General features: G+C 37.9%; 4 protein-coding genes across 5 annotated transcripts in view; 3 read left to right on the top strand and 1 right to left on the bottom strand.

Annotated features, from left to right (window-relative positions):
* Positions 1 to 9734, top strand: part of stk35l (serine/threonine kinase 35, like) — a 14691-nt gene extending 4957 nt beyond the window's left edge. The window contains exons 2-3 of the mRNA XM_079840542.1: positions 3808 to 4563; positions 7349 to 9734. Coding sequence (XP_079696668.1) covers positions 3808 to 4532 — 725 coding nt within the window. The 3' untranslated portion in view covers positions 4533 to 4563; positions 7349 to 9734. The remainder of the gene's footprint in view (positions 1 to 3807; positions 4564 to 7348) is intronic.
* A 9356-nt stretch (positions 9735 to 19090) lies between these two features.
* Positions 19091 to 29932, top strand: bin2b (bridging integrator 2b). Of its 2 annotated transcripts, none has more exons than XM_079840536.1 (13): positions 19091 to 19209; positions 19372 to 19492; positions 20016 to 20096; positions 21512 to 21566; positions 22365 to 22459; positions 23127 to 23222; positions 23581 to 23688; positions 23797 to 23882; positions 24553 to 24628; positions 24902 to 24984; positions 26251 to 26872; positions 26963 to 27058; positions 29190 to 29932. In XM_079840536.1, the coding sequence occupies exons 2-13, from the start codon at positions 19388 to 19390 to the stop codon at positions 29301 to 29303; spliced, it is 1617 nt and encodes a 538-aa protein (XP_079696662.1). In that variant the 5' UTR covers positions 19091 to 19209; positions 19372 to 19387; the 3' UTR covers positions 29304 to 29932. The 2 variants fall into 2 exon arrangements, with proteins under 2 accessions (XP_079696662.1, XP_079696661.1); XM_079840535.1 differs by having other exon boundaries at positions 19298 to 19492.
* Positions 29933 to 33907: 3975 nt separating this feature from the next.
* On the top strand, positions 33908 to 43078 carry slc48a1b (solute carrier family 48 member 1b). Its single transcript, XM_079840544.1, has 4 exons — positions 33908 to 34132; positions 34242 to 34373; positions 37263 to 37430; positions 41549 to 43078. Exons 2-4 carry the CDS (start codon positions 34244 to 34246, stop codon positions 41683 to 41685), a joined length of 435 nt encoding a protein of 144 aa, XP_079696670.1. The 5' UTR covers positions 33908 to 34132; positions 34242 to 34243; the 3' UTR covers positions 41686 to 43078.
* On the bottom strand, positions 42657 to 67225 carry hdac7b (histone deacetylase 7b). Its single transcript, XM_079840521.1, has 21 exons — positions 67186 to 67225; positions 67037 to 67094; positions 65115 to 65217; positions 64748 to 64811; positions 60145 to 60233; positions 59898 to 60008; positions 59683 to 59753; positions 56793 to 56889; positions 56539 to 56708; positions 56181 to 56466; positions 53436 to 53569; positions 53169 to 53351; positions 53037 to 53092; positions 51616 to 51703; positions 51174 to 51293; positions 50968 to 51065; positions 50660 to 50778; positions 45592 to 45725; positions 45416 to 45500; positions 45198 to 45330; positions 42657 to 43871 (listed from the first exon to the last, which is right to left on the bottom strand). Exons 3-21 carry the CDS (start codon positions 65215 to 65217, stop codon positions 43826 to 43828), a joined length of 2187 nt encoding a protein of 728 aa, XP_079696647.1. The 5' UTR covers positions 67037 to 67094; positions 67186 to 67225; the 3' UTR covers positions 42657 to 43825.
* Between the last annotated feature and the right edge of the window lie 4864 nt (positions 67226 to 72089).

Raw genomic sequence — 72089 nt, 5'->3', positions numbered from 1 at the left:
GACCTTTTCAGGCGATAATGTAGTTGTTTAAAGCTCATCTGTGGTTTATTTATAAAAAGAGTGCCTATTTGAACGTTTTATCTGGTGTTTTCGGAGTTGTGAGCTCCAGTGGATCAGCGGCGCTCTGCGCTTGTTTACCCCGGTGAGAGTAGCCTTTCTTCGGCTAGTCCTTCTGCCGTTGGCTCTGATGTCTCTGTGGTGTCTCGAGCTATAATTCGTCTTGTGTAGATGTAATGGCCGATCTTTGGTCTCATGGATCTATAATTTGTTCCCTGGCAAATCGTTTAGGCTGAGGGCAAAGTGAAGTTTCATAACTTTTTTTATTTTTAGGCTATAACTTTACGTTACAGTTAGAGCTGCAACTAACGATTATTTTTTCTGTCGACTAATCTAACGATTATTTTTTCGATTAGTCGACTAATCTAACGATTATTTTTCCGGATTAATCTTATGATTCTTTTTTACTGATTATTGTACTTCAAAGAGGGTAGTGAATTTGTATATTATTTTAACATGAAATCAATGAATGATGACAATATTAATTGTATTTCAGGAAGGGTAGTGTACATAGTAGGCTATGCCATTTTATAAAGAAATATATGAACACAAGAAGCTTTTTAAACATAATATATAATGATACTATTCATCATAAAATGTATACAGAGTAGGCCTAATTAGGAAAAGTTGTTTACTATAGTAGTTGAGTATGATTTACTTATTGATTTGTGTCAATAGTAAACGAAAATGCACTTGTATTTATCTGCAAAAGGTTCACATACAGGAGCTTTCAGCATAGTTTTAATATAGTATAACTAGTTGTCTATTTTGAAGATACATGTGCATAAACAACGACTAAAGCTGCCAGAAGTTTTAGCCCAAACTTCAAAGACACATTTAAATGATTAAAGCTAGAGGCATATCTTAACTTTAATGTTACTTTAATCATGCAAACTACCTATATACAGCATGTTATTATGCATATGTGTTTGGGACAGAGCGGAACCAGGTCGCATTAACAGGAGATATATGCAGCCCATAATAAATAAAAGCACGAGACGTACTGGGGTCGGAGAAGAACCCAGGAAAATGTGACCGTCTGTTGCAATACACGCGCCACGGTTCAGCTGCGTGAGAGACACTGGCAGCAGGGTTGCCAGGTTTACACAACAAAACCCACCCATTCGTTACTCAAAACTAGCCCAAAACAAGCTCAATCGCGTTTCGGGGAGGTTCTCTGGTAAACATCGCGCTCGGGGGGTTAAATATGTGTGTTTTTTTGGAGGGCTGCCGGCTAAAATTCTCATTCCCGGGGCTAAATATCACATAATTGGGATCGCTTCAACCCGCGGACATGAGACACAGCCTGCGGCAACAGTGTAGAAGTAGCCCAATTCCGCGGAAAAAAACGGGACTTGGCAACACTGACTGGCAGTGTGAAAGCTCCCGCTCTCCACGCGCACAGCACCTGCTCTGCCACCGCGCGCAATGTGAAACCGGCATTACAGAGCGAACAAAGCACAGTTTTATTCGGCTTCTGTTTAAAGTACTCCCACACTTTTGAATGTCGCGGTCTGGCTTTATATGATAAATGATCATTTTCACTATGCCCGGGAGCAGAAGCTGCCATTATTCTAGATCTTCTGTTCCATTCTAGAACGTAAATAATGTGCCGCCGACGCGTCGACGCATTTCACGCACGTCGACGTATTTTCGTAGTCGACGTCATCGACGACGTCGACGCGTCGTTGCAGCCCTAGTTACAGTTGTAGCCTACTAGCACTGACTTTGAATGTTTGACTGAATTGTTTGCTTTATTTCATGGTTAGCTTATTATACCTTTTACTTATACTTTTGTATTATTGATCAAACATAAACTTGCATTTAACAAAAAGAGACTGGGTTTTGTTTCATGTAATTTAATGTTATCACAGTGATAATCATATTGTCTGAACCAATATACAGATTTTCTCCTCATTGTTGTCACTACTAGAGCAAGTTCCTGATTGGTCCTGATTGGCGAATATCCGCCAAAGTTCAGATTTTTCAACTTGAGCGATTCCCGCGAATCACGTGTTCAAAACGCTCAATTCGCATCATTCGCGCCGCAGAATGCCTATTTGCGTCTCTGCATTGACTTAACATGTAAATCACTCGCGCGAATCGCGTCATTCGCGTCCGGTGTGAACGCACCATAATCAGACTGTTTTGTGGTGTTATGATGATTGCACCCTTAACTTTGAAAAAGACGTGTGATTTATTTTAGTGAATGTTTTATTTATATTTACAGCAGCATGTTTCAGATAATGCTTGCTCAACAGAACCAGGGGGAGGGATAAAAATAAAACTCATGCAAGCATAGGACTACGTTTATAATTACCCTAAGGCACTTTGGCTTGTATCAGGGAATACAAGTCAGTCTTTGTTGTTCATATGGGAGCTAGTCCAGTCCTGTCAGAAGAAACCTAAATAGCTTCAAACTGGTTCTGCAGCCTCTGAAACTCATGACAAAGCAATTCTTCCTTTAACTCTTTCCATTGCATCCATTAACTCTTCATTTTGTCTGGTGCTCTCATTCTCTCACATTTTAAAATGTTTACTTTAATTTTATGTGCAAGGTTTTCCACCAGTTTTTGTTCCTTTGTCGATGTTTATTTGAGGTTTATTTTTTCCTAGAACAGAATGTCGAGGCCTGACATTGAAGGGCCAAAACCTTTTTTTAAAGCCTTAAGTTTACCTCAAAGTCCCTTTAAGACAAATCGGTTCACTTGACGGCCATATTCATAATACCCGGGGCAGCTATTACCAGGCATGCATGTACAGCTCACTTCTGCTTGTATGGGGAAAGACTAAAAATTATGTAATCGTTTTGTTTGTCAAATTTACATTTCAATTTCAAATCAGCCATTTTTACAATAATAGTGTCATAAATTGTGCTAATGTGTATTCTAGAGTAAACAAAAAGAAGATTGGCTCTTTTAACTGCACACCAAAATGTAAAAGACGATTGGTGCTTTTAACTGTAAGGTGAAACCACACTGCCATATTGAGTTTTACAATTTCTCCCATTCATTTATGAGTGGACCATCTCTACTTTATACAGTCTCTGGTTCATGTTACAGCCACTATTTAATACCTGCTATTAGTCAGAGGCATGTGATTTATTAGGTAAAAGGAACATTCTCATTTTATGGAGTATTTCATCAATTCTGTTTTCCCAGAATTTTAAATTGTGCATTAAAGGGTTAGTTCACCCAAAAATGAAAATTCTGTCATTAATTACTTACCCTCATGTCGTTCGACACCCGTAAGACCTCCGTTCATCTTCGGAACACAAATTAAGATATTTTAGTTGAAATCTGATGGCTCAGAAAGGCCTCCATAGGCACAATGCACTTTACACTCTCAAGACCCATAAAAGGTACTAAAGACGTTGTTACAAAGTCCATCTCACTACAGTGGTTCTACAATAACTTTATGAAGCGATGAGAATAGTTTTTGTGCGCCAAAAAAACCCGAAATAACGACTTCTATAGTGATGACCGATTTCAAAACACTGCTTCATGAAGCTTTGAAGCGTTATGAATCAGCGAGTCGATTCATGATTCATATGTTGCAGTTTAAGTAATTTTGAGATTTCTGGTATTAATCAGTGTTGAGCAGGTTCTGCAAAAGTGGCATAATCCTTCCTCTCCATTGAAATGTCGATTGTTGTTGAATTCCCATTGTCTTATGCAAATGTTAACTGATTTGAACGCCTCCAAAACATTCAAGTATATTAATCTCTAGATGTTTTTTGTGTACTTTCAGGTGAGCGTGTATTGTCTTGTCCTGATGAGCCCTGCTACCTTTGGTTTGTAATGGAGTTCTGCGAGGGAGGGGATCTGAATCAGTTCATCCTGTCTCGTCAGCCCGATCCCTGCACCAATGCCAGCTTCATGATGCAGCTGAGCAGCGCTGTGGCATTCCTGCATCAAAACAACATTGTTCACAGAGACCTTAAACCAGACAATATCCTCATTTCGCAGCGTTCTGGCACACCTGTGTTGAAAGTGGCTGATTTTGGACTGAGCAAAGTTTGTGCTGGTCTTGGTGCCGGAATACGGGACTCAGAGGAAGAACGAGACAAAAACAAGAACAGTGTTAACATCAACAAGTTTTGGCTCTCGTCGGCATGCGGCTCGGACTTTTACATGGCACCGGAGGTGTGGGAAGGACATTACACAGCCAAAGCAGACATTTTTGCTCTGGGCATTATCATCTGGGCCATGATCGAGAGAATCACGTTCATTGACGCTGAATCGAAGAGGGAACTGCTCGGGACGTATGTGCGGCAAGGTTCTGACATTGTCCCGGTTGGAGAGGCGCTTCTGGAGAATCCAAAGATGGTGCTGAGTATTCCCCAGCGCAGACGCTCACACATGTCCGAGGCGCTCCGGAAACTTTTGCAGGACATGCTGGCTGTCAATCCTCAGGACCGACCAGACGCACTAGAGCTGCACAGCCGGATGGGACAGGTCACATGTGCAGCGTAAACACTGACCTTTGACCTGAATGCACACACAGGTATGCCTTTGCCGGTGAAGTTTCCATAAATGTTCTAGAGCCAGTAATAGCAGCTGATAACAATAATGGTGCAGAAATGTTGTGTATTACTATATTATTTCTCTTAAAGACAAACACATTTACACACAGGGGTGAGCGAGATACCATTAGAAATTTAACAGCAACATAGTTCCTACTTCTTGTAATTAATTCCTTTGTTCTTATTTTATTACTGACTGTTACGTTTTACTTAGGCCTATACATGGGCATATAGGGCTAGTATTATTTTTTTGTGATGGTAAAGTTGGTATTGAGAATTGTGAAATTTTAATGGCATCCAAAAACTTGGCATCATAACCGTATTTCCAATTTTAAAAAAACTGTTGTGGGGTATATCGTTATCGTGAAGTAAAATTGATCATATTGTGATACAAGATTTGTCTACCTATTGGCTGATATTGTGTTTTAAATTGTTTCTGCCTGTTTTAATATTTAGATCGTCTTCTAGCACTATAGGTTAAAAGACTAACAATAGATTATGGCAAATAATTTAGTGTGTTTTAAAGTTTAGAGTTTATAAAGTTTATAATATCTGGCATGGCCTTTATCGGTGATGATAAAAATGATTACTGGCTGCATATCAGCCTGAATTTCAATATTGATGCATCCTTAAAATCATAATCTGTATTTCCACACAACTGTCCCAGGGGTGTGATTATTTTGATGAGGACCGTGAGCAGGGTGAAAAAAAAAAAATGACGTGAGGTTTTGGATAATATCTTCATTGTCTTTCCACCAGCCAATGTCCTCAGCAATGCGGGATAAATTGCCTTTTTGTTGCTGTTTTTTATTTGTTACTAGTGTGTGTTATGTTTTGACAGGACTCTATCATGATCTGATTCTTTCTCAGACATTCAGAGAGCTCCTGTTCGCGTGCTATAAGAGCCTCTTGTTTTTAAAAGTGCATGCTGGGATAACTGTTATACAACCACACCCATTCACCACCGCCCCTCCTCTAACACTCCCCATCCCTTCTTCTCTCTCTCTCTTTTCCGTACCCTTTGCCCTGGGGGACAATGCTCATCAGGCAGACCAGGTGACTAGGAGTTGCTCCTAGTCCAAAAAAGGAAAGATTTTTGTTTAGACATGCCACACAAAACTGACAGTTCCTTGCTGAGTCCAGAATTTAGACTAAAGGTATTACTGAATTAGGGATGAACAATATATAATATTTGATTTTAATATCGACCTTTTAATTAAGTGTATTCATATTGTCCACATCTGCGCATCATTAATTTTCTTAGTAAACTGTGAAATGTTTTGTTTTTAAGTTGGATTGGTTCAACATAGCATTTAAAATGATGTATTTTAGGGTTGAATAACAGCCACTAAAATATTATTGGTGTGTTCATGAATATGAAAGGCAGAGGGCTCATTACTTCCCCAGCCATTATGAGGACATTACAGCTGTCTGCCTCTCCAGTCGTCTTTTGTTGACCATCCCCCGCTCCTACTGTTGGTACATTCAGAGCGGAAAAGGATACTGCATGGAGCCTCTTGGATAATTTGCTCTCAGACAGTGATGTTTGTATGTGTGGGACGAGAGAGAGAGAGAGAGAAAGAGAGAGAGAGAGAGGGAGGGTGGGTGGGTTTACACCCGTGTTTTGTAGTTCGAGTGACTGCAGCGGGGCTTTAATAGCTATTCCTGACTCAGCACATAGCTTGAGCCACAGGATATGAGGAGGAGGGGTGAGGTCTTTATACTGTATGCTGCTGAGATTAAGCTGCACTCGTGCTGACTAAATACTGATCGCCTGCAAAGATTTTTTTCTATTTGTGTTGTGTTTGAACGCAATCTGAGATTCGGTCCCATTTGAGGCATTATGCAACACCACCAGCCATCATGACATCACCGCTCTGCTGTTTTGGCCCGTCACTCAAATGATAGAAAATAGCCCCTCTTTTCTTTCTTTCTTTAATTTTTTTTTTCTCTTCTCTTTTTGTGAAAAGTGTTGTTTTCTCTCTTCTGGGTTCCCATGGCCAGTGGAAAACATGGAAATATGAGGAAATCATAAAAAAAAAAAATGGTTTAATATATTTGTAAAGACATTTAATTGGCTAGGAATTTCTGTTTTTCAATGTAATCTCTTTTAGAATTTAGTTTTAATCCTTATCCAGTAGTAATTTTGTCTGGCTGTCACCAGACCAAGCTCAATTTAAGATTAAACATTGGTCCGGGGAGTCTGCTCTGTATTATCTACCGCACACGCGAGCATAAACGCGCATAAATGAAATGACTCTGTATGCAATTGGATAGTCCTTCAACCAATTAGACCACAAGAGGCGTGATAAACAAGCATAATTCAAATGACTCTGTACGCAATTGGATAGTCCTTCAACCAATCTGACTACAAGAAGCGTGATCAACGGGCAACGACCCATCGCTTCTCTATCCGCCATCGTGATAATCCCTCCAATAGCGGGCCAGGTGGATAAGCCAGTCTGTGATTGGTTCCCGCAAAAGTGTAACAGAAGCAGTAGAAGTGAATGTAAGGGTTTCCAGACTGAGTTGCCGGGCGAAATCAAATCGCTGGCAGATCAGGCTGGGTTTCTTTACCCAGTCTAGTAGTAATTATGAATGACTGAAACATCATGAAAATCCATTGGTCAAAACATGTCTTTAATGATCTCTTTTACATTTTGTTGCATTTTTAGGCTTTTTTGTGTTCTTAATAAAAGTCCCAAATGTGTGACTATTTTAAGTACCATTTCTAACGAATGCTTTTTTTCCCCCCATTCTTTTTAGGTTTTCATCCTTTCCGCAGCAGCCCAGAAGATCCCACTTTGCTTGAAAAACTGTGAATCTTCCATTGCTGATTTAATGTGAAGAGTACGAAGTGCTCAACTTGAACATCAATACAAATAGATTTGCAACTGACCTTTCACTTTTCTCGTTTACAGTAGTGATTTAAACGAATCATTCAGCAAGCCCAGAAGTGTTCAGCTCAATCATCAGTTACGTCACTTAAAGTGAAGCTAAAGCTAAAAACAATGTTGTGATACAGTTAATACAATCAAGCTAAAACTAGCACGCTCTTTATTAGTCTTACTGAGGAACTAGGACTCTAAAAATGTTCATGGAGCTTTCCTAGTTGCTCATCTTCTCAAAACAATCTTTGGCTGTAAAAAATATTTTATTTTATCAAGTTTTATGAGCAGTAAAGCCTTCACATTTAGTACACAAATAGATCACAGATTTTAGGTTTCAGTGATTTTTGTTTTTGATTTTATTTATATAAATTTATTTTTGCAGTGCATAGACACACACTAGATACTTGACTACATTTCAAGCCCAAGCATGTGCCCCTTACATGTCACCAACCAAGTCTCATAGTCTTACACTTGATGTGTCCAAGCATTTGGTCTTACTAGAGTAAAAATGAAACTCCACAGGACTTGATAATATTTATATTTGTTCTGTCACATCGCAATAGTTGAAATCATGATGATTAAAAACTAACTTGATTTTATTTTGCTATTAAAGTGCTCGTCTTAAGCCTATGCCCAGTATTGAGATCCCCCTCCTTGAATGCAGATTCATTCTAGTGCCTTGAAGTCTAGTGATATTGAGAATTTTTAGTTTATTTATTTTTTTAGGGTTTTGTTGTACATCTTTATCTTGTAAACATGCAGTACATTCACAAAGCTTTTAATATTTAAACACTTTACATATTAGGCATGAGCAGTTTAACCATTTAGGTGCCAGTTTTTCTATTGTGTGAGATTATTTTTTGCTTTACGATTGATTCTGTTGCCCATATAAGGCCACCTATGGAAAACCATGTGAACATATTTTCTGCACAGACACACGTACACTTATACAGTTTCACAGTTCAGTTGTTTTTGAACTTTGAAGAAAAGGTTATAGATTGATATGATTAACGGGAGCAGTTAATTTGTGTTCCATAAAATAACCTGATTTAGAACAGTGATATTTCCATTTTGTTTGCTGATTACTTGGGATTGTTCTCAAAAACAGGATGGGAGCTCCGTAGTGGGACTTTCATCTATATCCTAAATGCTTCAGAGGACAAGTTGGTGTGTCTGTGTGTTTGACTGTTTCCAAGTGTGATTTTTGCCTGACAGTTTGTGTGTGCTATAGGTCTACCTCAGCACTCATGTGTTTTAGGAACTAATTCGCTAAATGAACTAGCAGTGCTTTTTGTTTTTTGGAAAGTTTTTAATGGTTTTCAGATGGTTTATTTATATATTTTTTTAATAATAAATCTATAGTGTCAAGTTTTAGTAACCTTATTCCTCTTTTCTTTTTTTGACTGCTTATTGCTGTCTGCGGTAGGAGAAACTTGAGGCTTGTGAGATCAAGATTTTTTTATTGAATCACCTTCAGGTTTAAGGTGTTTTGAGTTGTAATATTCTGAACCGTATGGTTCTTCACTTGGGAACAAAAAGTGTTCTGATGCTTTTTTTATGTTCGATTTTCATTTTGTCAGGAAATACTTTTTGTTTTTAATGGGAGCATTGTTTCTGTTTCTTTTAAATCCACATTTATTTTCCCGAACGGCGTTTTAAATGATTGTATGTTTAATGAGGGCCAGTTAATCCTGGAGAGAGTTTGTAAATGTTGTTACATTTGCTTTATCGTTCTCTCAGTTACTCCTCTTTTCAGTTTGAATGTTTCAGAGGGCAGAAACACAGAGAAATTGTCAAAGCAGTCAGACAAACCACAGTATTAGACTGCACTTGCACTGAGGAGAGTGAACGGAGCATAATAGAAGCTCACTTCCTGTTGTATCATCTCTTTTTCTCTGTTTTTCTTTATATTCCGTGTGGTCCAACTTTGACTGTACAACACACTCGTCTATGCAACCTTTCCTTCTCTGACACTGTGTGATGCTGCTCTGCTAAACTAGCCTCTTCAAACCTTGATATTTTTTGCTCATTTAAGGATATTTTTGTGGAGCACTTTGTGCTTTTTGTGTGAAAGTTGGACATTTTTTTGAATGGACTTTTCTTGTTGAAAGCTTCACTCTTTTGGGTGTCATCTTTTGTTTTGATGTTTTTGATCAATAAACCATGTAAAAGCATAACTTGCTTGTGTTTTAATGTTTGTTTAGAGTTTAAGGACAAACGGGTATAAATTAAACTGAATAGGTTAAAGATTATTTGTTGCCAAAACGTAATTCTAGATGTGGTACAATATACACAGAATGACAGGAGTCACAAGTTAAGCAAATATTGTTGATCATCTCCTAACAAGCCCACATACGGTCTGGGTAGATTAGATGTAAGCAAACAATCAGTTCTGGTAATCAACATGTTGGATTCAGGAGAAATGGGAAGGAATAAAGATCTGAGTGACTTTGACAAGGGCCAAATTATGGCAAATTAGTATCTCTGAAAGGTTGCTCCTGATCAGCAGTGCTGAGAATTTATCAACAGGGGTCCAAGGAGGGACAAATCACAAACCGGCGACATGGTGTTGGCCGCCCCAAGCTCATAGATGCACAAGGGAAACGAAGGCTATCCTCTCTGTTCCGAGCCAACAGAAGGTCTACTGTGGCACAAGTCACACACATTTTAATGATGTTATGGGAGGAATGTGTCGCAACACACTGCTGCATATGGGGATGCGTAGCCACAGAGCAATCAGTGACAATGATGCCTCTGTCCACCATCGAAAGTGCCTACAATGGACACTTGAGCATCGGAGCTGGACCTTGAAGAAGGAGGAGGAAGTCTGGGGAAGTGATGGCACCAGGATGCATTGTGGGATGACAAGGGCAGTGTTCTGGGTTTGGATGTAAATTTGACATGTGCTAACTACCTAAACATTGTTGCAGACCAAGTACTCCACTTCATGACAATGGTGTTCCCTGGTGGAAGTGGCCTCTTTCAGCAGGATCATGCACCCTGCACCCATTGTTCAGGAATGGTTTGAAGAACATGAAGAGTTGATGTAAGTGTTGCCTTGGCCTCCAAATTCCCCAGATCTCAATACGACGAGCATCTGTGGGATGTGCTGGACCAACAAGCTCATTCCACGGAGGCTCCATCTCGCAACCTACAGGACATGAAGGATCTGCTGTTAACGTCTTGGTGCCAGATACCACAGGACACCTTCAAGGATCTTGTTTTGGGAGCACGCAGAGGACCGACAGCATATTAGGCAGGTGGTCATAATGTATTGGCTAATCTTTGTATGTGTTTGTTTAAGCCCTGACATAACTTTCAGTCCTGACAGACAAAACATAAATCCTAATGTAATCCTTTAGTCCAGACCCTAGAGTCATGGTGATATGACTGGACTTTGATTACAGTCTGGCTACTAAATACTTGTTTGATTCCTGTCGCCTGATACCACAAACGGCCACATTATACTAATCAGTTCAGACAAGATAAATCCCCTCTAAAAACAAAGCGAGCTCCCTCCATAGACTGCTGTTATTCATTGTATTCAGCAGGAATGCGCGAGAGGACATTTTGTTCCCATACGCATACACCAACACCCAAACACCTGCCTGCTAGACTGACAATATCAGCTCTGCCAAATTTGGGCCCAACAATGTCATTTCTCACAATAAAAACTATTACCATGATCATGAAAAATGCTGAGTATGTTGGCTCCACCAAAGGAGGAAAACATTTGTAATTGCTGCACATGGAATAATGACAGACAGAAAGAGTCTTGAAGAGCGTAAGGAGACATGGGGGATGTGAATGTGCAGTCTATGGTCATGGTATGTACTGGGGGAGGGTGTTCTGTTTGTGTGTTAGTAGGATAGAATTGTGTGACGGGGGAGTCTTTGTACTCACTGACCCCGAGGATGGAAGGAAAACCGCATTATAAGGTCATTACATAACAGCCTGTGTGTCTTGGAGTGATGAGTTGTTGGTTGCTTCTCAACACCCTTTTAAATGTTTTATTAATACATGTATGTAATAAATGTGACTTCATGCCTATTTTCAAATTTATATTGAATGTCATAAGAAGCATTGTATGGCACATTAATTTTCCAAGCATTTTCTTTAATATACAACATCTTTATAAACAACATCTTATATATATATATATATATACTGTAAAAAAAATTCTAGTGAGTGATCACATATACATTTTTCAGTTGGCCAAATTGAATTTCTGTGAATTGATGCAATTTAATTCACAGAAATTCAATTTGGCCAGCCAAAAAATTTAGATGTCATCAGTCACTAGAAAATGTTAAATTGGAGACCTGAATTTTTTTTTTTTACACTGTGTACACATATATATTTGTGTGTACACACTGTGTACATATATATATATAAAAAAAACACTACTACCACAACTAATAAAATCCATATATATATATGATTTTATTAGTTGTGGTAGTAGTGTCCATTCAGGAGCGCCGCTAAGGGGGGGAAAGTTAGGACGATTCTAAGGGCCCACGCACGTTTGGGGCCCCCAGAGATTAGTTTTATTAGTAGTAACAGTACTAGTAGTAATGTAATACAAATTATAAATGTATAATCCGCCAAAGAGTTACAAATATAACAAAATTATGGCTTATTTCTGCATTTCCAGCAAAATGCAACAAAACACTCCACACACGAACCACTCACACTCACGGTTAAAACGACATTCACTCAAATCCCACTCCGACATGAAAATTCTCTGTACTGGAGGCTACAATACTTCCTTTAGCCATTAAGAAATGGTATTTAGTTTTATATTTATGTTTAAATATTATAATGTTATTTTTTATGTCTATATGTTGTCGTTATGAAAAGTGAACAGCATGAGTGAGAAAGGACATCATAAGATGCACAATGCCAGGAGACATGGAGTGGGTCAGGCAGGATTGTGACCACTTCACTAAGTTTTGTTTTTAGAAAGCCTTTCTTTAAAGTAAATTTTGTTTTGTATAAATTGTATCTTAATTTTAATCAATGTTTCATCAGCCAATTGGGGCATTCTGGGTTGAGCGAGCGGAGCTTAATTGGTCAGTATTATTAAATTGCAGACAAAGATTTTGGATAGCTACGTTGGTGCGGTGTGGGCCCAAAATTGCTAGCGGCGCCCCTGTGTCCATTACTAATGTACTAATCTGTACTCATAATTCATAATCATGTTTTGCTTGTTCCTGCTTCATTGGTTACGTTTGGAATCATTAAGATGTTTAATATTTTTAAATAAGCCTCTGCATTTATTTGATGATAAATACAGTAAAAACAGTAATATTGTGAAATAGTATTACAATTCAAAAGAACTGTTTTCTATTTTAAAATACTCTTGTTATGGCAAAGCTGAATTTTTAGCATCATAGCCTACTCCAGTCTTCCGTGTCACATGATCCTTCAGAAATCCTTCTAATATGCAGATTCGGTGCTCAATTATTATCAATTATAATTATCAATTTTGAAAACAGTTTTTAAAAGTTCCAAATTTGATCTGAAATAGAAATCTTTTGTAACATAATAACTGTTACTGTTTTTACTGCATTGTACATAACAGCAGCCTTGGTGAGCACTAGACAATTCTTTTAAAATAATTTTTTAAAAATCTGAATTATTCCAAATGTTTGACCTGTATAGTGAAAATGGCTCATGTCCTGCAGATGGCAGTTAAGTGCCTTAACAGAGGTGCAGAATATCCAGGACACACTTTCAGCCTGCTTTTGTCTTATATAATGTATTAATACTGCCTGTTTGTTTGTTAGTGCCATATTAAACCGTCAAACTTCCTAACAGAATGCAATTTGTAAAATATCCTAAGTGGCATTATGGCATTGTTGAAATCATGTACCAGTTTTTAAGGTTGGTTCAGAATATAACAACCCTAAAATGCCAAGACATCACAACCATTTTGAATAGTTAAATGGAGACTTAAGACAATATAATATAGTATAATATAATATATGTGCAGGCACATACCATGGAATAGGAATAGACCATGGAATAGGAGTCACTGGTTTGAGTATTTTTGGAATCTTGCAGTAGAATGCCGCATCATGAATGATCCTTCACTGGATTTAGGTCACTCTAAATGGAGCATAGTCAGAGTGACATCAGACATCAGGGACAATGGGCACTGTCACGATAACTATCTGAATTATTGTGGTCTGCTGAAGTGTGTATGTGTACATGCACAGAAAAAGATTCTAGATTAGAATTATATATATATACACACCGATCAGGCATAAGGTGAAGTGAATAACACTGATTATCTCTTCATCACGGCACCTGTTAGTGATGGGATATATTAGGCAGCAAGTAAACATTTTGTCCTCAAAGTTGATGTGTTAGAAACAGGAAAGATGGGCAAGCGTAAGTTTGAGCGAGTTTGACATGGCCCAAATTGTGATGGCTAGATGACTGGGTCCGAGCATCTCCAAAACTGCAGCTCTTGTGGGATGTTCCCAGTCTGCAGGTCAGTGTCTATCAAAAGTGGTCAAGGAAGGAACAGTTGTGAACCAGCGACAGGGTCTTGGGCGGCCAAGGCTCATTGATGCACACGGGCAGCGAACACTGGCAGAAAGGTGTCAGAATACACAGTGCATCGCAGTTTATTGTGTATGGGGCTGCATAGCTGCAGACCAGTCAGGATGCCCATGCTGACCCCTGTCCACCACCGAAAGCGTCAACAGTGGGCAAGTGAGCATCAACTGGACCATGGAGGAAGGTGGCCTGATTAATCACGTTTTCTTTCACATCATGTGGAACTGAATGAAAACTGCTAACATGTCAGCAAGGCTAATTTATGAACAAAATACAGTGGGGAGAACAAGTATTTGATACACTGCCGATTTTGCAGGTTTTCCTATTTACAAAGCATGTAGAGGTCTGTCATTTTATAGGTACACGTCAACTGTGAGAGACGGAATCTAAAACAAAAAACCAGAAAATCACATTGTATGACATTGGGATGATTTTTAAATAATTAATTTGCATTTTATTGCATGACAGAAGTATCTGATCACCTACCAACCAGTAAGAATTCCGGCTCTCACAGACCTGTTAGTCTTTCTTTAAGAAGCCCTCCTGTTCTCCACTCATTACCTGTATTAACTGCACCTGTTTGAACTCGTTACCTGTATAAAAGACACCTGTCCACACACTCAATCAAACAGACTCCAACCTCTCCGCAATGGCCAAGACCAGAGAGCTGTGTAAGGACATCAGGGATAAAATTGTAGACCTGCACAAGGCTGGGATGGGCTACAGGACAATAGGCAAGCAGCTTCATGAGAAGGCAACAACTGTTGGCGCAATTATTAGAAAATGGAAGAAGTTCAAGATGACGGTCAATCTCCCTCGATCTGGCGCACCATGCAAGATCTCACCCCGTGGGGCATCAATGATCATGAGGAAGGTGAGGGATCAGCCCAGAACTACACGGCAGGACCTGGTCAATGACCTGAAGAGAGCTGGGACCACAGTCTCAAAGAAAACCATTAGTAACACACTACGCCGTCATGGATTAAAATCCTGCAGCGCACGCAAGGTCCCCCTGCTCAAGCCAGCACATGTCCAGGCCCGTCTGAAGTTTGCCAATGACCATCTGGATGATCCAGAGGACCATCCCAACCGTGAAGCATGGAGGTGGAAACATCATTCTTTGGGGATGCTTTTCTGCAAAGGGGACAGGACGTATTGCACCGTATTGAGGGGAGGATGGATGGGGCCATGTATCGCGAGATCTTGGCCAAAAACCTCTTTCCCTCAGTAAGAGCATTGAAGATGGGTCGTGGCTGGGTCTTCCAGCATGACAACGACCCGAAAACACACAGCCAGAGCAACTAAGGAGTGTCTCCGTAAGAAGCATATCAAGGTCCTGGAGTGACCTAGCCATTCTCCAGACCTGAACCCAATAGAAAATCTTTGGAGGGAGCTGGAAGTCCGTATTGCCCAGCGACAGCCCCGAACCCTGAAGGATCTGGAGAAGGTCAGGAGGAGTGGGTCAAAATCCCTGCTGCAGTGTGAGCAAACCTGGTCAAGAACTACAGGAAACGTATGATCTCTGTAATTGCAAACAAAGGTTTCTGTACCAAATATTAAGTTTTGCTTTTCTGATGTATCAAATACTTATGTCATGCAATAAAATGCAAATTAATTAATTAAAAATCATACAATGTGATTTTCTGGATTTTTCTTTTACATTCTGTCACTCACAGTTGAAGAGTACCTATGATAAAAATTACAGACTTCGTATACATGCTTTGTAAGGGGCAAACCTGCAAAAATCGGCAGTGTATCAAATAGTGTATCAAAACTCTCCCCACTGTATATATGCAACTTACTTCAATAAAAAAGTGACACTTTATAAATGTGACTCTTGTGTCAGGTTACTTACCAATTTAAAATATTTAAATAACAACATCTATTCACAAGTTAGAAGGGTATTTGAGTGAAAACAACTCTTTGACTTAAAGCTTCAGGCAGAGAAGGATTTATGGTTGGCATTTATGAGAGCTTGAGCCTCAAGGAAACATAAAAGGGTGGTGAAAGCAGCTGTGCCAAGTGAAATATCTGATGCACTGTGCTGACTCATTCTCTGTCTCACATCTTTAAAAGCTTCAACACAAAGAGACAGATCATCTAATTAGCAAATGGAAACTGTTGATGATGTAACACTACTGTTGAAGTGAATGTTAAATAGGTTACAACCAAACATGCAGTCAATGAAACGTTAAAGGGAGCGCACAAGAGGGAGTAAAAAATGTATGGTAGGCTAAATGTGGTTTTTCAATTAAATGATTTATAGATCATGCAAAAAAAAAAAAATCACATTGCTTTTATAGTAAATAAACATACAATTCAATTAAAGATGATCATCACTGCCTCCTTGTGGTGATGTTGGAGCAGTACTTAATGCTGAATACTTGTTTAAGTGTTGTATTAAGGTCAGGTAGTCTTTTTAAAGTCGGCATGGAATAGTCTTTTCTACCCCATTGTGACTATGACGGCTTCTCGAACAAGAAAAAATAGTGCGAGACACAGGGTCGGAGTGAAGTGGGGGCTTCTGGGGCTCAAGCCCTGAATGTTTTTTCAATAGCCCAGAATCTTTCAGGTTCGAGTTTTCTTAACAGTGCTATAAAAGTTTCTACTGGCCCCCAGACCCCCGGACAGCAACATTTTATAAAATCCAGTGGGAAACACTGATTACTCTATGAACTTTACTCCAGCATAGTACAACAAAGTTCCTTTAAGTCAGTAAACTCACTCTCCAGAACATTTTCATTCACTGTTCCTTGCTGGTGGAACGATCTCCCCACCTCCATCCGGAATGCTGAATCACTGATAACATTCAAAAGACATCAGCTGAAAACTCATCTATTAACCTCAAAAAAAACAAAAACAAAAAAACTCTATTCCCTCCCTATTCTAGCTTATGCTACTCTAAGCAGTGTCCAAAACTTTGTATTTCGGGCACTTTTGTGATTATTTGCCTCCATGATGGATCGATTCCTATATTCCTCAGTTGTAAGTTACTTTGGATAAAAGCGACTGCTTAATGATTAAATGTAAATGTAAAGCTGTTAACGGCAAATTAAAATGCCCTAAGCCCCGAGTGTTTACAATGTCTGGCTCTGCCCCTGAAGGGACATGATTTTGTCTGTTGGGAATTGATTGGATTGTTGTGGTTTGCTATTGCTGTGATCCCACGTGAGTGACAGTTTGTCCCGCCCTCGCGTCAGTAAACACGTCATCAGTGAAGAGAAGAGGGCTGCATCTGAAATCGCATACTTGCTTACTATATAGTAGGCGAAAACAGTATGTGACAAAAAAAAAGTATTCACAGTATAAGAGTAGAAGAGTAGGCAAAAAGTACCCGGATGACTTCTTCCGGCGAGATTCTGAAGTGAGCATATAGACACTTTACTATCCCATGAGGCCGCAGGAGAGGATTTGTGAAAGGCAGTGAAGCGACATAACTGACACTGGTAGGTCACATAAAAATAACAACATGGTGAATGATGTATGTCCAGATTACATTATAGGCTATAGAACATACTTTTTTAGCGGTTGGGAATTACTTATTCAAAATCAGTCAAGACAGTATGCGATACGGACGCAGCCGAGGGGAAATTATTTTGATTAAAGATTTTAAGGACACATGCATGAAAAGAATTATAGCCTAATGTGCAGAGATAATTCATTTATAATAAATATGACATATTCGATACAAATTAAGAATGAACCATTTTGATGTCACGGTGACTTTAAGAGCCCTAAGTAAATGGAAAAGACTTTAAAAAGCAGAGCTGCCATGTCATATTGGATTTAAGATATAAGGGCAGGGAGCTGATGCTAAAAGCGTATAATACTGCTTATGTAATTCAGACACAAGCAGAACTCAGAAGACTCTAATAGCCACACTCAAATAAATAAATATTTATTTATATTGATATGTTACAATTGGGATCTGTGTTTAATATTGAGTTGATGGAGTTGTTTTATCTGCATGGATGGCTATTATGTTTTAACATGTTTTTAATGAGTGTAGCCTATAATGCAATGATGGAGAATACAGTATAACGTGACACCAAAATTTACAATGCAAATGCACTTTTTGTTTCCACACCTTTGGCATTACAGCACATACAGCATATTGTTGTATGCGGGTATGCAAGTTAAACAGAGAACAAGACAGTTCTTTGTTTTGCTTGCAAATTAAATTCTATAGGCTACTTCAACAAATAGTTTAATGTGTATCTCATCTCATATGTTTTGTTCAAGGATAAAGTGATTAGTAAAGATTTACAATAGTAGAGATTAATAAGGAGATTTAATGTTTGATTTATTCCATAATTGCATAGTCTACAAAAATAAAAAGACTTGAGAGACAAAAATAAATAGGCCTAGCCTATTGTTAGATTACTTCTAAAGATAGTAGCCTAAATTCTACACCAATTATGAATGTTAGACCGAAAAAACTAACCAGCCGATACCTGGCTTAATTCAAAATTTCATATTACCATACTGCAACTCTTACTATTTTATAAAGTGGTATGAATATATATAATAATTTAAAGATATTTAGATTGTTGGTAGGCTATCTAGACATTGACGGCACCCATGACCTCCGTATTTTTTTTCTACTATTGAAGTCAATGGGTGCCGTCAACTGTCTGGTTCACAACATTCTTCAAAATATTATTTCAAATCGTGTTTTCATGTCATAAGAGAAAAAAAAAATCCTGACAGAGGCTGTCATAATACATGCATGAAAGGGTTAAACTAACGGCATTGATCAGTCTCACGCGCGGCCCGCGGACGCTTTCTTATGTTTACAGTCTATCAGTTTCAGTGATAGGCTGGTTGTACCGAGGCTTTATACGTAGGTTTCCAAAAAGTACGCATGTCAGTTTACTTAAAATCATGATTAGTTTTATAATGTTAGTTTTGAGCGGGTGTTACGCCATTAACGTTCCAATTGTCCAACAGAGACCCACTCTCAAGTGCATTATAAGCGCTAGAGGCTTTTAGTTTGACATTAATATATTAAACTGGTCGTCATTAGCGTTAAACCCACAGGAAACACACCACAGATAGTTAACTTCTTGATGATGCAGTCGCACGTCGATGACAATATACCAAACGCGTTTGGGCACGACAGTGGAATGTTGCACAATCGGTTAGTTTGCTGCCGTCACGTGGGGTCCCGTAAGTTTGAGTTTTTTAAACTACTAAGTGGAAACTAACACTGCCACGCTTTGCTTTCACACCCCCTCTCTCTGCTCACTCCGCCCAGGAACCGTCAGTTTATAGAAGGAAGCGCTGAGACATTAGAGAAAAGAATCGTGTGTGTTTGTGTGTGTGTGCCAGCTGATCAGAAGTGAAGATGGCAGATGGAAAACAAGGTGCCAACATTGGGGGCAACATTGGCGCGGGAGCTGGCATCCTGGCCAAACGCTTTCAGAAATCAATGAACCGAGCACAAGAGAAGGTAGGTGGGGTTCTTTTTTAGTTCAGGACCTTGGCTCTCAGGTCATGCTGCTCTGGGTGTGTATTTTGTGTGTGACTATCCATCTATTTGCTTCAACGTTTTTAAAAGTCCTAAAGAAAAATGGTACAAATGTACACAGGATATGAAAATATTGTGAGTTGTAAAGCAGCACTTTTGTGAACTGCCACTTCCTGCCCTCAATCACTTCCTCCCTAAGCTCACCTCCTCTTCTAGATTTCACTCTTTTGGCAGACTGCACACTTCAGTAGCGTTTCTTAACTTAAAAAATCACTCATTTGTTTTAATTTGGGAGATTTAGTGTTTGCTAAATAGTTCCCTTGAGCATTTCTGATCTTTCCTCATTACAAGAAACAATTGCTGCAATTGATATTTCGAGAATTAACGTAGAACTGCCTGGCGAGTCATATTTCAGTGGCCATACCGTGACCGCTCTTGATCTTCTGCCTGACATGATGTCTGACCGCAGTAGAGGCTCTTCTCAGTGTGTTCGACTGGTTTGTAGGTCAAGCAGAAGCTGGGCAAAACCATGGAGACGAAAGATGAGCAGTTCGAGGAGTGCTCTGCCAACTTGAACAAACAACAGGTATGTCTGTGAGAGAAAGAAAACCATGCAGATTTTGTTACCTCAAACAATTGACAGTCTGCATGAAATGGGGTCACCTCTCCAGTGCTGTTATTTAAAGGTTTGTGTTGTATGAACACTGACAGAATGATTATTGAAAGTAGCACCGGAAACTCCACCTTTAGAAAATGTCAATAAGTGACTGCAGCTCTCTCTCTTTTCAGTACAATACCAAGGGTTGACCTTTTCTGGCCCAACCCAGGAAACCCCTATAAAATGCTATACTTGATTTTGTAATGCTTTTCATTGGTAACACTAAAATACTTTATTAGACTAGTAGACTAGTGTTGACCTAGTTTCTCCCTTAGGAACCTCACATCCTATTCCATGTCCTGCATGCATCGCAGCACTGAGAATATATTATATTTGTTTAATAATCAAAAATGGTTTACACTCTTTAGATGCAACCAAGTCAAGAGGCTACTTCTTTCAACCATTAATAAAAAAATATATATAAAAATTATATACATGTACACTGCCATTCAAAAGTTTTTGATTGGTACGATTTTCTTAAGTCTCTTATGCTCACCAAGGCTGCATTTATTTTATTAAAAGTAAAAAAAAAAAACCTAGTAATATTAATTGTGAAAATATTATTCAAATGTTAAATAACTGTTTTCTATTTGAGTACATTTTAAAATGTAATTTATGTAATAAAAATGTAAAATGTAAATTTTTTTGCATCATTACTGTAGGTCTTCAGTGTCGCATGATCCTTCAGAAATCATTCTAATATGATGATTTGATGCTCAAGAAACATTTATAATTCTTACTGACACCCAAAATTTTGAACGGTAGTACAATGTTGCTTTCTATTTCAGATAAATACTGTTCTTTTGAACTTTCGATTCATCAAAGAATCCTAAAACACAACTGTTGTTTTACACAACTGTTTTCAACATTGATAATAATCATAAATGTTTCTTGAGCAGCAACTCTTCATATTTGAATAATTTCTGAAGGATCATGTGACAATGCAGGCTTTGCAGCACATAAATAAATAGCATTTTAAAATATATTCAAATAGAAAACACAATATTACTGTTTTTTAAAAATATTTTTAATAAAATAAATGCACCCTTGGTGAGCACAAGATACTTCTTCTAAAAACATAAAAAATCATACAGATCAAAAACTTTTGAATGGCAGTGTACATATAGTATATATTTGCAGGTTTTCAAAGTTGTTTTATGAAAATCCACTAACCACCTACAGTAGCTTCATGAACCCCAATAGTAAAATCCAAGGAACTCATTTCCTTACCACCTACACATTTTCTATTTTTATTCAGGAAAGGTTTCATTTCCCATACACATTTCAAAATGCCCTTGACTATGCCTTTAGATAACATGTGATTGTTTCTTCTCTCTGTCCAGACAGATGGCGTCAGACTCTATAAGGATGTTAAAGCGTACTACAACGCTGTTAAAGGTACTGTCTCACTCAATTGATGAAGTACAGCCATTTTTCCTATTTGAAATTTACTGACTGAATCAATTGAAGAATGAATTGTTGTACTGTAACCTCTACGATTCTGAATTGATTCAGATTTTAGATTCGCAATCAATTTTAGATCTGGGTGAGAGTGAAAGTGAGATGGTCTTGGTTGTGTTTCTCTCATTCAGCAATTGGGGAAGTGAATGTCTGTTAACAATGGAACTGAAAATGCTTATTGTGTAAATGTCTACAAGAATAGGTGACTTTCCCAATTGAATTGCGGGCATAGTGCCCAGATGTATGTTTGCAGAGCCTTATGAAAATATGAAGGGATTATCGAGTTTGAGGAAGACGCAAGATGTTTGCGCGCTTCTCATGCAAACCATATGCACACTTTTGATAGAAACCAAAGTCACCGCTGGTGTTTTTAGCCCACGTTCACAGGTTTTCTAAACGGAAGACTTGGTAATAGGCCTATGGGCTAAATCTAAAACAGTTTAGAAGTAACTATTAGAGATGTAAATTCATTATTCATTTATAAAATATTATGGAATAAGCTGGTATATACATTGAGTATAATTATTCATCGCATTTCCATCCAGCACTGACTACGATCAGATACTTCAGAATGCTCATTGGTTGATTTCATAATTTCTTGTAAATACAGTCACACCTTTGTTACTTGCAGAGACTTGTCGGGGATAGATATAGAGTTTTAATACTATTGCCAAATTATGTAACAGTTTTGAAAGAAGTCCCCACGTGATGTTTTGTACACTCCCTGTTTCTCAGTGATGCATGAATCATCCAAGCGCCTGTCCCAGACTCTTAAAGATATCTATGAACCAGACTGGCATGGTGTCGAAGACCTGACTGTCATTATTGAGGTACACCAGGCCTTTTTTGTGGCATTTAAAGAGACAGTTCACCCAAAAATGAAAATTACCCCATGATTTACTCACCCTCAAGCCATTCTAGGTGTATATGACATTCTTCTTTCAGACGAATACAATCGGCGTTTAAATGTCCTGGCTAATCCAAGCATTATTATGGCAGTGAATGGCAGCCCAAAATTTGAAGCCCAAATAAAAGTGCATCCATCCATTATAAAAATTCCCACCAGACTGCCTTCCGCATTCAATTTACGAAAAAAGTGTATGGCATCGGATAAGTGTTTTGAACTGCAAAAGGCGTTACACTTTCTTCGTAAGTTGAATATGGAAGGTAGTCTGGCAGAAGCTAGATGTTTTACTTTATAAAGTTTTAAATATGGATATTTTTCTTACACAAATGCATCGCTTCGCGTTAGAAGACATTTATTAACACCCCGGAGCCATGTGGATTACTTTTATAATGGATGGATGCACTTTTTTTGCCATTTACTGCCATTATAATGCTTGGATTTGCCCATTGTATTCGTCTGAAAGAAGAATGTCATATGGCTTGAGGGTGAGTAAATCATGGGGTCATTTTCATTTTTGGGTGAGCTATCCCTTTAATAGTTGAAAGCTCTACCTTCCTTGCCTTAGTCATCTCTCTGGCTTGATATTACAGAGTGAGGATCTCCTGTGGAATGACTATGAGGAGAAGCTGAGTGATCAAGTCATTCGAACAATGGAGAATTACACCGGACAGTTTCAAGATGTCAAAGTTAGTATAACTGCCAAATTACAAACCTGAACATAAGAAAGTGTGTGTTCACTATCTATAGCCTAGGTCTGTTTAGTCTGTTTTCTTAAAGGATGTCAGGCTTGGTTGAAGGACTGTTTTTTAGCCATGACAATTTGGCTGTTATCTAAAGCTTTCTTAGACTTTTTGATAATGTTTAACAAAACAAAGGTTTCTTGGGGGAGCTATAACAGCTTTAGTTTAGAATGATATCAGATGCTAATACCATGGTACCTTGACACATACCATAGCACTGAATGCTTATCAAATTCTCACGGTGCTTCAAAATCGTTCTTAAGTTTACTGTAGCTTTAAATTGTCTAACACTGTGATATTGCAGGAAAGAGTAGCTAAACGAGGAAGGAAGCTGGTTGATTATGATTCAGCTCGACATCATCTGGAGGCGCTACAAAACTCCAAGAAGAGAGATGAGGCCAAAATAGGCAAGGTCAGCTAACATTTTATCATTTAAATATCCCATTTTAGATATGATTCATATTGCTAGTTTAGTTATAGCTCAGCTAATAGTATGACCATTGGTGCTGATTCCTCTCAGGCCGAGGAGGAGTTCAGTAAAACCCAGGAGGTGTTTGAAGACATTAACAAGGAGTTAAGAGAGGAGCTGCCTGTCCTCTATCAAAGGTTGGTACAGCTTTATTAACAAAAATTAAACTAACGGTGTGTTCACACTTGGCATGTTTGGCTCGATTAAAACAAACCCAGGTGTGTTTTCTCTGTTGGTGCGGTTAGAAATAAGTGTGAATGCTGCCATCTAATCTCTGGTGCGCATCAAACAAGCGTACCGAGACTGCTGAGAAGATGGGTCTTTGTGCACTTTCAAACAAACTCTAGTGCGGTTCGAATTAAATATGAATGCAACATGGACCTAAGACATGTTACCGAACCAAAAACAGTTCATTATGTCACAAGATGAGAAGTTTTTTCTCGTCATAGTCGTGATATTGCCATCACAGTTCAGTATAGGCATCAGAAACGCCATCTCCTCGCAGCAGATATTTATTTGTGTGTGTGACGGAGAGATTCCTGCCGCTGTTTTGACTTAACACATTTTATAAGCTCTCTCATATACCATCATATGTACGCACATACAGCGAGTGCATTTAGCCTAAATTTCGTTTCAAAATATACGTCATAAAAGTTATTTTTCTTTAGGTTCAATGTTAAAAGTGACCGTGTGAATGAATGAACATTAAGCCAATTTCTTCCTGTTACAGAGGTCTCTAATAAAAAAAAAGTGGTACTAATAATAATAATGTAACTTAATTTGGCTAAACTGTCTTCTTGTTTTCAGCCGTATAAGCTGCTATGTCACCATGTTCCAGAACATCTCAAACCTGCGGGATGTCTTCTACAAGGAAATGAGTGTGGTAAGAATGCAACATTTGTGTTTTATTTTACGTTGATGCTCCTTCACTTACAATTGAAAATCTGTTAAGTGCAACAGCAAACATTAAGCCCAGAGTACTTCTGGTATGGACATCCGCATGCATAGTATGCTCTTCTTCTTTCTGTCATTGAACTGGCAGTGTTGTATTAATTCTGTTTATTTAACTTTAAACAATGAGTCATAATAAGGTGTATTTTTCATGTAATTTCAAATTAAAGTTGCTGTTGCTGAATGACAGAATTTCATGTTTCAGTTAAATCACAATATGTATAATATGATGAAGAAGCTTGAGGATCAGCACTCCACCAAACCCTTCATCATCAAAGGCCTTAACAGGTAATATCTTTATTTGGAAATAATTAATTTCTATGAAGATCTACAGCGGCCCCAACGTTTAGACTTGTATTGGTCCATACTTAAAATGCATGAATGTAATTGCATAAAAAAAGAAACTTAATGGAACATGATGAACATCTTACATCTGTGGTTACTCTGCTAGGACACCGGTATGGATTTGAGGGAAACTTATGCTACTGTTCAAAAGTTTAATAAAAAATTCTTGAAGGACACATTGAATTTAATGAAGGTGACAGTAAAGACATTTATATGGTAAATTTTTTTTTAATGAATGCCGTTTATTTGAACTTTAATTCATCAAAGAATCATTTCACATTTTTCAGAAAGATATTAAGCAGCAACTTTTTTCTGTCATCAACTGTCATCGATTAAAATATTAATAAGTATTTCAGCATATTAGATAGAACTTCAGATTTGCCATCACAGAAATAAATAATTAAAATGTAAAACAGTTGCTTCACAGTATTACTGTTTTTACTGTACATAAATGTGTACTGTTCTAATGCAATAAATGTAAATTAATGCAGGCTTGGTGAGCATAAAAGACTTCTTTAAAATAAAAAAAAACATTGACCCCGAACTTTTGAACTGTAGTGTACCTCATTCATCCTCTAAAATTACATTTTCATAAGTTGGGTAGATGCCATTGCAAAAGTGACAAAGAAACGTGAAAGTTAATTTTGGTTAAATACTTTTTCTGGCCATTGTATATTGCATATCTTTAAAAACAGGAAGTTGGTGTACCATTTAAGAGAAAAAAGTAGGAACTGTGAGATATAAACACTGAATTATGAAATAAAATGTCAACTTTATTTCTGGCAATTCTGAGATTATAACTCACAATTCTGACAGCTCAAGAGATTGTAAGACCACTGAATTTGTTCCAATGAAGGCTAACAATCTGTGGTTGAAGGTTGCTGCGCGTTCAGTGTTTTCAGCTGGGTAGAATGGATTATTTTCTAATTCATCTTTATCTGACTCCATTTTATCATAAACTCGAATTTAGGTTAAAATGCCAATTGGTTGTTTGGTCATTTATATTTAATAGTTAATCACACATTTAATCATTCTGTTTAACCTTTTGTTGCAATTATACCGTTCTGTACTAGAGAGGGTTAATAATTATAGAGTAATTCAGAATAGATCAAGAATGTACTGTGAATGAACTGTGGTGTGGTGGTGGTGTGTGTGGTTAACCTTTTGTGGTCTGTATTGTCTTTTTATGTGCCTTGTTTTTGTGACTAGTTCTAAATCTAAGAAGAGAAAGTCTGTCACGATCTCCGCGCCCATCCCCTGTAACACCGCCTTCCCGTCTGATCATCCAGCCTCGAGCAAGCTCAGCATGCCCGACACCCTCACGCACACGGACACGCGTTCACACACTTCCTCAAAGAGCACAGGAAGCACGGCATCTGAAATATCGGACTCCGAGTCGAACTCTTTTGACAGTGAACCCAATACACCCAAACGGCAGTCTTTGTGTTCGGAGGGTGAAGGGGTTCGATCCGTGGGAGCCACTGAAAACATATCAGAAAGTGCCACTGATGAGTCTGTGCAAGCAAACGGCCAGGAACATCAAGGTTCAGTGTCCGTCGAGCATGGTGAAGAGGAGGAAAGTAAATCAGAAGCATCATCAGAAGACGCCCATCGTGCATCTACAGATGGAGACAATGAAGCTGAGCCCTTATCGGGCAACAAAGACAAAACCGCACCTGTCCCCTGTCCTCGAATACCCAGCATCTCCAAGAAAAAGGAAGAAGAGACGGAAAAGCAAAATACAACGGGATGCAGCGAGATGGAGGGAGCAAAGGAAGACGTTAATGCCCAAAAGGCAGAGTATGAAAATCCTCCTGGCTTCCTCTATAAGGTACAGTGTCTTTTTAGAAGTGTTAAAACAAGGAAAGCCATTGATTTGTATTTGTGTGGGTAATCATTGTTTGTTTTGTTTTTTTCCTAGGCTGTTGCTCTGGAGAATCAGGACTCAGATGAAGGTGTGCTTCTGCTGTTTGAACATGGAGATGTGATCCTTATATATGTCGATGAAGAAGAAAAGGTGAGGTGTATATATATTTGTTGTATGGAATAGCAGTTTTTAGTTTCTAGCATCTGAAACTGGAAGGTTGTTGGTTCTATCACTATTAAGGAAACTGTTGTGTCCTTAAAGGGATAGTTCACACAAAAATGAAAATTCTGTCATTTACTCATTCCCAATTTGTTCCGAATATTGTTTGAATTGCTTTCTTCTGCTGAATACAAAAGATATTTTGAAGAATATGGGTAACCAAACAGTTGATGGGCCCCATTGACTTCCATAGTATTTTTCCCTATACTATGGAAGTCAATGGGGCCCATCAACTGTTTGGTTACGCATATTCTTCAAAATATCTTCTTTTGTGTTCAGCAGAAAAAGGAAATTCATACAGGTTTTTAACAACTTGAGAATGACTAAATGATGACAGAATTTTGGATGAACTACCTACCCCTTTAAGCATTTAAAGCTGCACTATGTAACTTTTCCCGCCACTAGAGGTCACCTATTCAAAACAAAGGCGTAGTTTGATGACGCCAATTTTGAGCGCAGAATATTGGGACATGTGGTCTTCACCTCACAGCCGGTGGAAAAGAATCGGGATAGGACTCGGGCAGAAATCACGTTCATGGATGTGATTATTAACGTTACTGTAGTATGAAGCAGAAGCAGGAGCGATTGTTAATAAGAAGAGTGCAACACAAGCCTCGCGAGCAGCGGGACTTCTATTATGGTATAGTCGCCGGCGGCACTTTTATTATGCCACAGTCGCCGGCGCTATTTCCACTTTTCCGGTCATGAGTATGAGGTAACGCAGCTCTGTTTACCATATTCGATACATCTGAGTGTGTTGAAAATTATGTTATGACGTTACTCTGTGCGTTCGCTCGCCGGCTGCTATGACACTTGTTGCACACTGCAATAAGAGTAAAGCGTTTCTGCAAAATAAAACCGGGGGAACGCAGATATGATGCCATCGACAGGCGACACGTCCCGGTTCCTTGGTTAAAATAGCAATTTTCTCACGATTCACAAATAGTTGGAAACAGTTGGGATATTGTAAGTACTCAAATGAACAAAATATATAACACTGGCCTAGTGGTTTTTGGATATTTTAATGAAAACGTTTTACATAGTGCACCTTTTAAGCTTTTTCTTTTTTTTTCAGCAAGGATGGATTATATTGAATACAAGTGACAGTAAAGACATTTATAATGTTTCAGACCATTTCTTTTTCCAATAAATGCTGTTATTTTGAACTTTTATTCATCAAAGAATCCTGAAAAATGCTTCACAGTTTCCACAAAAATATTAATCAGCACAGCTGTTTTCAACATTAATAATAATAAGATCTGTTTCTTCATTAGCAAATCAGCATATTAGAATGATTTCTGAAGGATTGTGACACTGAAGACTGGAGTAATGATGCTGAAAATTCAGATTGCCGTCACAGGAATAAATTACATTTTAAAATGCATAAAATAGAAAACATTATTTCAAATAGTTTTTTAACAATTACTGTTTTACTGCATTTTCAAATAAATGCAGCATTGGTAAGCATAAGAAACTTCTTTAAAAATATTTAAAATCTTACCGACCCCCAAACTTTTGAAAAGTAGTTTAATTTATTGTTTCCTTTTCCAAATTTCAGTCATTATTATGGAAGCTTGTTTCCGCCACTGATTAAAAAAAATAAAAACGGTAATTGTGACTTTTTATCTCAAAATTCTGGCTTTTTTTTTCTTCTCTCAGAATTGATATAAACTCGCAATTGCGTGTTATAAAGTCAGAATTGCGAGTTTATATCGCAGTTCTGAGGGAAAATAAACTCGCAATTACCTTTTTTATTTTTCATTCTGTGGCGGAAAAGAGCTTCCATACATTATTACCTGAATAACTTCAATTACATCATGGCTTTCAAAACTCATTAATGCTTTTGTATATTCACATTTGCCGTGTCATGTGCAAAAACAATTTGTGTTTGGCATCGACATCAAAATGCAGCCAGTTTGTGTACACATGTTGAATAGAATTGTAGGATGCTTATCAGTGAATAGCTTGTATGGACTACATTCATAAGTACTTTCTTTGTCCTTTTTGTAAATGTGTTTTTATTATTATTACATTCTAATGTTGTGAAAATATTATATTGCAGCCGGAGGGCACTGTATGGGGCGTGAGAGAGCAGGACTGGATTCAGTACAAGGATTTAACACTTCTCTCTGGCATTGTCAAAGAGGCCATGATTGAGAGGGTCACCTCTGATTAAGATGCGTCATGATGTGGGGCCCGTGAGGCATGTGAACCCGAGGTCCCTTAAGTGCCTGTCTGACTGCACTTGTGACTGGATCGTAATATGAACTTTGTCTGCCCTTTCTGCTAGACATGAAATACACTCTGACTTCTTTAGTATAATGGTGTCTTTACAACTTCCTGTTGCAGCCTCAAGACCGCAAAGTTTGTTTTTTTGTTTCCAGATGTTCTTTGTGTCTTTTTGACTTTTAATAGATTTGAATTTTGATCACTGGATTTATGCATCGTTCATGCAGTTATATCTTCACCATTTAATTTGCATAAATTAAGCCACATTTTGTATTAGAAAAAAAATTGTGTATTATCCAAAAATATTTCAAAACATTATACACTTTATGGTGTTTTGTTAAACCAGCTGTGGTCTCTTCTCTACGTGTGTATTAATAGTGTAATGTTATTGTCAATGTTGTTTTTCTTACAATTCAGTGTTAAAGATTGACTACCAAGCTTTTTACCAGTGTTTACAGGACTAACAAATGTTTTCATGTGAGTATTACATTTTCTTAAATGAACAGAGAGAATTTATTCTATTGTTGTCTATTGTCTATTATATCTATTGTTTTACTATAATAAAGTTTCCAGCTGAAAAAAAAAAACTACTACATTGAATTGTTACTCTATATCCAGTGCTCGAAGTGGAAAAAAACCCCCCAATTATTTGCATCACTCAATATCAGCAATCATTAAATACTGATTTTGACTTTCTGTAGTAAATAAAATATACTAGGGGAAACCGGTACCAGTTTTTACTGGCTGTATTACTTACAATTTTTGAAACTTTGGCTCCATTTCTCAAAACTCTACACACAAAATCACACAACATGCAAAACGTTACACATCTTGCAAAAGCAAATGCTTCATTCAAAACTATTTTAACACTTCTAAAAAAAGTTTTTTTTGTATAGTAAATACACATAAACCATTAAATGATTAGCTGCCACATGCCAAACTACAAACAGATGTGAAGCATGTAAAACACTGTTTTCGTGTGTTTTTTAGCATGTTCAGTGTGCAGTGGATCACATAGGAGTTTGTCACAGGGGTCAGCATGAGCACCCTGACTAGTCTGCGGCTATGCAGCCCCATACACCACAAACTGCGATGCACTGTGTATTCTGACACCTCTCTATCAGAACCAGCATTAACTTAGAGCAATTTGAACTACAGTAGCTCATCTGTTTGATCGGACCACACAGGCTAGCCTTCGCTCCCCATGTGGATCAATGAGCCTTGGCCTGCAATGACCCTGTCGCCGGTTCACCACTGTTCCTTCCTTGGTCCACTTTTGATAGAACCTGACCACTGCAGACCGGGAACACCACTCAAGAGCTGCAGTTTTGGAGATGCTCTGACCCAGTCGCCTAGCCATCACAATTTGGCTCTTGTCAAACTCGCTCAAATCCTTACGCTTGCCCATTTTTCCTGTTTCTAACACATCAACTTTGAGGACAAAATGTTCAATTGCTGCCTAATATATCCCACCCACTAACAGGTGCAGTGATGAAGAGATAATCAGTGTTGTTCACTTCACCGGTCATAATGTTATGCCCGATCGGTGTATAGTACAATATGCTTGCACAATTGTTGCACAATTGATGAATTTTACAGTTATTGAAGTGAACTGAATCAACACGGATTTGACTTGAGCTGAATAATGTCACTGATAGGATATATTTACAATATAAACAGAAATGCAAGGGGGTAAAAATATTTTATCCTATTTCAGTGAGTTTTGTGAACAAATGATGTGTGTAAGTTTCCCAAATGAAACACAAGAGCTGTTAGTTGTGTTAGCTAGTGAGTGATGTCTCTTATGCAGAGGACTCTGTTTAGCCATTTGCAAAAAGTGAAGCATATAATGCTTGCAGTTTTGCAAACTCAGTTTCACTGAGTTGGCCTCAAGGACCACTTTTAGTGTGTAAGCAATTTTAAAAAACTGTAGTACTACTATACCACTATAATAAATTAGTATGATAAACAGTGTGTGATGACAGTCCCACATTTCCATAGTTTCATCGTAGTAGCAATAGAGGAGTATTTTCACGGATAGTAGGTTACCAAACTTTTGTTGGGGTAACAAAAATAAGCTTAAAATCACTGACCAAACACACCGGTCGTTTGTTTTAAGTTTTAGTGACATCTATTGGACATTGGTGGAATTTGCACACAGTTTTGCACACTCTTTGCGTTTGCGACTCCCACGCATCTGCGCTCTGTCACGCTTTCACACCACAGAGAACATGAACACTCACACAACAGAGAAACGATGACGCGACTAAAAATGTGCCTTTTCATGCATCATAAAATGTATCCATGCAGTTTATATTGTAGCCTGTTAATATCAACCGCCACCAATGTGCAGCATCCACCTGGATGATGCGACGGCAGCCATATTGCGCCAGAACGCCCACCACCAGTTTATGGTGGAGAGGAGACAGAGTGATGAGGCCAATCAGTCTGGGGATTATTAGGAGGCCATGACAGGCAGAGGCCAATGGGCAAATTTGGCCTGGATGCCGGGGTTACACCCCTACTCGTTTTCTGAAGGACATCCTGGGATTTTTAATGACCACAGAGAGTCAGGACCTCGGTTTAACGTCTCATCGGAAGGACGGTGCTTGTTACAGTATAGTGTCTCCATCTCCAATTAGGACCCACACAGACCACAGTGTGATCACCCCCTGCTGGCCTCACTAACACCTCTTCCAGCAGCTATGATTACTATGTCCTAGACATAGACTGTGAAAAAGGTCCTAGATATTATTCATCATATTAATACCACCACTACTTTTTCCTCCACAATTAGCCTACTGGTTTTTAAAGAGGAATTTCGAATATATTAAACACTGCAATGTATTTGTATTCTTAAACTCCAAGGACCCTGATAAGCACCCTGAATGACATCATCAAGTATATACTTTAAATTTTAAATATCTGCGGAGGAGCTCTATATGGTACCATTTGAAAGCTTAGAATATCTACTTTCTGTTGACAGGCATCACTTTTTTACTAAACTTATTTATACTAAATTAGTCTGGGACCATTTCCGCCTTTATTTGGCCTTGCCAAATTTAAAAGCTTCCTATACCCACATACAGTGGTCTAAATACACAATTTTTGTGCCATTTTACAGGAAACCCTTTGAAGTTACATAAAACACTGCTAAAAGTGATACACATTTAAGTATATGTTGTCTGAGCTGTAATAAACACCCTAAAAAAGAGGCGCTTTTTGATTGTTTACAAAATCATTTTTGATTTTTTTGGTTATAAATTCATTTTTGAAAGGGTATATCAGGCCCTGTGTGCTAGAACCCTGCAGACAGTTTTGGCTGTTTCCAGCATATGCCAGCAAATACTGAGAAAAATAATTCTGTGACACTGGGATATTGCATTTATACCAATGTATATGGGGAGACTTGTATATTGGGGAGATTTGTGTAGGCGGAAATTACATTAAAAAAGGTAATATTCCACCCTGCAGATCCATTTGAATAAATCTTGCATACAACAGGCAAAATTCTTTTTTTCCCCCAGTATTTGCTGCCATCTAGTGGAAACAGCCCAAACTGTCTGCAGGGTGCTAGAGCACACAGGGCCTTAGTTATACACTTTCAAAACTGAATTTACAACCAAAAAATCAAAAAGCGCCCCCAAAAAAAGAGGGTGTGTGTGGGGTTGTTGGTTATTACAGGTCAGACAACATATACTTACATGTTTATCACTTTTAGCAGTGGTTTATTTAACTTCAAAGGGTTTAAATGACACAAATTGTGTATTTATGCCGCGTTCCAGGCAACCCGTAATCCGTGTTTTTCCAACCTTCTACCCGTGGAAGTGCACTGGAAAGGCAGTCAAAACCGTGATTTCCCACCCGTGAACTCGTACTAGATCGATGTACTCCCAGTTACGAGCTCTGACCTCACATAGCCCGCGAAACAACAATGTCAGCCCCTATGGATACAGTGTTTATTAAACAAAAATACAAATAACGTCAAATGAAAGGTATAACAGCTTCTCTTGCCGTATGATACGTTTTTTCTCCTCTGTTTCCCTCAAATAAGCAAGGAGTAAGCACCTTTGGCGATTGAAATGATTGTAAATGAGCATAAGCCCTGTACTGTCCGCCATGCTTTGTTTACATCTAGCTACCACAATTCCTTGCGCTCAGGCAGTTTGGCGTGACTTTTCCTGGAACTACAAAGTCGTGAGTCGTGGTTGAAGTTACTTACGGGGTCAAAAACCTGCCTGGAACGCAGCATAAGACCACTGTGGGTATGGGAAGCCAAATCCAGGAGGAAATTCCCCAAAATTGTCCCAGAGCTAAGGAGGTTAAATAATCAAATAACTCAAACAAAGAAAACTATTATAAAGAATATTTGGGGGTTTGTTTGTAGAGTTATACAATGTATAGCTTTAAAAAATATATAAACATTTTTAAATAAAAAATTCATACAATAAATTAACGTTAATATTATCATATTGTTCGAATTCATATCGAATTCAAGCCTCTCCATCAAGTCCGCCTCTAAAAAAACGTGTCGTTTTCATCCATACCCCCAGGAGTCGCTGTTTTCTGTTAAACGGACGCATAATTTCACTTTTGCTCTTCTGCTGTACATCGGCGAAGAGCAACAATAACACACAGCGCGGGTTATGGAGCAGTAAATGACAGTAAACGTGGATTGATCGTTTGAGGCGGTCTTTTACTATAGTTCATAAACAGCAGTAAATGACAGTTCTTCGCTAGTACCTGTTACTGCAGCTGGATCAGCGCTGTCTCCAGGTCAGAAGAGCGGATGCTCCTGAACAACTATTTTTAGTAACTGGATAGTTCGTTGTTGTTTTGGGATTTTCAATAATATTGTTGTTTATTCATGTACTTTTGACGACAGGAATGGCGATCAATAAGACTTATGTAAGCGTGGGCTACTCGTGTGTTGGGATGGTGGTGGGATTTTCGGCGTTTCTAGTGTGGAACATCGCATACAAACAGCCGTGGACAGCCGCGATGGGCGGATTATCAGGTAAATTCTTTGGCTGCGTCTCAAATACTTAGACTTAGTTACTTAGACAGCATTTCCAGCCATCGTTGAAGACGCTGAAAGCGCCTATTGTGCAAGAAATTTTGCCTAGGTTGGCAAATCACTCGTTTTAGAAGTGTTCACATGGATTTTGTGATGTTTTGAAGTGGATTTTAAGCAAATATTGCTGCTATTTGCGACTTTTGTTCAAGAGAAAATGTCTGTATCATTTTCAGTTCTGAAATGATGGTGAACTTTACAAACAACTTAATGTTAATTGCTTCAAAATACAGAGATAAATGCAATAATTATGTGAGTATTTAATTGTCAAGTGTACTCCACAAGAAATTTTGTATTTAAATTGATAAAAATGCTATGCTGTTTTAATTGAGTGCAATGGATGAAAGCTGTGTCTGCTGTATGTAAAATAGGAATATGATTGTTTGATAAAATGTTAATAAATTAATGCAGGTTTAATACACTTAATATTTAACCTTCTGCCTTTTTAGTACCATGCCATGAGTAAGTGAGTAGGCTACTACTAATGAACAAGATGCGTTTAATATGTAATTTTCCTGGAGTAGCTTACACATTGGTTTTGCTAGTCCTCAAGTAGTTATATTAAGAAACATTGTGTGATATGGACACTGGAGTATAAAACTCACCAAAACGTACAACCTTTTCAAAGTTCTTGAGCACAATTTTTTTTTACTGAAAATTCAGCTTTGCCATCACAGGAATAAATTATATTTTTAAATATATTACAATAGAAAGCCGATCAATTAAACGGTAATAACATTTCGCAATTTTACATTGTTTATTGTGTTATAAATACACAGAATACAGCCTTGGTGAGCATAAGAGACAAAAAACCCCAAAACTTTTGAAAGGTATTTCACACAAATCCGTTCACAGATGACATGTTCAGGGAGTTGGGTCGAACATGTAGATTTTGGCCTGACATCGTAATTTTTTCCCTTATATATATCGAATTAGTCCAATATTTTGGGGGTTTGGGATTTGAAGGGTATGACTTTAACAAATCAACTTTACCTTAACAAACGCTAGCAAAAATTGAGTTTTTGGCCCAGACCAGTAGTTTTCTCTAAACCTTTGTTCCTCAGTGCACTTTGATCCGCCACTGTGCACTTCAAACTCGGGGACTTTGAGTTTGTGTTATGCAAGAAAGTCACATAGTTTGGTATAGTCTGTGCATTTGTACTTTGAGTAAGAGTCTTATACTTTAGTCAGTCTAGTTTCTAGAATTCTATTCAATTATTCTGTTCAATTATTGGATGGTTGACTAATCACATGTCCATTTAACTATTTCATTAAATTTTAGATTAAAAATAAAGCAGAGCATATTTCAGATGTCATAACTGGTCATCGCTTTAAATCAGCTTTTTTTAACCTGTGTGTCCTTAAAGGACATGTTTGTCATTAAAAGTCACTTAGTTGTGTATTTTTATTGGAATTGTAATATTACACCGTAATTTTCTTTCATAAATCTATTTTACACTAGAAGATTAATAAGATATTTTTTGTAGGTCAGTCATTTTTGACCAGGAACACCACAAGTGTTACAAAAATAGAACACTTACAAAAATTCTCAATTTTTGGGGGAAGTAGTTATACTCTAATATTATAGTTTTAGTCTAATGCTATGATTTTAACTAGCATTTTCAGGAAAAAGAAAATCTTCTCCGGGTCAAAATGACCCAAACTCTACCTAAGTCTGTAAGGATGGGAGAGAAATAGCTTTTCAAAGCTTCGAATCAATTGATTCACTTGCTTTGCAAAATGATTCACTATTTCGAAACGTTCGAAACGCCACAGGCTGGCGATCCCTGCAGGTCAGAACAGTGAAAATGCAACAACAACTCAGGCCAAACATGAATAAAAACATCTTTTACAAACCCATTGCAAATGTTTTATTGAAAGTCAAATCTATCAAATGCAATTAACTAATCATCTAATAAGATTAGGGCTGTCAAAAGATTAATCGCGATTAATCGCATCCAAAATAAAAGTTTGTGTTTACATAATATATGTGTATGTACTCTGTTAATTATTATTTATATATAAATACACACACATTCATGTATATATTTAAGAAATATTTGCATGTATATACTGTATATACATTTATATAATCTATGATATATATAAATATAAATGTTTTATATATAAAAATAATATTTTTTTCTTAAATATATACATGCTTGTGTGTGTATTTATGTATAAATAATAATTAACAGAGTACATACACATATATTATGTAAACACAAACTTTTATTTTGGATGCGATTAATTGCGATTAATCTTTTGACAGCCCTAAATAAGATTAAATATCAAGTGTCTGTATAATACGTGTTCATCAAGTACCTTTTTTAAATTGAAGCACAAGGGTTAAATGGTCCTTTTTTACCAGTACAAATATTCTTCCATGTGTGAGGTCACAAAAACGGCATGTCATAATTATTCAAGAATTATAAAGCATGTCACTCTGCAGGACACTGCTGTCACTTCTTGACATTTCACATGAATTAACCTATTATTTATTTATAGTATGTGGGTTTTTTTATGAGGGCAAGTAAAACTTGATTAGTAAATATCCTTCCCACATACACCGCTGTTAAAAATGGAAATGTGGTGTTGATAAGGGAGATTCTGCTCTGTTGTGTAATATCACAAAATGCTCATATGCAAAACTAACAGCACATGCAGAACTGAGAGCAAATGAGTGCCGTCAACTATCAAACAGGAACGCAGCATGTGAGAATATGACAAAGCAAAAATTAATGCAGAGTCATAGATTTAGTCACATGCTAAACTAGCATGTGCTTTGAACTTCATATCGCTCATTGTGTGTTTATGTATGTATTTCTCCAGGTGTTTTGGCATTATGGGCTCTGGTCACACACATCATGTACCTTCAGGACTTCTGGAGAACATGGTTAAAGGGACTGAAGTTCTTCTTGATCATAGGTGTCATCTTCTCCATGGTATCCATCGTAGCGTTCATCTCCTTCCTCAGTGTTGCCATCTCCCACAAAGAATGTGAGTAGAGACCAATGAAAGTATAACGTGTAGGTGTGAGCTAAATGTTCATTCATATCAGTCTCAGATTAAATGCTTCGCAGAGAAATTGGCCTTCAGGACATTAACCCTCTGGTGCTCTCCGGTCATTTCTGAGTTTCGAATTTTTAAAAATCACTGCTTCATCGGAATGATATGAAATTTGGTGACTTTTCTAGCATGTGGTATGTAAACACACAAAAAAATTGGGGTCATGATTCGAGCATGCTAATTGGTCGTAAAAAAAAAAAAAAAAGTAGCGTCATAAATGACCGACCATAGGAAATGAATGGGAAATTGGCAAAAACACAAAAATTCTCTGAATATTTGTGTGTACAATCTACAAAACGGCCACAATGCTGAAAAAAAGTACACAGCAGTAAAGGGGTGACACTCTAAAACATCAAGAGTGTGATATTGACACATCCACTCACACGCACACTTATATACACACACACACACACACACACACACACACACACACACACACACACACACACACACACTTATGAAAAACTGAACCTATGAACCACATTTTGAATTTTTAAAAATCACAGCTTCATCAATCATCAGAATGATATGAAACTTGGTGACTTTTCTAGCATTAGGTATGTAAACACACAAAAAAAATTGAGGGCATGATTCGAGCATGCTAAGTGGTCGTAAAAAAATACTCCCACTTGTGCTCTTCGGTCAAAAATGACACCATAGGAAATTAATGGGAAATCTGCAAAAACACAAATTCACAGGACAAAAATCTATATTTCTAACAACAACAAAAAAAATCTAAAACTTTATAATAAATAGTCTTTGAGATTTTTTAATATATATTCAAATCCATCAACAAAAAAAAAATTATAATTAAATGTGTTCAAAAGAGAACTAGGGAATTCTCAAGCCTCTCCATAGAGACCTCTAGTGATTACACCCATGGTTGCATGATTTCTTAAATAATTCCAAAAGAGGGCGCTAATCTGCCTTCAAAAAAAAATATTTTGAAGGCTTAGGCTGTGTTCGAAATCGCCCCCTATACCCTTAAAGAGGGCACTATTTGAGTGAACATCCATTTGTAGTGGTGTCCGAAACGTTTTTGAGTGCACTCATTCAATCTCACAATGCATCGCAATAACGAGTGTACAGTAGATGTACGCGCTGGATGCTTGTTCGATGCACCAGCGCTGCGCAGACCGATCGGCGTATGACAGCAAAGTCCCGCGAGAGCAAACGAGAAGACTCCTTATGCTTTTGAATCGGTCTCACTCTCAACCAGACTGTGTAGTGTACTCTCAACGCACTGTGTCAATAGTGTAGTATACTATTTATACTACATCACATGGGCGTCATAAGCAAAAAAATGTGGGTGGGTCCTTTTACAGAAACATTTTACTGGAGTAGATGCAATTTAAGTACAAATATATGTTCACTAAACTTCTGGTTGAGGCAGACAAAACAACGGAAAGCTCAGAATATTTTTCAGCAGCAATAGTGTAGGGGTAAGACACATGGCACGAAGATCTGACGCAAATCGACCCGCAGTTCGAATCCGCCTTTTACCGACTTCGCTCCTTTTTCCCATCACATATCAGATCGGAAAGGCATTACTTTTCAATGAAAATGAAGAAAATATTAGAAAAGTGGAAATAAAGCTTCTAACGTGTTTAATCAGTGTTCAGGGTGTGTAAACAGAGACAATAAAAGTGAGTGGGTCCAATATCATTGGTTTTAAAAAGTGTGTGGGTCGATGCCATCTGGCGAAACGTGGAAATTCATTCAATGCACTGCGCGACTCACAGTGCATTATGGGTATTCTCTAGCCGTCGAGCATACATCGGTTGTAAACTCGTTATTGTGGTGCATTGTGGGATTGAATGAGTGCACTTATATCCACTATGGTTTCGGACACCACTACAGGGAGTGCAGAATTATTAGGCACGTTGATTTTCTGATCATATTTTTTTTCCTGGCACATTTGACCAATTCCAAACCACAGTAATCCTAATAACTACTATTGATTTAGTATTTAATAATGTATAAGTGATATATAATTGTTCATGAAGGCTGGAAATGAAAAACACCTTATATTCAGGTGTGCAGAATTATTAGGCACGTTTTCTTTTACAGATAAATTGAGCCAAAAAAGAGATTTAACTCAGACTGAAAAGTCAAAAAGTATTAAATGCCCATGAGAAGGATGCAATACTAATGCAATACTAGACATTGCAGTTAAGGCGTGACCATTGGACAGTGAAATGCTCGTTGGGTCAGCAGGGTCAGACAAAAACATGTGGCGGAGAAAAGACACCTGTTAACTGCAAAATAATTAAGGTGAAGAATTAAGGGTGAATCCATCAGGAACCCTTTAGTCTCCAGCGCCACCATTTTCCAGAGCTGCAACCTACCTGGAGTCTCCAGAAGTGCAAGGTGTCAGGATCTCAGAGACTTCAGTTAGGTAAAGAATCCTAAAAAATGACCCCCACTAAATAAGAATCATAAGCTGAAGTGTTGTAAAATACATGAAGAAGGTTTTTTTATAGGCTTTATAGGTTGAGAGTGACTCTTGAAGGACCAGCACCACATCCTCTAGTACCACTGTTTGAAGAATTCATCTTCCAGAATCTGGCACTACGTTTTGGGAGTTCATTTTAGTCCATCCTGAAGTCCGTTTTGCAGAGATGGACTAAAAATGAACTCCCAAAACGTACTGCCAGATTCTGGAAGATGAATTCTTCAAACAGTGGTACTAGAGGATGTGGTGCTGGTCCTTCAAGAGTCATTCTCAACCTATCTGTCCATAAAGCCTATAAAAAAACCTTCTTCATGTATTTTACAACACTTCAGCTTGTGATTCTTATCTAGTGGGGGTCATTTTTTAGGATTCTTTACCTAACTGAAGTCTCTGAGATCCTGACACCTTGCACTTCTGGAGACTCCAGGTAGGTTGCAGCTCTGGAAAATGGTGGCGCTGGAGACTAAAGGGTTCCTGATGGTTTCACCCTTAATTCTTCACCTTAATTCTTAATTCTTTTGCAGTTAACAGGTGTCTTTTCTCCGCCACATGTTTTTGTCTGACCCTGCTGACCCAACGAGCATTTCACTGTCCAATGGTCATGCCTTAACTGCAATGTCTAGTATTGCATTAGTATTGCATCCTTCTCATGGGCATTTAATACTTTTTGACTTTTCAGTCTGAGTTAAATCTCTTTTTTGGCTCAATTTATCTGTAAAAGAAAACGTGCCTAATAATTCTGCACACCTGAATATAAGGTGATTTTCATTTCCAGCCTTCATGAACAATTATATATCACTTATACATTATTAAATACTAAATCAATAGTAGTTATTAGGATTACTGTGGTTTGGAATTGGTCAAATGTGCCTGGAAAAAAAATATGATCAGAAAATCAACGTGCCTAATAATTCTGCACTCCCTGTAAATGGCTGTTCCCTCAAACAGTGCCCACAGCTGAATCAATCATCCATCCATCCATCTTCCGAACCGCACTGATCCAGCGCAATATCATGCATACAGGTATAAATTATCCTTTTTAAAATGATAATTATATTGTTTGATTAAGGTTACATGCTAGTTTCCGTGGCAGAGTTCAAGATTAATCTTTTCATTATTACTGGAGCTGCCAAACTGCAAAAACGGCAGCCTTACCGGCGCACTTATTGTCCGAAATCACTCACTCGTTTTCGAAGTGGACTATGTCAGTGGACTAATGTAGGGAATAGTGAATGAGGGTATAGGGGGCGATTTCGAACACAGCCTTAGTCTCTATTTTAACCTGAAATACTGCAATAATAATAAAAAAAAAAATGTGTATAATTTTCAATGGCAAAAATAGACTATAATTATTGCATAAATATTAAAAAATACCATCAAATTATCTCAAAATACAAATTAAAAAATATTATTGAAAAAAAAAAAATTTGCATTGGTTTTACTGGGGTGGAGGAAGTTTAACTTTTAGGTGTCCGGTCACTTATGACCGGGAAGACAACCAACGCAACCCCTAAACGAAGAGCACCAGAGGGTTAAACTCACAGAAGGACAGTTGTTTGAACTTGTGTTTGTGTGTATGTGTGTGTGTCTACAGCCCTCACAGATCCTGCCAGTCTGTACCTGTCGTGTGTGTGGAGCTTCATGAGTTTGAAGTGGGCGTTCCTGCTCGCCCTGTATTCTCATCGATATCGCAAAGAATTTGCCGACATCTCCATCCTCAGTGACTTTTAAGTATACACACACAATAACACACTCGTGCCCACAGAGAAACAAGCATACAACCTTACAACATGCTTGGCTGTTACCATTTGAAATGGCCCAGGAACACTCAACAAGGAGAGTCCAAAAGCTTTCGTGTTTTTAGTATATCACTTGTCTCTCTTTCTACTGTTGTCTGTCCAGGCAGTCTATTGAAGATTATGTTATGTTGAAGGATGTTATTTTAAATGTTGGACTTTTTAATAGCTCTGATCAATATCAATATTTCTGAGTATGTATCGTTTATAGGTATTAACAGGAGTCTTTTGTCTTTCTCCTTGCTGCTCTTTTCTTGTTGTCCTGAATGTTTTTCTGCTGTTTCACTATGGGATATGACAGGATTTTATTACGCTGGTCTGTCACTAAAAGACTGCTGCTGCATAGCATTTAGGTTGCTGTCTATTGGTTGTTAAATAAGCACTTTATTGTCTAGACAATGTGGTTTAACCAATCGCAAAACCTTGTGAGGGTATCTTGAGGCTTTATTGACGAGGGATACAAAGGTTTTGTTATTGGTCTCCATTCCTTGTTTATACTATTATGACCCCAAAGCATTAGAGAGCAACATCCAGCACACATTTGAATTCAATGAATGATTTTTGTAGCATTTTTTTGTAGACAAACAGGGTAGTGATTTTCAAGATTTACCATCACGTCTGTCATCTGTTATAGGGCTGAGTGTTAGTATACATTCATTCACTCATATAATACTGCATGCATTTGTATTCTATTATGTTGAGATTTCTTTATATATTTACACAAAAACATTGTGCTATACTGTTAGAATGTGATGTGTGTTAGTTAGCATTTCAGACACTTTTATGAACATATCCATTATATTGTATCGTTATGAAATCAATAACTTTATGTATGTGTGAGTGGGCCATTAATAAAATACCTGTTATGGCAACCAGACACATGCTTCTTGATTTCAAAACTGTTTTAAATATATATATCTTTATTTAATTCTGAGAACAAACAGCAAAACCTACAAAATGTAAAAACTCCAGGCAAATGACGTGATGGCATTTCACACAAAAAGCTTTGCATGTAATTGTAGAGCAACACATAAAAAAATGAAAGAAAATGAATGTCCTCAGAAATTAATTTCAGCCCAACTGGTCTTGCAAACTGATATAGCAAAGCACTTTGTACCCTTATCTTTATGCTTGCTATAGACGTAGTTAATATTCAAGGATAGCTGCCTTACATGTTCATTGAAGGGAAACCTATCAATATTATTAATAATAATAAAAAAACTCCATGTAAAATGTCTCAGGATTTTTTGTTACATTTGTAATTGGATGAATATAAAGTGCTATTAACAAAAGCGTTAAGAAATAAATTGTCAATACCTTTTAAATGCACCAAGGCCAGAGGACTACTGTCATTTCAAAGACTTGAATATAAAACTTATTTATTACTAAAATTGTAGTCATTTAACATTCCACATTTAAACAGTAAACATTTACACTTCTGTTCAAAAGTTTGGGGTTGGTAAGATTTTTGAATGGTTTTGAAAGAAGAAGTTAATTTTGGTTCTGATAGAAAGGTGTCAGAATGCACAGTGCATCGCAGTTTGTTGTGTATGGGGCTGCATAGTCTGTGTATATATTTGTGAAAACCGTGCTACATTTTTTCCAGGATTCTTTGATAAAACAAAGCCTAAAGCATCCTTGAATTAAAGTATAAAAAAAGACCTAATCTGACCCTAAACATTTGAACAGTAGTGTGTATGTATAAACATGATCAAACTCAATAACTAAAAAAACCATTCTGGTTAAGACCTGTGAAAACATTATTCACTTAGTTTCTCATAAATGTTCACTTCCTGCTTGTATGATATCCTTGTTTGACATTTCGCAGAGGCTTCATGTGCAAGCTATAATTGCAAAATCAAAAAATGAGTCAGCATTTGTATAAATCACTCACAAGATGTGATTATGACAGTGACGTTCTTTTGCTCATCTTAGTTCCTAAGGATTGTCTCCTGTCTCTCACACTGCAGTCCCCACGAGGAATATTTCAGCAGCGTCAGTCTGTTAAAGCACAGGATGTCCAGTATCTGCTTGGAGAGGAATGAAGTCTCCCAGAAAAATAGTAAGATTGGTCTTTACATTGAATCCTCTTCATCATTCTCCATTGGCTCATTTGGGAAACTACAAAGCAGATACAAAGCAATAGAATATTCAATATATGAAATAGTTTGGTTAGTTTCAGTCCATCTCTAGCCACGTTAGTCCAATATGCTAATACTCAGCGGGATTGGTTCCGAAAGTATTTTTTTCTATTCAATTTTCACATAGGGGTTTAAAAAAAGTCTAAAGTGTTATAAGCCATGAACAAAACCAACATTTCAAATTTTGAAGCCAAAAAGTATTTGAAAATCAAACAAAAATGAACCATGAAGCATTGGGAATGACATAATCAAATTAGAAACAATAGAGCAATATAAATGTATTCATTTGCAGTTGTGTATTATATACAGAAATAGTTCAGTGCAATATATATGTATACATATATTTAAGTATTTTGAGAGTGTAGGGAAACTCAAATTACATCCATGTGGTGCTTCATGGGAGAGGGTGTTTCCTGCAGAGCTCTTTTGCTCATCGTGACACTGATTGGTGGACATTTTTGAAGAATCATGGGTAATGTAGTTTTACACCAGGAATTCCACTATTAACTCTTTTCCCGCCAGCGTTTAAAAAAAAAAAGTTGCTAGCGACCACCAGGGTTTTGATCATTTTCACAAAAATGTAATGGCCCTCAGAATATTTTGTTGAATGAATATCTGAACATGCAATATATCAAACGAAAGAATAGACCCTCTGCTTTTAAACCAAAAAAAACACTTAAATATGGGCAAGTTCCATAAAAAAAAAGCTACATTTTGAACAAAAAGCTGAGAAAAAGCACGTTTTTGTCAAATATTACATCCAGATCAGATTCCGAACGATGATCAAACACAGATGGAGTCAATCAAGTCCATCAACACCCCTAATGCTTGCACAGTCCTATAGCTCGCCCAGGGTCCACATTTCATTCAGTAACATTAGATAGTTTTGATTTATATGATGTTTAATGTTGATGATCACGTTATTTTACATATGCATCAGCTTACATACTATCGCTTGTTTTTTTTTTGCGTCTTCTTCATCTGTGTTTTGATCAGGAGATTCTGTACTCACTCAGAAGATGTGTAATAGCGCCCCCTAGCGTCTAACAGTGAAAACATGGAAACCCGTTGGCAGGGAAACGTTTTCCACAAATAACGGAAAATTCTGTGTTTGGCGGGGAAAGAGTTAAATAATAGTAATGCAAAGAGATGGCCTCGACAAAAGTATATATCCTCGTTTAACAACCTCAAAGGTCTGTCTACCTATCTACAAAAGTTATTGTTAAAAATCAATTTCCTTATGGAGAAAATGAGTGGATCTTTTACATCGGGAACCTGACTGTTGCACTCTATACTGTTGTCTTACTGGCTTCTGCTTGGAGCAGTAAGGCCACCCAGGACAAAAGCAGCTTCAGTGCCCGCCGTGTATGTCCTCTCTGCTTTTGCGTAAGACAGAGACAAAGTCTTCAGCATAGAGCTCGCTGAACGCCAGTACTTGTCTGAGAAGGAGACATAAAGAAGTATGAAAAGACCAGATCAAGACCACAGAAAATAAACAAACAACACAAACTGAGCGATTCTCACTTTGAGCATGCAGTACCCTCTCCAGAGAATCGATCGCGTTGGCACAGGGAATCCTCTGTAATTCCTCCTCAGCTAAAGGCTCAGGCTGCAGAAACAAGCAATACTCAATTCATGCAATACGCAAGGTGTTAAACACGTGTGGGCATCTTTAAACACACACACACACACACACACACCTCGTTTCCCACAAGAGCACTGATACAGGCTTCTGATGCATCGCAGAGGGATGTGAGGTCATAACCTCCCTCTAACACCAACACCACTCGACCTTCAGCCAGCTCCATTAATTTCCGGGTCAAGAATCCGAAACCTGAGAGGCATATCACATAAAACCAAAAACTTCAAATGATCATTTGCATATTCTGTCAGTGGCACACATCATACAGACACAAATGTCACACCATAAAGGTATCAGTCACAAAAACATCTTTGCGGTTCTAGAGTGATTAGAGCGACTCTTTATATAACAGTTTAATATGTCATATGAGAGCCTTGATGACTTGACACATTCACGATAGCTGACATTGGCTAGATCATGACTATAATATGCCCATAACGTTTGAGTTCAAACAAAAATGCAAAGTCATTATAAGCTCTTCTGCTTTCCATCTGAAGCATTTTAAAGACTCTCCTTTTTATTCTTAGGGGAAATCCTACAGAGCAAGAAAATGCAGACAAAGCACAAACACTTTCAAACTCAGAGAATATAATTAAATGCTCTTGCAAAACCTAGGGAGCTAATGAGCCACAAGAAATGTTGATTATAAATAAATACAATTTTCAGTACAGAAAATTGTCAATAAAAACTATTTAAATTATTAAATATTTTGAAAAATACATTAAAGAAACATGCCGACTTTTTGGGACTTTAGCTTATTCACCGTATCCCCCAGAGTTAGAGAAGTCCATACATATGCCAAAATAACAAAATAAAACCAACATTTTCCTATTTACATGTTGTGATGTGTATAGTTACATCGTGTACTAAGACCGACGGAAAATGAAAAGTTGCAATTTGCTAGATGATATTACGCAGCGCCTGGAAATAGTCCCCAGCACGCTCTCTGTGCAAGCAGGTTGTCCCGTTGGTTATGTTGACGGAAGTTAGCCTATTTTCAGGCGCTGCGTAATATCATTGTGCCGCTGCACCCATGGTACGGCAGCAAAGTTCCATGAGTTCTACGCAGGAATGAGAGAAACGTTCCCGAGCCATATTGATCTAGAAAATTGCAACTTTTCATTTTCCATTGGCCTTAGTACACGATGTAACTATACACATCACAACATGTAAATAGGACAATTTTGACGTTATTTTGTCACTTATTGAGCAGTAGGCTAGATGGAGCCGTTTACCTCCAGTCTTTGTGTTAAGGGGGGGGGGGGGGGGGGGGTGAAATGCTGTTTCATGCATACTGAGCTTTTTACACTGTTAAAGGTCCCATGGCATGAAAATTTCATTTTATGAGGTTTTTCAACAGAGTTCCCCTAGCCTGAATATTGTCCCCAAGTGGCTAGAAATTTTTATGGGTGTAAACCGAGTTCTGGCTGTCTTTCTCTGCCTTTGAGAAAATGACAGCTCAGACGAGCTGATCTTGAATTTTCCTGTTATGACGTCATATCAGGAAACGTTACCTCCCTTTCCTCTGCTTTGCCCGCCCAGAGCACTCAGAGAAAATGGATTCAGTTTATGTCAGCACAGGCTTTTCAAACAGACTTTCCGATATGGATTCGACAGCACCGCGACAAACAGTGAGTAACAGTGTTCATTAATGCCTGATCTGTGATCAGTGATTTCTGATGTGTAGCTAATCATTCAAGTTTACTCAGACTTTCTTTCTAGATTGTTTAATGATCGCCGTCTTGATACCCTAAGCGTAATGCATCAGTGAATCAAGCCAGTGACTAAAACGATCATTTCTGTCAGTAGCATGAAACAAATCCGTTTTTTAAGTGATTAAACTACAGAGAGCGATCAAAGAACACTCTTTATAATGTCCGGAGCTGTCAATCACACGTTGCGAGTGTATCTGCACACTTGCCCAAACTGCCGTTATAAGGAATGACGCTGTTATGCTGCACAAAGTTCTTACTGTATTCATATCGATGTGTGTTTGCTGTTAGTTGTGGTGAAAGCATTTTGTGAGAGAACGCGTTGCAATGACGAGATCACTACATTCACACGATCAACAGACTGCCTGTGTACTCAATGCTCATCACTGCAGCCTTTAATGTGATAGGAATAGATCATAAAATAATGCTATAATCCACACTTTGACGATTAGTTCATCTCGGCGGCTGTAATGGTACATTACATGGGTTACAAAGTAGGGATGGGCAACAGTGGTCGAGTAATCGAGTACTCGAACGTGACAGCGATCATCGATCACGAGAACGATGATCGCCCTGAAAAAAATATATTTGTCTCTTTTTTTATTGGTTATTGCGTCGTTTTGCGCGGTACCGGAGGTCTGATTGGTTAGCACAACACGCCTCCTGACCGCGGCGAAATAAAGTGAAACTGAGGCGTGCAGCACTGCAGTGATGTCTGGAATCACTGTGATCATTGAATGGTTAGTGCAAGATGTGCAGCGCCAATCTGTCATAGCCTACAAAGCATTATAATGAGAACACGATGGAAATTAGAATGCTGTAAATGATCTGTGCTTAGTTCCCAGTGTATCAGCTGATCCACAGAGAAACTAGCGAGAACACTCAGACTAGCGCGTGTAGTTCATGTGCGCATTCGCGTCCTTTTCTGCAGATGCACGTTGTAAGATTACTTTTATGTTGTCAATATCTGATTCATCTAATATAAGAAGCGTTTGGTTGAGCTTAATAAGCTAGCAAAGCGCTGCCGTTATACCGGCTGTTCATTCTCTTCAGTTTCAGCTCAAACGCATATTTCATGCTGGACATGATGGTTTAGAGACGGTCATATTCTTTTTAGCTAGGCTATTTCTTTCTCAGAATCATTGATATTAGTAATGCAGCAGTGCTATACTGTTCTCGTATTTTTTAACAGTAGACCTAGTTTATTTAAAGTTGTTTTTCGTTATGAGTTCGAAAACGCGCAGTGATGTCTGTAAACGCTTCGATCATGAATAATACAATTAAGTGCATGATGTGCCGAGTCAATCTGTCAAAGCATTATAATGAGAACACGATTTTAATAAAATGTTGTTTCTGTGTGCTTTCGTTGTCCGTGTATCAGCGTTGTTAAGGGAAGAGCGCATTCAAAATATTCCGTTTCAAACCCTTCGCCTGTAAAATCTAGCACGCTGAAGTTCACGTGCGCATTCACGTCCTTTTGTGTTGATTTATGTCGTAATAGGTTCATAATAATCTTCATATTAATATTGATATAGGGTGCGTTTGGTTGAGTTTATTAACAAGATAGCAAGCTCTGCAGGGTGGTGTTATTTCACAGTTTCAGCTCAAAGGCAATGCTCGATATTACTGACTTGGTTATTTGAGACGGTAATTTTATAAAGATGTTTATTTTTCAAAGACATTTATGCATCAGACATTTATGCATCAGACATTTATGCATCATAATCTAGCAGTTATTTTTTGTTTTATATGTTCATGTTTTCATATACCTGTTTTCATGTCACGTTTGTATTTGTCAACAACCATTTTCATAACAGTTTTCATTATCTCAATGACGGACATGCCCCGCCCCCTGCACATGCTCCGCCCCCGAGTACTCGAGTACTCGTTTTTGAGACCTATCGATGATCGAAATGAGAAATTGACAAAAATGCCCATCCCTATTACAAAGTTTGTAGAATAAGATGGAAGAAGACAGAGTCGACGTGACTGGGACTGTTTATTCAGAACTCTCAGCTACAAATAAGCTTGCGCTAACAGCACAGCGCTCTCAACAACTCAGTACAATAAAACTTCACCCAGCTCTCCGTGGTTCACGAGTGCCCAGTCAGCCTCTCTCTCTCTCATGCATGCAGTGCCTCGCTAAACCACGCCCCTTCCGCAACATAATCTAACACTCATTTCAAATGCAAAGATGTCAGCCAATCACAACAGTGGGCGTTTTCACTGAAGTCTCACAGCAGACACGCCCCTTGAAACAGGACATTCAGCCAGAGGGCAAACATCAGTATAGAAAAAATGGCTTTTATTTCTAAATTATGACTTTTTTATGTAAAAATCAAAGTTTCAAAAAAAAAAAAGTTGGACGTTTGATGGAGTATTTCTGTGCCAAAAATACTCCTTCCGGTTTCTCATAAGTTTCAGAAAGTTTTTTTCGAGTATGGGTATATGTGACGGGCTCTTCTCCCGGAAGGGCACGCGCGCGACTAGAGCGAGAGAGCAAGCCGGCTGCGCTGCAGTCACAGGACTTCACGGAATCAACAATGTCACCAAAGCAAGACAACCCTGCACAGCTTCCCAAAGAACCCAGCGTTAATGGGACAGTGGATGGAGTGTGTTTTTCCGGAGCAGGAGTTGTGCAAGTGTTTGTTTGTTCCCTGAATTTCAGCGACAATGGTTTATAAACAAGGTACAGTTCAACTCCAGATTTGTAGCTCGTCTAATTCTGAAAGATGGAGCAATCCCAGCGATTAAGGTTCACGGTCATGTGTTGGTAGCAGGCGGTGAGTAAAAATGCTTCAAATGTTGTGTTGTTAGCTATCGATTCCATTGTTTTTCTATGTAAACACGCATAGCTCAACACAATAGCTGCGCGCCCTCGTCATTCTTTAGCTCCGCTCGAACGATACGCCCCCAGCCGCTCTGCTTTTTTCGGAAAGATTCGGTACAGCGTATCTTTCTTTTATAAATATAACAAAACTAAAGACTTTTCGGAGATATGAAAGATGCAATACTACTCTATAGGTATTCAAGATTGACTGAAAATGAGTGTTTCACCCCCCTTTAAGCTAGGCTAGCGGTGGGTGCGTCAGACAGAGTTATGGGACACACAGAGATGAGAATGGTATGTATGGACTTATCTAACTCTGGGGGATACGGTGAATAAGCTAAAGTCCCAAAAAGTCAGCGTGTTCCTTTAAGGTAATATAAAAACATTTTTACACAGTATTTATATGTGCTAAGTATCTTAAATCATGCTTATTAGAGTACTAAGTAATAACATGTTTACAGCAAACTAAATTGGAATAATAAATTCAAATAAAAATTATTAAAAAATAAATATTGCACTCTATTATTTGGAAATTGCAGGCTCAAACTCAACACCTCAACACAGTTTGTATTTTTAATACGTACATTTTGCTGAGACCATGTATCCACCCAGAGAATCTGGGTGACCCTTTGCAGCATCAAAACCAGCTGAAACCAGCACCACATTTGGGGAAAACTCACGAGCAATAGGCATAACCACGGTTCTATAAAGAGAGACACAATATTTGATTAATTAGTTCATGACTTGGACTTAATAGTGGCACCAGATGCAAACAGGTTTGGTTTTAAAATCATACAGGTTTGGAATGACATAAGGGTGACAGAATTTTCATTTTTGTCCAAATTATCCCTAAAATGACACTAAACACACTCAAATGACTGCAGAATAGTACCTGAATGCAGCTAGGTATTCTGCATCTCCCATGGGAGGACTCAGCCCCCCTGACCACGCCACATTTACATTAAAGCCTTCCCCTTCATCAGATCCGACCTGTAATACATTCATTTAGCTTAAATTCACATGCAGACATAGCAGTATGAGAGTTAAAGAATGCACAGTTTATACACTCTATAGTTTCATAGAAGGACATACACTAACCATGGAGGGTTCTCCAGTACCACAGAAGAAAGAACCATTGTCATAGCGATGCAGGGATATATAGAGGACACTAGGGTCGGTGTAGAATATCTTCTCAGTTCCATTACCATGATGAACATCCTGACAAAAGTGCAGGGGAGAGCAAAGATTAATAAAAACAAAATCCCATTGGAAACATCATTGAACCATACTCTAACAGAAAAACAAAAACAAAGGTTGAAGCTGAACATTTTACGATTTGTGCCTCTAGCATCGATTGTTGAAGGCAAGAAGGAGATCAGAAATCAGTGTAAACCAGTAAAACTTAAGAAATCCTGACTACCTACAAAAACACTATCTACTGTACAATCATAGACATTCTAACCTAAATCTAAAATCTCATGGTCAACTATGTGTTGAAATAAATCTATAAATAAAAGTACTGTGTTTGTGTGTGTCTTACCCAATCTACTATAAGGATCTTGTTAACCTTCAATCGGTCCTGAAGCTGTTTAGCAGCAATGGCCACAGAATTAAACATACTGGAGCCACTGTAACAGACACAATGAGAGAGATCAGTTATTTATAGTGCTACTTAAAGTCAGTATGAAAAAACCCTCCTGGACTTCTTGTGATAGTTTCAATGATGTACATAATAAAAAAAAAACCAAAAAAACAATACATAGTACAATTGTCACAGTCACATTTAGTTTAGTTTTAGTTTGATTGGACTTTCAGTTTGTTTGTATCTGTTACATGTTCCTTTGTTTCATCATCATTATCCTCGTGGTGTTCACTATATAAGTTCCTCCCATTCCTTCAGTGTCTGTCTGATCTCTGTTATGTTAGATGTGTTGTGCGATTGCCTGGCTGCTTGTCTTGTGAAACATTTACAATTAAACTACGTTTGGGAACTGTGTTTACCTGTCTTCATCTTCCTGCCTGCACACACCCTTGACAAATATACAGCAATATTTACCTACATAAGCTAACATTCAAAAGTTTGGGGTCGGGTAAGATGTCTTAATGTTTTTGAAAGAAGTCCCTTTTGCATTTCCATCTGCATTTATTTAATAAAAAATACAGTAAAACAGTACTATTGTGAAATATCACTACGATTTAGAATGTAATTTATTCCTGTGATCAAAGCTGAATTTTCAGCTTCATTAGGCCTACTCCAGTCTTAAAGTGTCACATGATCCTTCAGAAATCATTCTAATATGGTGCTGATTTGGTGAGAAACATTTATTATTATTATCAATGTTGAAAAAAGTTGTTCAGTCTAATATGTAGAATATATAGGCTACAAAACAGAAAAGATAACTTTTCAAAGTCACTTTAACTTTTAATTTTGATTATTTTAATGTGTCCTTGCTGAATAAAAGCATTTTATGTTGACTTTAAAGCTACACTGTGAAACTTTTTTAGTTTATTCTTAGCTAAAAACACTTGGTTCTTTCAAAAATATATTTGCTCATTAATGTATATTTACTTCTTTCAAGTAAAAAAAGTATTCTCGTAAGTTTATAAAATGCCATTGAAAATACATACGGGTGAGGGGTTCGAATGCGGGTCGCCATGTTGTCCCTCCATCTTGAAAGTACATTAGCCAAAGAGGGACATACCCGTAAATTCAAGCTTCGCCTTTCGCGTTTTAACACTCGATGGCACCGTGTCGAATGTGGACGAGGTCGAACTGGAAGCCATGTTAATCTTGGACTAAATCGGCCACCGTAGGAGTTAAAACGAAATCGGAATTGAGAGGAACAGAAACTAATATTCACTGGATGGTCATATACCTTTTCACCGCTAGATGGGGGAAAATATCACACAGTGTAGCTTTAAAAATGTATGTGCCTGCATTCATATTACAGTGCAACTCACTATGTTTGAGAACGTGATGCATGGTGTCCTGGAGGTGTGACCACAGCAAATCCATTCTAAGGATGAGTCAGAAAAAGAAGTGAGAATCTTTGTGGTTATAGGAGAAAGAATTCTGGATAATAGGAATCTCACCCTTAGCTCTCCTCTAGCCACATGCAGAGCCAGCTCAATCACACTGCCAACTGCCATCTTCAGGGCTGCTGTACTGCAGGTATTATTTAATTTGATTTTTGAGAGCCCAGTATAAAGAAACATATGTTGCCCTGAATTAACTGACAGGAGTTCCTCAAAAGTGGCCAGCCTGCCTTTAACCAACTAAAACACAAGCACACACACATGAATGTAACTTCTCACTACTGCAATAATAGTTACAGCTATGATTTGTTCAGCATTGTTTACCTCACACTGATCCCTGAGGCCACACTGCTGCAATCTTGACCAGACACTCATAATTCTGTCGTCGTGTTCACGGTGAAAGTTGATATCTCCACAGTCACACCCATGATTCAGCATCTGAGAGTCATACACCAAACCTACACAAATACATACATACTTTACATAGGCTATAAGCATTTTATACAACAGTGCTGAGTGCAAGAGTGCTGATATTCAGTCCAACAACTGTAAATTCACTGTATAACTTTAATGCAATCTTTTTTACATTTCTTTGTAAATTACACTGATTTCCTTTTCTTTTCTCTTTAAAATCTACCTGCTACCTGTAGCCAATACAGAGAAAAAGGACTGATATAGTGGTTTTCAATCTGCATAACAGTGATAAGTATTTTAGGTATGGGAATGGCATATTTTGAGTTTTGATATTTGGGATATGGTCACTGGGCTACTTTTGGCCTGTTTTTGATTGGCCATTAGGCTATTTTGGCAACCCTGTGATTAGGTTTGAGAGAGTCAAAATATCGAAAGCCAGAAGGGTCAGAATTTGCGTGCTTTTCACCGGCGTATTAATATTAAAACGCCGCTTTCATAAGCATAAATAAGTGCCGTCGGGCGTCATGTTAACGTCTCATGCCGCCACGCGTTAAAATAACGCCACTCACCGAAAGACGCCAAGTTGACGCAACACGCCACTCAAAATGCAGATTTATGAGCTCATCTACATGGGCACACCTCTACTGGGTTTGAGGACTCTACTGCAAGTCGGAGGAGCAACTAGTTTGCAAGAGCACGAAGATGGCATTGTTTTGCAACGTTAACACACTGTATATGATATACTGTATATGTGAAGTGTAAATGCACATACATATCAACACCAAACTACACCTTTTCCTGTTTTCTCATATTATTCTGGATAGTGTGTAAAATTATAATTAAAGTAACACAAGTGAATGCACATTTACTTGTATATGTTACTACCAGTAACTTTACATGATGATGAATGTATGCATCACAAAAGCAGAATTAAACTAATATGACATTGGTGACGTGTATAATTCTTTCTTATCCCAATTTAAAAAAAAATATTCTTAAAGTAGCCTAACTAGTGATTCCCAAATTGGTGTATGTGGAAAGATTTTGATGTTGCTTTGTTATATGTAACAGATACAAGTAAATGTGCATTCACTAGTGTTACTTTAATTATAATTTTACACAGGTCGTTATGAAAACGGCGTTTTAATATTAATACGGCAGTGAAAAGCACGCAAATTCTGACTCATTTGGCTTTCGATAAAATAGGCTTGACCAGAGTCAAAAACTCCCTTGCTTGAGTAGGAAATACTTCTTAGCCAACTTTTAGTCACAATGGTGTCGACAGGTATAGTTCACAGTTGCAAGAATTCAAAGAGTAAATGTTTAGCGGGTAGAGTAGAGGATCCAGACTGTTAGGCAGTGGCTAAAGACGGCAAATAATCGTAAATATGGAGAGAATACTGCAACAGAAAATTTGATTAACCTCCATGTATGGAGTCAACATTTCAAGTGCTACTAAACACAGTGTCTTGAGCCAGTGAGCCCCTTCTGTCAGTCAATTCAGAAGAAAAGGAACAAGGAGCGCCTTTTGCCCAACCCCACAAAGCAAAACACCGTCACGTACAGGTAAGAAAGCTGTTGCCATAATGATCTTTTTTTTTACCATAATGCTGTACAAGAGTAGCCTGGATGCCAGCCGAACTTAGCACCGCCCACAACATTTGAGGTCGGGCAGGTCTGGAATTGATCCGTTGTGGAGCAACTATGCCCGAACAGGAGCTGTTCGGACCAATCAAAGTGTCAGGGTGGGTTCTCCGGAAAAAATGGCGTTTGGGGGGGTAAAATATGTGTTTTTTTGGCAGGGTTGCCTAAAAATCGCAACTAAATATCACATAATTGGGGTTGCTTCAGCCCGCGGGAAAACCGCAGACTTGGCAACACTGTGTGCAGTTGAGTTCTGTTGACATTTGACAACTAACGTTATGCGTCGCTCCGTTGCTCTGATTGGCAGTAGGTCTATCCAATTGAGGTCTTTCCTGGTTCGGTTGAGACACGCCCCATAATCACAGCCCAACTCTTATTGTGACTAGAATTGAGTATGACAACGTCAGGCTAGTACAAGAGTAGACAAAGAACAATACAATTTTCATTGACAAAGCTACTCTTACAATGACTGTTTTGTTAACCCTCTTTCGATCCGACTGTCCGCGTGCGTGGGCAGGGAAACAAAAATGCGGAATATAATTTGTAGTTTACAAGAAAGACCTAGAGCTGTCAAATAAACAGTAACTTCTCAGTCCAGGTAACATGAATTAAGAGTAAACTTAGTTTCATATACTACCGACATTGTAACAATACAAAGCGAGTTGAAAATTGGCAGAGTTACACTTTATTTAACGTCCTAGTCCTTGGAATATACTGTTTGGTATCTGTCATGTCACCCTTTTTTTATGACAGTAGTGCTTGAGCTGCATGATCTCAAGTTTGTCTAAATCCTGATGATCTTGTGCTTCAATGGCAGCTAGAACATCTGACCATCTGTACAAAGGAATTCACATGCTCAATGACATACATTTACTTACTTGATTAGTGACTTATAAGTTATGCAAAAACATGTAAATATTTCTTAGTTTTAAACACACCAAACAATTTTTTTCCCAGGCTGTTTTCTAGCATTAAGCGAATGTTTTGTTGTGATGCCCTTTTTCCACCTACCTGTGGTGTATATTGGTTTGCTCCTAACATCCTGAGGCAGAGGTGAGGTTAAAAGTGAAGGCAGATTTCTGGCAAAGGTGCCTGGAGAGGAACGCACACGTGCAAGGCTCCGATGGTATTTTTTGTGTTGCCAATTCTGATGTTCTCCACTGTGCAGTTCTCCTAGTTGATCACTGTAACACTTATCAAGTGGGGATTGAGATGGAATATGTACTGCCTCACTTGTTCCCTCTCTGTCCCTTCCCAGCTCTCCAGAAGACACAGGCCACAAAGAGCGAACAGGTACCTTATAAAGAGATAGGGCGTGAGAAAAAGAACTCTGTGTGTTTGGCTGCAAAAAAATGTGCATTTGTCTCACCTTTTTTGGAGCGTGTTGCTGCAATAGGTCCAGTGGCCAGTGCTGATGGTACATGGGTTGTGGAACCATAAGAGTCTGAGTGTGTATGTGCGTATGATGCTGGATAAAAGAAGGTGCCGACTGGGATTTGCTCAAAGGCCTATGAGACATCACCGCACAATGCTCAGGAGCTGTGAGAGAGAAAGTGCCAATTTCACTAACTTTTTCTTTATGCCGATTTTTTTGCTCTCAAGATCAGTGAATGTGTGTGTTACCTGTAAGAAAATGTGGATGCAAGGTAAAGACCTGAGTGGCAGCACATCCAGTCCAGAGGATGGGGCTCTGAACGCTAATGTGTAGAGGAGATTCACCCTGAGGAAATGTAGCTGCAATCAGCAATAAGCAAGGTGCAGGCTTATCGTTGCATTACCTACTAAAGTTACTGTTCAAAAGTTGGGTCAGTATATATATATTTGTCCATTAAATTGATTACAAGTGACGGTAAACACATTTATAATGTTACAAAAGATAAATATTTATGCTGATAAAAATCAACACAGATAATAATAAGAAATGTTTCATGATCACCAATTAAGTGCATTAGAATGATTTCTGAAGGATCATGTGACACTGAAGACTGGAGTGATGCTGCTGAAAATTCAGCTTTGCCATCACAGGAATACAATACATTTAAAAATATATTAAAGGTGTCATGAACTTGCTTTTTGATTTTTTTATGCTGTTGTCTGAGGTCTACTTGTGACGTTTGCGTGGTTTTTACATTAAAAAAACATCATAATGAATAAGTAATAGGCTATTTTCTGCCCTGGTTTTGAGGCTCGCTCAAGAAACGCTCGTTTTTATGGGTGTGCTGCACTGAAGACTTGGAAGGAAACGCCCACTGCTATAACTGGATAAACGTTGCATATTTAATGAGCGGAGGCATTGTTTTGAAAGCGTGTGGGGAAACAGCAACCGGAATTAATAGTCCCTCAGGGCTCGCAAAATGTCTTTATCAAACAAACACAATGATTTATCTCTTATCCACCCACGATTAATATGAATATTATTTTATATTACTTGGCCCGCCCGGCCTGATCGATGGATATAACCGCAAACCGAGCATCACACACACACACACACACGCACAGAACGTTGTAGACAGCATGATCAAAATATCTGCGATTGTATTTTTCCTTCAAATATCAAGTCAAGACACTGAACAATGCACATCAAGAAGGGAATGTTATTTCACTATTTAAGATGATACGTATTGGTAGCCCGTCTGGAAAACACATAGCCCCGCGACGTCGGGCTTTGCGAGCCCTGTGACACTGGTAAGTTATGTTTAGTTAGACACGTAGACTTAATCAATAGATATCAAATGATCTGTAATCATACAATACTATCACAAATAAACATGTTTTACTCACATTAGTGTGTTGCTTCATTCGTTCATGTAATCTCATCCTGTCTGCAAATCCAGTCTCTTGTTTACAAACGAATCCATGGTGAAATGAACATACGTGCAATGGGCCTCATTCATGAAACGTTCATAAATATATGTGCAAAAAAATTTGCACGCAAAATGGACCTTTACGAAAACTCTCCACCAGATTCACAAACGCTTCGTATACAACGGATTCGGTAGTTAAACGCGTGTATATTAATGAATTACAAACATTCGTAAACAGGACGCGCGTGCACGCTCATTCATAATTAGCATAATCCCCGCCCATGAGTTACAACTGCAAAGGACGTGTGCATGAACGCTGTGGAATCTTCTGGACTTCCTTCTCAGGTTTGGCTCCAGTATATTGCATAAATGCTAAAGAGACTAATTGGCCATATGCCTAGGAATAAATATTAAATTATCATGTGTCCATCAAAGCATTTTTAGCCAGCTAAAAAACGCCTGGTGCTCTTCTGAAAACGGCCAGCTGGTGGGGCTTGAGAGCGCTTTGCAAGGGCAGCGTTTTTCCATCTGAGATACTTTGATTGCTATGAATATGATACAGAATATCTATGGCAGTAATGTGCTAGTAGGATCTCATTTTGAAGAATATTACTGAATATAAAAAATGCAGTAAAAAGCAGTATTTACTCCTCCATTATTAGTGTTCAGTCGGTGTACAAGTGGGATGATTGGTTGGTGTAGTTTTTGTCACAACTCCTCCACTGTGATTGGACGGCCGGGTAAAAAGTGACAGTGACGAGCGCTGCCTATTACCCAACATTGAACAATACTTTTTTTTTTTAAAAGACGGGGCAAATCAACTCTTGAAATATTATTATGATACATAGTGCATCGAAATGCAATGTCGTCAGTTTGCCTAAATTAGAACACAGAACGTTCAAATGTTTTACGCACCATTTACAAGGGGTAGTGAGCAGGTGCAAATTTCTTTCATACCAACTAACATTTTGAAAACACGAAAATTTTTGTGAATCTGAGAATTTACGACAGATTGGCTTTACGAACGATTTACAAACAAATTCGTTCTGCTCGTGTTTCATGAATGATGCCCAATGTTTTCCCCACATGAGCTGGATATTCATTAAAAATAAAGTTAACCCACACATTTTCAATATTAGAATCCGAATGAAGCTTATGCAGCGACTGTGTTCTTCCACAACCAGCTATTTAACTATCTTGCTATCTTCAGCATGTTTATTGCTCGGTAGCGCGATCCGTTTAGCTTCACGAGTCGGTGGGCGGGGCTACAGAATCGCGGTGTTTCACCACACTCTGACGTCACAGCCTGGCACATTATGAGATCTCTCGTTTGCTGGGCTTGGTGTCAATAAAAGCTTTTTTTTTTTTTTACTTACAAGGATGTTTTCAGCTCTGAAACTTTTTTTTTTTTATCACGATTAACTTTTATATATCAAAGGCTGAATGAAAAGTTGATTTCTCAATTCATGACCCCTTTAAAACAGGAAAATTATTTTAATTTGTAATAATAATTTCACATTATTACTGTATTTGCAGCTTTGGTGAGCATAAGAGACCTCTTTCAAGTATATATTTTATATATTTAAAAGTAATATTAATTTCTTTATTAAAAAATGTAAAGGTTAAGAAGGTTATGCAGCTTTACAACAATTAAAGATTAATTATTTTAGATTTTATTTATATTATTTATTTAATTATTTATTGCGGACCTTGTGTGATGATGCGCTATATGTCTGTGGCTCTTGATGGCTCATCCTGTTATCTGGTGATGAACTTCCCTCTACAAAATGCAAACAGCAGGTCACTACAGGATCATGGAGCAGCAGTATTCACAGCAAATCATTTTATTATACCTTTGCTTTTTCTGTTTATGATAGAAATGAAAAATATGACACTTTTGAACAGCACTCAAGTCAATACACACCCATATAGTCAAATAATCTGACAGCAGGGGGCGCGCTGGTTTTACGCTGCAGTGGGTTCTGTCTCGAGTTTACACTTCTCTTTGGTCGTAGCTTCAGAATTGGCTCTGAGGCTTCTCACAAACATGCATGAAAATATATGTTTACAGTATAAACATGTGAAGACTACCATTCATTAAATAATTGTCAGGGAGATAGAAAAAGTTCATTTCAAGGTCACATGTTTGAGTGAATGTGTACATGTGTCACCTGTTCTTCTTAATGGATTTTCCTCCTCAAAATAAGAGTCAGGTATGTCAGGTGCAAGCAGCTGGTGTGGATCCTGACTTCCAGATTTCCTGAACAACAGAAAAAAAACATCCACAATTCCACAATTCAAATGCAACTTATATATACTGTATATACACACACACGGTCAATGTCTTATTGGCCACCTTGGTAAATATGACCAAAGACAGCTGTGAAAATAAATCTGCATTGTATATATTCTTTGGATCTTTCAGTCAAAAAATTCATTAAAAAAATGTACCTTTCATTGAAGTAAACAATTGAAAGTGGGGATAACTACATTATGAAATAAATGTTCTTCCCAATACACGTTGGCCACAATTAGAACCCCTAGAAATTCTTATGAGTAAAATATCTCTGAAGTATATTCCCATTCATATAACATTTTTTAGCACACCAGGGTGACTAGGAACATGAAATTGTCCAATCTATCACAATGGGTAAAAAACCCCAAAGATAGTTCTGTCATGACAGCTCTCGAGGTGTTTAGCATAGTAAAGGATATGAGGATGTCTTGGTGAAACAGATCTGATTCGCTGCTGCTGTTATTGCTGCTGCTGTAGAGCAAGTACAGGACTTGCTACTGCCAATACATACACGACATGTTGCCGTACAAAATAGCATATATGAATTACTCGTAGCAGATCTATACAGGTGGAGCTGGGGAAGGTGGAGTGTTTCTGAAGCGTGCTGCAACTGCTACAAAAAAGCTGACCAAGTATTTGAAGGTTGAGCAGAGAGCTCATTGGCTACTGATACAGCAGGAACCAATCAGCTGTGTCCTATAGAGAATGATGTGATTGCAAGCACCCAGCAGGCACCGGACGTCAATATGAGGTTGGGTTCTGACGTCAACCCGATTTTCTTGAGACATTGGCTCAACGTTGGATTTTGGTTAGTTAATACCACAACCTAAAACCAACAAAAGATCAACGTCTAATGATGTTTGAATTTGACGTTGTGTGGACGTTACCATTATGATGTCAAGGAGACGTTGGGTTTTGGTCGTCATACCTCATGACTAAATGTCAGTATCTGACATCAATATGACGTTGGCTTGAGACGTTGGATTTTGGTTACTTAACAACAAAACCTAAAAACAACTAAATATCAATGTCAGCTGATGTTGGTATTAGACGTCAAATTAACGTTGGCATTAGACGTTGAGCTGACGTTGTGTGCCTGCTGGGCAGATTAGGTTAAGGACTTATCAGCCTGCACCACCTAGAGTTTCATTACAGAACTTTGTATTTCTGATGTGCAGAAAAAGATTGTTGAACTTCACAAAATAAACTAAAAATTGGCTGTAAGAAAATAGAATAAAAAAAGCCCATTTCCAACATCAGGGCAATTATTTCCAATAGTTATGAATCTGCCTGGAAGAGGACATGTCTGAATTGTCTTAATGCATGGCGAGGAGGATTGTTTGACTGGCCAAAGACTTTCCAAAGATCACAGCTGAAGAATTGCAGAAATTAGTTGAGTCTTAGGGTCAGATGGCCTCAAAACAAATATATCAAACAGCACCAACATCACCAGAAGTTGTTTGGTAGGGGTTTCAAGAAAAAAAAATCCTCTGCTCTCATCCAAAAACAAACTCAAGGTGCCAGACACTATTAAAACTTAAAACGGGACTGGGTTCTATGGTCAGATGAAACTAAATAAAGAGTTTTTTTGCAATAAACACACAAGATGTGTTTGGTGCACACTGGGCTAAAAAAGTACCACAGTTAAAATGTACTGCTTAATTATTTTTCTGCCAGAGGTCCTGGACATCTTGGTCAGATAAATGGCATCATGGATTTGATAAAATACAGACAGATAAAAAATCAAAACCTGATTGCCTCTGCAAGAAATCTTATGATGTGCCGTGGCTGGATCTTACATCAGGACAATGATACAAAACAAACATCAAAATGATCACAAAAATGGGTTACTGAGCACAAAATAAAGCTTCTGCCATGGCCATCCCAATCTCCAGACCTGAACCCTATAGAAAATTAGTGGGGTGAACTAAGGTGATCATCAACCTCGTCAGGCATTATGAGACTCTGTTGTTGTCTTGGACTCTTGGCAAATGGAGTATTGAATAAAAGGGGGGCAATAATTGTGGCCAACGTGTATTGGAGAAAACATTTATTTCATAATGAGTAGGGCTGCACAATACATTGAAATTATATCGCAATTTGTACATATCGCGATATGCATAGCGCAATGGCATGCAATATCTGAATGATTTTAATATGTTACTTCAACATTGTGAAAAGTGAACATTTTAGGTCGTCGCATATAGTAGAGAATAGACACAACTGTTACTCATGTGACATGATTGACGTTGAAAAGAGTTATTAAACGCAATAACTTGCGAAAAACAACTCCTTGCAGTCTCACACTGTCTGCTGTCTGACACACACACCGAAACGTGCCCAGGAGTCGTCTCTCTGAAAGTGTGTGATACCTTCAGTTCTGTTTTGTGCCTTTTTACACACTCAAAGTGTCAAATACACACACAGTTATGTCAAAATGGTCTTGACGAGTATTCATGTAAACACAGTCGGTAACGTTTTAAGTAAACGATATCAGTTGGGAAAAGAAACCGAATGCGTGTCAGTAGGATCCGTGCTTTAGGTCTTAAAGTGACAGCCTGCTAATACAGTAAACCTGCCGCTGTCTGTCAAACAACAAAAGAAAAAGAGAAAATCACCTTTGTAGATTTATTATGTATCAGTGTATATTTAATTCATGTGAAGACTACCATTTTTAGTTCTTATTTTTAATAAAGTAAATTACAGGGTTCCCTCTCTTTCATGAACACCAGATTCAAGGACTTTCAAGGACTTTTTAAAGCACCTTTTATTTTAAATCAAACACAATAAATACGATAAAGGTGGGTGTGTTACTGCCAATATATCAAATACCTACTGTACCTGTGTTTATCATTAATGCAGTAATGCTAAGGCATATACTGACAATTAAAATACAATTTCTAATGAGGAAAAATGTCCAATTTTACAAAATCCAATGAGGAAAGAGGCTGGTGTACAAGAGCAAGCGAGTTTTAACGAGATGCGCAGTTTGCAGGTCTCTTATTCCTGCTTTTAACATTTATTTCACACTAGTTTTTGTTTTCTTTTTTATAAATCATTACTTAATTAAAACATCAAAATATAGAGATAATAATGTACATGAATTTTCCAATTAAATGAAAAGATAAGTTAATTGTTAGGCATAAAAACATGCAAAATTATTTATAAAATCACCTGTACATGTACCTTTTTAAAAATCAATTTGGAGGCTTTTAAGACCTGCACATATTTTATATTTAACATATATAATTGCCGTAATAACGGCCCATTTCAAATGTTTACGTGCTTTTCTTCTTTTTATTTTTTGAGCGGTGATGAAATATTGCTCTTGTAAATACTTGCCAGCATTTCAGTAATGAGATCTTTAAAATGCATCCAAATTACAGCGAAGCACAACCGTACGGTGCTCTGCAGGGGTCGAAAAGGATATAAACAGTCAATTTTGAAGTGATCTCATCTTGAAAACTCAGAGATGTGGATTTGGACGGCAATTAAATGACCATACGACCTTAGTGTTTGTCTAAAAACAGTAGGTAATTCGGCCGGGGATTTTTATGCGGGTGGTGGGAGAAAAACACTGACATTCTGGATTCGGTCGGCAATAAAATCCCAGACTAGCCCCTGACAATGATGAAAATACCTCACGACCCCACGAGAAACAATTACAATTCGAATAGGGCTTTTGACAGCAGATGGCGCTTATGGAACAGCAGAAATATATTGAAATAGCTTCCTCCCGTAATGCTGTTTTGTTCTGGCTTTGGCAGCGCATAAAGGCCAATTTTTGTAATAGCACCACGCTACACTAACAAAATGCAGTTCATGCTTAATTCAAGCACTTTCAAGGACCTATGTTTGTTTTCAAGTACTTTCCAGGCCTTGAATCCATGTGTCTGAAATTCAAGAACTTTCAAGTACTTTCAAGAAGCGTGGGAACCCTGAAATTAAAATAACAAAAATAATCGTCCACCCCTAGTTCAGGTGTCTTTGTTTACCTGGATGTTCTTGATGTTAAGTTTTAGGTTGATATAACTATATATTACCAAGTCAAAGAGTTTTTGGTATTTAAATATTGGCATTACATTTTTTGTTTGTTTACATTGATGTTAAAATTATATTGCTGGTCACTTTCAGAAGTTGTAGCGATGCTTTCTTTTCCCAAACACATAAATGGTATCACTCTCAGTTTTTAAATACATTTTTAATATAATTTAAATAGATTTTACACACTTAAAGCAATATCGTATCGCATATCGAATATCGCATTATTTAACAAGGTATTGCATATCGCATTTTTCTTCAATATCACACAGCCCTAATAATGAGAATTTCCCCCATTTTCAATTGTTTTATTTCAATGAAAGATTTTAAAAAAATATAGAGACAAAAATGAATAAATGCAGATTTATTTTCACAAGGGGACCAATATTTCTGACCTCAGTAAGGAGACAGTAATCGCAGGGTTTTTTGTTTGTAACCTGTGCAGCTTATTGCGAATATGTTGATATAGCTTGCGTTTCACCCAGTCACTGGCAACGGCACCTGCCAATCACAACAATCATCAAATTAGACCAGACAAATTATGTTTTTAGAAACACCATATAGAATAACAGTATACAACAGGGTCAGAAATGAACCAAGGCTTGATGAAAAATGTCATGGCAAAAAATGCTCCTAGTTTTGGACATAAATGGACAAGCCACTCTGTTATATAAAAAGTATTAAAAATGCCCCTGAAAAATCAACCCAAGGGGCCAAATATCAACCTTTAATTTAAAAAAAAGTTAATTTCTGACACTGGTATACAATAAAAAATATTTGTAAAAAAAATAAACACGAGTATACTCTGTTCACTCTTCTTTTTATTCAAAGGCTGATTAAATGGCTGTTTTCCCACTTGTGCGCTCTCCCTCCCTCTCTCCAGCTTCCTGTGCGGATGTTGAGACATCTGGATAATGAGGAGGAGACAGAAAATCACTTCTGAAACTGGAATATTGTATATCAATGGTTCCAGAACAGGCTGATAGAGTGTTCCAAAATTGCTAACCAGGGGTTTTTGACGTGAGGGTCTATGATATCTATATCACAATTGTAACTTTTTAATAAAGTTTAATAAATCTGAGATTTAGATGTTGCAAGTGGATTATTATTGTATGTTTCAATGCCACTATCTGGATGTCAAGCATGCCAAATGCATTTGACTCAGTCAGAAATGTCATCTTTCCCACAAAATGACACTAATTATGATTTAATATAAGAAGTAATGATTTCGGTAATGTTTGGAAGTGCAATCATATTAAAGCGTGTTAAATGACAGAACTGGTGTCAGCAGAATCATCAGATAAAACATTTACTCAGATATTACATTTAATTGAATTTTATAAAAGAGGGGCCAAAATGGGACAGTGCCTAAGAACTTTTTCATATTTTTTTGCCAGTATATAAGCCGACATTTAATAACTGTTAGTGTAACTAATACAAACACACACAGTCTGTTATGTTTGTTTAAAGATTAGCCTCTTTCATTTATTTATTCAATACTTTTTTAAATTAAGAGCTGTACAACTTTAATTTGTAGCAGACAAGAGTGCAAAAAAGTTACTGAGTTATAGTTTTAAACAAAAAATTATGACAACCCTCCTTACTCCCATGATTTGAGCAATACAGGACTTACTTTACATCCAAACACACACACACACACACACACACACACACACACACACACACACACACACACACACACACACACACACACACACACACACACACACACACACACACACACACACACACACACACACACACACACACACACACACACACACACACACACACACACACACACACACACACACACACACACACACACACACACACACACACACACACACACACAAATAATTCACAACAGTTCCCCTAAAGCGAGAAGACATTAAATGGCTTTTCAGTTTCTGTAGTGTCCTTCTCTGTAGTTTTTTTTTTTTATGAACTCAACACATACCGAAACATCATCGCCATTTCGTTGTATGCTACCGCAGAAACCATGCTGCACTCAATCTGGGCTGGATCACTATGGTAACCCTCCAGCTGACGAGGAAGTGCTCTATTAAAACGCACATTGAAGAAACCCATCCACTTCCTGAAGCTAAAATTAGAATTGTTTGTCTGATTTAGGGGTGATTTATGTAAGTATGGTATGCCATTCTCATCCTACAATTTGCCTGACCTATATTTGACTTAAATGGCTCTTGGGAAACATTTCAGTCAAGATGACAACATCATCCCAAAGCAGAACAAGCTCGAAGTCTAACTTCCAAAAGTTCTGGGTAATTTTTTGCAACTTAAAGCTTTTATTTATCCATCCATTAAGGTTTAAGAATGAATAAAACCAGCTGAAAGACTAAAAAGTGCAACAGGGTTTTCAAGCATCTGTGAAGTCATCATGCTATAAACAAATAGCAGGCTAAAAATATGTATATTTTTTTCCCGTCACGATGACCGCTAATAATAAACTAAAGAAAAACAAATAATCATGCTCAAAAAGACTCTATTTGTAAACTGACCCACAGTTCAATCCAAAAAGAAATGCTACATTACACTTCTATCTTTGATCATATGAATACGTCATTATATTTGACCTATTAAACTATAATATAATATTACAGGAAGCCTATCATGTGACAGCTCATAGTGCTCTATGCAAAATTTCAGTAATCTTTATGGTAACTTAACAAAGCAAATACAGTTTAAACATGCAGATCTCTTACCTGTCACATCTGCATAGCTTTTCCACCTCTCATATGTTTCCAGGCACCCAGTGCTCATCTAAAAATGACACATAACATGCATTTGTACTCTCTGGCTGGCCACTTCACAGAATGAAAAGCAGAACTGCAGAAATCTGAATTCGAACCACCTGCAGACGACACTGGCCCTACACTACAGCGAGCTCCAAAGGTGTGATTTCAGTGAGTGACATCTAGCTACATCTGCCAAGCCCCTCCTGTTGAGCTTCCTCTCTTCTCACTACATCAACAGTTGTTTGCTTCTCTCTACGAGCAACACTAGCAATGATTTCATTTGGAATCCCTAAGTTGTGCATGCAAATGATGGATATCATAATGTTTGCAATAGCCAAAATATATAGCTTGCAAAATGGTTTGCTTCCAGAGTCACGTAAAGGAAGAGTGTGTATTTGAAAGATAAGGAAGGCAGGGCACACACTATTATCTGGTGCCACCCTTACCATCTAATGTACAGTAAAAGGTTCTTCTGGGATGGAAAGTCGAAAGACTTTAATAATGTAACATGAATAAATGTCAGATATTTTACATTTCAGGTCATGTTTACATGTTAAAGGGGTGATGAATTGAGAAATCAACTTTCCCCTGAGCTTTTGATATATAAAAGGTCATGGTAATATAAGAATATCCTGCAAGTTTCAGAGCTGAAAACGTCCTTGTTAGTCAAAGAAAAGCTTTTATAGACACCAGGCCCAGCAAACGATCAATCTCAGAATGTGCCCGGCTATGACGTCTGAGTGTGGTGAAGCACCGCCTCAACAGAAGAAGAACAACGCCTGATTCAGTAGCCCCGCCCACCGACTCGTGCCACTAACATGACACAGGCCTACATGGAGCTAAACCGCATCGAATTTCTAAACATACCGCATAAGCTTCATTCGGATTCCAATATTATGAACGCATGGATGAACTTTATTTTTAATGAATATCCAGCTCACGTGGGGAAGACTTTGCGTTTGTTCCTTCATTTCTGATCACAGATTCGTTTGAGACAAGAGCACAAGAGACTGGATTTGCAGACAGGATGAGATTAACCACACTTATGTGAGTAAAAATGTTTTTAATATGTGATAGTATTGCATTGATACAGATCGTTTGATATCTATTAATTATGTGTACGTGTCTGACTGAACATTAACACGCTGTCAAAGGCTGAAGAATCCTTTATTTGTGGTGTTGTTGGTTCATTGCGAATCGGGATCAGACTCCGACATGTATGGGCCATATATGCGTTTTCCAGACGGGCAACCAAAACGTAAATAGTGAAATAACTTTCTTGAATTCAAGGGCGCGCGCGCGTGTGTGTGTATGGTTCGCTCTTACATCCACCAATCGGGCTAAGTAATAAAAAAATAGCATTCCAATCAATCGCGGGTGGATGAGAGATAAATCATTGTGTTTGTTTAATAAAGACTTTTTTGCGAGGGGAGATTCATTCCGGTTGAGGTTTCCCCACACGCTTTCAGTGTGTATAATCAGCTTCCAGTGTAATGTAGCATTAAAAGTCCTGGCTAATCCAAGCATTATAATTGTAGTAATAGTTGCTCAGTTTTTGAAGTCCATAAAAAATGCACCTGTCCATCGAATATCGTGCTCCATGGGCTCCAGGGGTGTTAATAAAGGCCTTCTGAAGCGAATCGATGCGTTTGTGTAAGAAAAATATCCATATTTAAAACTTTATCAAGTAAAGTTCCAGCCGATCGCCTTCCATGGAAAAGTGTTGAAAGTTGAAAGTGAAACTCAAGATGCGTACGTGACGTCATGACGAGCGTACCTGGTCGCGTTAGTCTTTCGATTGGCAGAGGACCTTTCAACACTTTTTCCATAAATTGAACACGGAAGGTGGTCTGCCGAAACTTTATACTACTTTATAAAGTTTTAAATATGGATATTTTTCTTACACAAACGTCATTTTTGGGTGAACTAACCCTTTAATAAAACTTTAATACATTCGTCATTCATAAACATGATTTATGTCAGAGTTTGTTCAACTCCCATGATTCCACGCTCATTCATGCTACGCCTTTGTTTTGAATAAGCAACCTCTAGCGGCGAAACTTACATACTGTCCCTTTAATGAGGACATCTCATAGGCGCAATGGTTTATATAATGTACAGAAGTGCTGATATTTGCTGATAAGTCCAAACCCACACAAACCTTTTGATATCAGAAGATTTAATGCAAAACTTCTCATGTACACTCAAAAAAATTTTTTTCGATACTGTTCAGTTTATTAAAAAAATTATTTTCATTTAACACCATTGTATAAGGTTTCTCATTCAAACACAATTGCATTGTGTTAAACTGACTTGAAACAGTAGCATTTTAGCTCAACTCAATATTTTCATTTTGAAAGAACATGTTTCAGTTAAGTAGGCCGAAAATAACATTTGATACATTTCATTTGAAGTAAATTAAGTTAATCCAACACAAATATTTACGACCACTTTACTCAATCCATTTGAGTTGAGAGTACATAAATAATTTTAGTTGTTTTGCTTTTTAATGCTTTTAATAGGACTGGATATGGAGAGTAAATGTTGAAATAAAATTGTATTGTATGCATTTTTTTTTTCATCAAGATTAAAAAATTAGAGATTTGTTAATGTTCTTTTATTTTTATATTTAAAAGAGACTGGTATGTTATAGTGTTTTTGGAGGTTACCATTGTGGTGAAGTGTAGAGAATGTGCTTGGGGTGAGGACCTGTTAATAACAATTAAAGTTGTTTTAATAAGAAAAAACAACTACTTTGGGCATGCAATGGATGTAACAAAACCATATTCTGGCTAGCCAATAAGATTTTGTAAAAAAAAAATCTTGTTAGATAACATTTGTAAATGTTGTAAAAATTGTATTTCACTAAATAAAAATAATCAATTAAACTGGATTACTTGTTTAGGTTTTTGTTTGATATTAATTTTAGAATAATTGAACTTAAAGGGTTAGTTCACCCAAGAATGAAAATTAGCCCATGATTTACTCACCCTCAAGTCATCCTAGGTGTATATGACATTCTTCTTTCAGACGAATAAAATCAGAATTATAAAAATTTCCTGGCTCTTCTAAGCATTATAATGGCAGTGAATTGTTGGGTCATTTTTAAAGTCCATAAAAGTGCATCTATCCATCATATAACTGCTCCACACGGCTCCTGGGGGTTAATAAAGGCCTTCTGAAGCAAAGTGGTGCATTTATGCAAGTAAAATATCCTTATTTAAAACTTTATAGACTAAAATAACTAGCTTCCGATGGTCAGCGGTGTATACTTTTTTTAAGTGTGTAGTGAGGACCCCTTCAAATGCCCTCACAACGTATTATTTTATTTATGAAGACACTTTCAAAAATCTGGAACTCACAAATGCACCCAGTGGGAGTCAATCAACGTCCAAAATTTGCAAGATTTTGGGACAAAACTCAAGAGTTATTTGCAAATTGCAATTAGACAAAAAAGTGTTACAACTATCCTGGGCTGCGTTTCTCAAAAGCATCATAAGCCTGATCGTAGAAGCATTGGATCCAATGGCCTTTACAATCAACTTAGCTCATGATGCTTTTGAGAAACACAGCCCCGGTCTCCCCTACAATCAAACATATTGCAAAAAATGTTGCTTCATAGAGATACTGAGATATGTAGGCTATATCCTACTAAAAGAGAGGGGATCTTGCAATCAAATAGTAGGAAAATACAAATTTGTTAATATTTTAAAAATATGTTTATCTGCTTGTCCTCTCCTCTGGTTTTAAAACACCCAACCTATAGTTTGGTTGTACATGAAAGTAATTTAGAAGTTTGTAGTTCTGTGGCTTTTTCAGTAGATCAGTTATCACAGCTGCATTTGCACTGGCATCCAATGAATGATTTGCTTTATATAATCAAACTATTTGTTATCAACTCTGCATGATGATATATAATGGCCCTCCAATTTGTACATAGGAGCTCAACATGCATAATAGTGTTCCTGTGTGAATGTATGTGTCTGTGTTTGGTTTTGCACCTGCTCTACCGCTTTACAGGAAACTTTGACCTCACACCCCCTTCACTGAGACGTTTTCATTCTCATTTGGTGTTCTCTATCCAGGTTTGCCTCTGCAGATACCTGGGCTCTCTGCTGAGACAGCAGCGAGGACAATGTGGTTTTACTCAGAAACACATGCGAGCCGCCTGCCCCATATAAGAACCACCCCAGGACACTTGCGCAACCACCTGCAAATGCATCCCCAAACTCACTTTCAAAATGAGCCCAGCCCAGCCCGTGGGGGACCTTCATGTTCTGAAAGTAAAAGCACGTAAATATTTTGTATGCATTTCCAGTGAATACCTGTGCTGACCTCACCGCATTCCTTTCCATTTGCCCAGATGTGTGTATGGGTCTGTGTTTTTGTGTGAATGACATTTCACTGACACATTGACATTCTGAAAATGAGCTAAACGGAGGAGACACGATGCAGGGGGGGGGGGGGGGGGGGGGGGGGTTTCCACAAGATGCGTGGGACGATCGAGTTTAATAACTATATATTGAGTTCTAACATCCTGTATTTATTCATTTAACATACAAGCCTACAATGTGACAATTAATTACATTGGCCTTCTCATGGATATATAACATTAATACATGGTTGTTTAAAGACATCACTACAATCATTATATTTCATAATATAGCTGTAATAAAACTAATTAATAAAGTTTAGCCTATTTGCTTTAAGCACATAAGGTTTGAACTTGCTGCCATGGTTGGATGTTATGTGGTGTGTGTGAGACAGTTGGTAAGAACAGTGTCAAATACCATTTTTTCATTTATACAATTTATATAGCACCTTTACTTTTTAGGAGTTGTTTAAAGGGCAGGATAGTATAGAGAACAGACAGAGAGCAAAGAAAGAGGGGACAGGAACTGTTAGGGTTAACAGTTTAGGACCCAAGACCAGTAGTGAAAAATGAAGACCAAGAGTCAGGGGTGCAATTAATTAAAGAAAAATTTACTGAAGAATAGTTTGCAGTTTCATCAGCAGAAGC

This window comes from Gobio gobio, assembly GCF_949357685.1.
Source record: "Gobio gobio genome assembly, chromosome: 17".
Classification (NCBI taxonomy): Eukaryota; Metazoa; Chordata; class Actinopteri; order Cypriniformes; family Gobionidae; genus Gobio; species Gobio gobio.
This window is presented reverse-complemented; position numbering and strand designations above follow the sequence as displayed.

Excerpts from the sequence above, each read along its gene's own strand:
- bin2b (XM_079840536.1), top strand. The coding sequence starts at position 19,388 with ATGGCAGATGGAAAACAAGGTGCCAACATTGGGGGCAACATTGGCGCG. Across the intron at positions 24,629-24,901 it reads TCTACAAGGAAATGAGTGTG|TTAAATCACAATATGTATAA; the intron begins GTAAGAATGCAA and ends TTCATGTTTCAG. Across the intron at positions 26,873-26,962 it reads CTCCTGGCTTCCTCTATAAG|GCTGTTGCTCTGGAGAATCA; the intron begins GTACAGTGTCTT and ends TTTTTTTCCTAG.
- slc48a1b (XM_079840544.1), top strand. The coding sequence starts at position 34,244 with ATGGCGATCAATAAGACTTATGTAAGCGTGGGCTACTCGTGTGTTGGG. Across the intron at positions 34,374-37,262 it reads CGCGATGGGCGGATTATCAG|GTGTTTTGGCATTATGGGCT; the intron begins GTAAATTCTTTG and ends GTATTTCTCCAG. Across the intron at positions 37,431-41,548 it reads TGCCATCTCCCACAAAGAAT|CCCTCACAGATCCTGCCAGT; the intron begins GTGAGTAGAGAC and ends GTGTGTCTACAG.
- hdac7b (XM_079840521.1), bottom strand. The coding sequence starts at position 65,217 with ATGTCTCAACATCCGCACAGGAAGCTGGAGAGAGGGAGGGAGAGCGCA. Across the intron at positions 60,009-60,144 it reads AAATCCATTAAGAAGAACAG|CCTCAGAGCCAATTCTGAAG; the intron begins GTGACACATGTA and ends GTTTGTGAGAAG. Across the intron at positions 53,570-56,180 it reads CAAACCAATATACACCACAG|GTTTGGTGTATGACTCTCAG; the intron begins GTAGGTGGAAAA and ends GTATTTGTGTAG.